The following is a 72,089-nucleotide window of genomic DNA, read 5'->3' as shown; positions in this document are numbered from 1 at the left end:
AAAACAAGACATGAGCTTGAGGCCACCAGACGGTTTCTCACCTTGAACCTGTAGGATCTCGCCTGTTGAAAGTGGCACACGAACAATCTTCTCAGAACAAACTATCTCTGCGCGATGCTTGGATAACCAATCCATACCCACAATGACGTCGAAGCTTCCAAGTTGCATAGGCGTGAGGTCAATAGGAAAAAGATGGTTGTTAAGGTTCAACTGGCAGTTGCAGAGAACAGAATCAAGAACAATGGGTTCACCGCTCGCCATTTCTACTGTCAAAGGTTTACCTAGTTTCGTTCTAGACACGCGAAGCATTGGCTCAAAAGACAATGACACAAAACTCTTGTCGGCACCCAAATCAAAAAGAACAGATGCAGGCTGATTATTAATAAAGAACGTATCGTTCACCACTTCATTGTCTGCTTGTGCCTCTTGAGCATTCATGTTGAAGACTCGCCCGCGAGCCTGAGCCTAATTCTGATTCTGGTTCTGGTTTGCTAGCCTTGGGCACCGGTTTCTGTAGCGGGTCAGATCCCCACAGTTATAACAAGCACCAGGTAGGTAGTTTGGTCGTGCAGCCTGACCCTGTTGCTGAGCAGGAGGCTGAGCAACTTGTTGAGCAGGGTTCTGAACTGCGCGATTTTGAGCAAACCGACAAACATCGGCAAGATGACCTGACTTCCCACAGTTAGTACAGAAACGGCACTGATGTTGTAGCTGATGGTGGCTGTTGCATCTATTGCACAAAGGTACACTTCCTGAATAGGGCTTCTTTGCTGGAGGCTGTGCGGCTTGGTTGGGAGTTGCCTGGTTAGCTTGGGCACTGACAGCAAAATTTTGGGAAGCCTTACGCTTCCTTGACCCCCTTGCGGAACCATAATCCTTTCCCTTCTTGTTTTGACCTTTCTTGCTATCTTCCTTGTCAGACGACTGTTTCTTGCCCTTGTCACCCTTCCTGTGCAATTTATTCTTCCGAATCTGCGACTCAGTCAATGTCGCTGATAACTCGATCGCCTGACGGAGTGTGGTAGGGTTGCTACAAGTGATAATGTCTTGTACCGAGTCAGGAAGGCCGTTGATGTACCTTTCGATAGCCTTGTCGAGTGGGGCGACCATAGTCGGGCAAAGTAGACTCAGCTCCTCAAACCTAGAAGTATATGCCCTGTGCTCGCCACTATCTTGCTTCAAATCATCAAACTCTTTCTCCAACGCTCGTTGTTCATGACGAGGACAAAATTCCCTCATCATAAGAGCTCTAAGTTCAGCCCACGTCTGTGCTAGAGCAACTTCTGCACCACTGTCTCTCATTACCCCATTCCACCATGTAAGAGCCCTCTTCTGAAACACGCACGAAGAAAACTCGACCTTGCGATTATCCAGACACTGCACGTGGCGAAAAGTATTCTCGATGCTCTCGAACCATTGAAGAAGCCCAGTTGCTCCCTCAGAACCACTAAACTTGAGTGGTTTAGCCGAGTTAAAGTTCTTGAAATTGCATGTACCATTGTTGTTGTTGTTGTTGGCCTGGTTCCATTGAGCAAAGAGATTTGGGAATTGAGCAGCCATCTGCTGCGCAATAATTTCTGCCAGCTCGGCAGTCGCTATCTGGTGTTCGCGTCGAGGAGGCATTCTAAAAGAGGAAAACATGAAAGGAAACGAGTGAGATGGTTGGATGAAGAGAATGAGATGAAACAGAATCAACAAAAGGAAAGATGGTGGTTACGCATCACAAAGCAAACAAGCGACACGAAATGTATAGTCAAAGTAGATGGGTCAAAATAATGTATCGCGAAGACATGTTCGCCTATAAGTGAACACTCACCCCAAGAGTTCCCAGGTAAGAGTGACTGGTCCGATTATGTGGATTTGTACGAACACTCTAGCCTTAGACAGAAAACTCAGGGTACAGGCATTCACTCTTCCAGTTCGCACGTGTTCACACTATTAAAACCCGAAAACCTTAACGAGACTTTTGAAAATTCAAAGGGGTTCAAAACCTTATAACAGAGGGTTCAAAACCTTCTAACAGAGAGTTCAAAACCTAGTAATCAATCATCCTAGAACAGATGATTAATTTTCAAAGCGGATTCGGAATCGAAATTCTCGTTGCGGTTATCACCTAAGGATAGGTGAAGTTCATGTTTTAAAATCTAAACATAAGATAACTTGTGTTAGGGTCCTAGAAAGTTATAGTCTAGGTCAAAGCATTACTAATAACCTAATTCCCTATAACCATTGGCTCTGATACCAACTCTTCTGTCACACCCCGGCCGCGTGTAACGTGCAACCGCGGCGGAAACGCCGGGGAGTGTTGTGGACATAATTAATTTGTTTCATAACCATGGAAATCAAAATTTCATTTTATTTATTAAACAAGCGTAATACATTGTCTTAAACAGGATAACAAAGAGTTCAAAATATAATTAAACTAGTCTATCTTCAGTTTTAGTCTCTAAGGCACAGGTCCGCCCTAGTGTCACCATTGTCATCCTACACGATAGCTCCTGAAAACACATGTGAAAGTAGGTACGTCAGCATAAAAATGCCTGTGAGATACATAGGTTTTGTGAAAATGGGATTCATGACTTGAGTTTAAAGAAAACGTTCAATAACAGTCAATCATGAACCTTGTAAATTGTTTTGTTTTGTAAATCATGTGAAGACGATAAGATCAAATGATATATATAAATAAAATGTAAGGTTAAATGAATAACCTAGGGAAACGAGTTTGTATAAGATAAGTTGTTTGTAAAATAATGGCTGGTGTAAGATATGTTATTTGTGTAAAACGTGATATGTTTAAACTGAAATGATTTACCCAATCATTTACCCAAACCAACCACCATGTAAATTGTTCATGTATAAATCAATTGTCAAGTGTTATTGTGTAAACCATGTCGAAATGTCTATGTTCAATGTAAACCACCAAGTATGTATATCAATGTCAAAATGTTTATGTTTAATGAAGATCATGTAATGTGTACCCAAAATATATCTTGTATGGTAAGTGAGATGTATCAACTAAACCATATGTAAAATGCACAAAACAAGGTGTTGAAGTAAAACATGGCTTAAATCAACGCTATGTTTTGTGGAACAATGCATGCTCTACTGATATAAACATTTATGCGGTATTGTCAAATATGCATACATCCAAGCCTTGAGACTGTGGCGATAAACCCTTAAACAAATTAAAGGTTTATCTAAGTTATGTATATCGAATTCGGTCATTCCTTCCAATCCAAACAAACCCAGGATTTCAGGAACGGGAGTTGTCAATTCCTATGGTACCACTACCTACTAACGAACGGCGTAGCTAATGTTAATGAATGTATTGTTCCATGTTAAACAAACCAAATGTCATACCAAAACGAAGGCACGTGATGTAAACGATTGTACTAAGTATGCACACAATGGCATAAATAGCATGAAATGTAATGTGAAACAATGTACTAAGTACGCACACAATGGGCATACATAGCATGAAATGTAATGTAAAGCAATGTACTAAGTACGCACACAGTGGGCATACATAGCATGAAATGTATTGTAAAGCAATGTACTAAGTACGCACACAATGGGCATACATAGCATGAAATGTAATATAAAGCAATGTACTAAGTACGCACACAATGGGCATACATAGCATGAAATGTATTGTAAAACAATGTACTAAGTACGCTGATGTGTGTAAAATGCAACATATAAATTACATCAAATGAGGCATAAAACTAACCCTTTTTAAGTACTAATGTTGGAAAAAGTGTGCTTTTGTCTTCCTTTTGTATTTTCAGGGTTAAAAGAGCTTAAATGAACAAAAGAAGCAAAAATGCAGCCAAATCCAACATAAATACAAAGAAAAGGAAGAAACGTAGCATGCCCGACTCCTCGAAAGCATCTCCCAAAGCAAAAACAAGAAGAAAGCTGAGCATGGGGCTGTGCCCAGCTGAACACGGGGCTGTGTCCAGCGGACACGGGGCGTGTCCAGCTCAACACGGGGTCGTGCTCAGCGAGCACGGGGCAGTGTCCAGAATGGTCAGCCCTGGCACAAAAGACAAAGTGGTAGAAGCTTCCATTGCCCACCATGGGGCCGTGCCCAGCGGACACGGGGGCGTGGTCAGAGTGCTGCAGGTGCATTTATTGTAATTCTGAATTACAATTAATGAAGAAAAAGAGTGTCAGACGGGCACGGGGGCGTGTCCAGCGGACACGGGGCCGTGCCCAGGCTTCTGTTCAGCCTATAAATAGGAGTGCTTGGCTTCATTTCAAGTCATCCCTTGGCACACCACCTCTCTCACACTTCATCCACCACCCACCACCACCATAATACCATCATCCACCACCATCATCCATTGTCCATCGTAGAGTGTGTGAGTCGTCTCGGGATCCAAGATTGATCGTAAGAGTTCTTGACAATCAAGGCCATGTTTGCCTAAGTCTCTTACATCACTTGGTGAAGACAAGTGTTTAGTATAATACTTTTTATTTTTAATCTTTTGCACTTTTTATTTGGTTTTGTATTAATGACTTTAATAACTAGTTACTTATGTTGAAGGTGATCTTTCCTTATCGTTTGTCCGTGGTGTCTTGGCGTTATTTTACTGTCTATATAAAATAAAAGATTTTCACCATTCATATCTCCACGGTCTATATGGAGGTATGTTGGCTACCTGGTCGGGGGTTAAGGGAACGGTTTGGTAAGGGTCTTGCCCTTGTTCAGCGTTTAGAGGTCCTGCTTGGGACCTGGGTCAAATTTAGTAGGATCTCCTTCAATGCCCATAGGTATTGGATGGCGGGGATCCAAACTCTTTGACCCCCTCATAAGTTAACTACTATTAATACTATAACCCGGCTATTTAGGACTGTATCCCTGCTGACTCAGACTACTTAGCCGAGGGTAACGTCACCGCCGAAAGCGGGGCCTACCACAATTTGCATTAATAACTTAATTCATTATCTTTCAATAATCCGACCCTTTAGGATTGTATCCTTGCTGACTCAAACTACTGGGTTGAGGGTAACGTCGCCTTCAAAAGAGGGGCCTACTACAATAACTAAGATAATCTCTTAAACAAGTGCAAAAGTGCGAAAATAATCAAAGGTTATACTAATACACGTGTCGGATCCAAGTGATTCATCTTGTCTATCTGTTTTTTATTTTATTTTATTTTTCAGCATTTAGTTAGTTTTTATTTTTCTTAGTTTAAAACATTTTTCTCACTTTTTGATTTGATTAGACGTTGAGGATAAACCGGTATTAAAAGCTCTTGTGTCCTTGGACGACCTCGGTATCTTACCAACACTATACTACGTCCACGATGGGTGCACTTGCCCATATGTGTGTTTAGTGTTAGTAAATATCGTGTTTTATAAATTTAAAACTTGGCTAAAAGTGTAAAAAGGGGCTTAAATACTCATCAAAAATATATTACACCTAACGCACATCATACGCACACAATGGGCATACATAGCATGAAATGTAATGTAATCATGTACTATAATGTACTAACGAACATAGCAGGTATATGATGTGAAAACATGGAAAGCATGAAAGTAACAAGTAGGCACATATGTTTCACCCCAAAATGTTTGGAAAACAGTAAAAGATGGGGTTCTATGTACTCACCTGAGATTGCTTTGAAGTTCTTGTATAATAACCAAACAATGCTAGAGATCACGGAATACCAAACGGCACCTAATTGGTAGCTATGTTAATATACCGGACCTAAATCGGAAGGATCGGATAGTATGCGGGTTCGTAAACCAAATGAGTATGGAGACTCGTGTAATATGGTTTAACAAAGCCTACATACTAAAATGAAACCTAACCTAAGTGCTTACGGCCCATTACGACCCGTTTAGGTAGCTTATGCTACCTAACGCGTCGTTCGCGTAGAACGCGTTTGGAACGCCTAACATCGTGACCACCAGGTATAACCTCAGAAGGTTACAGCTATGGTCACCTAATGTGTTTGGTCGGATCCTAATGATCGACCAAATGGGTCGGGTTCGAAAGTATAAGCGATGGTTTAGATCGCTTACTTTACGACCCTATATAAGCACTATACTAAAAGTGACGAGCTAAGCATGTTAGAACATGCTTAACTAAGTTTAGAAAACATGTTTGGCATCAAAACAAACGGCTTTGATGCTCAAGAGTAGTTTGGTTACAAAATACGCAAGAATGCGCATTTTGGCCGAAACTACGACTCGTCACTAAGCCTTGATAACGTGGTAATCAGTAGGTATAGTCGCCATGGACTATAACCATCGTGATCAGGCTCATGTTATGAACTTTGTGTTGACCATAGGCTGGTCACACGGAAAGTCAAACAAAACTTTGACTTTCGGACTCGAAATGCGAATAAAAGAACGAAAGAACACTTACGAAGGGTCCCCGCAAGCTAATCTTGATCAAAGAGCTCAGGTATGAAGCAATGGCATCAACTTAGAGCATTTTGATCAGATTGTGTGAGTTTTACACCAAATGGGGGGGTATTTATAGGAAAAGTAAAGCCGTTAGGATCGTTTCTTGAATATCGTGCCACGATCCAAGCCTTACATTTGTCAAAATGTTGTGGTGCCTTAAAATGACCCTAATCCTTCAGTTTGTGAAAGGGCATTGCCCCTTTGGGGTGTTTGAAAGGCCAAGGCAAGTGGATCAAACATTGAATCTAGTCTGTATGTCTGACGCACCCCGCGTAAAGATTTGGACAACTCTTACGCGCCCCGCCTGAGGGTCACAGATCAGAATTTTCAGTTTTAGTCCCTTCACTTCAGATACATGCAATTTGGCCCATTTTTGGCACGTTTAAGCCCCGTTAACCTCATTTCAAGGCTCTAAGATGAAGTTAAAGTGTAGGAGACTTGAAATATGCTCAAAAATATTCCGGATGTCGGTTCGTTTGGCCGAACGATCGCGATGTTCGGTTAATTACGACGGAATGCGTATAAGCGCGAAAAACGATCTAAATGACGCGACGAATGCATTTTTCTAATGCCAAACACTAAGGCATAATATTATAATGCTTACATAAATTTTTGGATGTCCGGATGTATTCAGAACGTAAGTTATGCGCGAAAGTGCAAACTTATGCACTTTTTGACACTTTTAGCCCCTGAATGATCCAAAAGTTTGTTTTAGCATACCAAACCCCTCAAAGCCTATTTCTAAGCTATGTAAAGGATATTTATGGTATGTTTAACTTATGGCCATGTTCAGAAATGTTTGTTACTGTTCAAATTGGCATACTTTCGCAGTTTATCAAGTTTAGTCCCTGTAAGCGAATTAACATGTTTTTGCCATACCAAAGCCTTCAAAACTTATTTCTAAGTTATGTAAAGGTTATTTAAGGTATGTTGAGTATATGTGGGGTGTTCCGGACTATTTGTCGCATTAAACGGAGTACGTTCACGCACCAGTATGCGTATAATTCTCCAGAAAGCGATGTAGAGTTTGAAATTGATCAAGAGTCAAAACATGAAGAATGTAAAACACAACCAAAAAAACGTTGGGATGAAATAACATTGTTTTATTGATAATTGAACTGTTCACAATGATTACAAGCACAAATGTTACAGATCGACACCTGGCTTTCTGTATACAAGCTCCCCGTTGCGTCGAGCTCGTCTTCACACTCCCCCTTAGACTCGGCTATCGGGATCGTAATCTGGTACACCATCTGCAATCCTCAAACATTTACAAGTAAAAGCATTATGAACATCCAGGATTGATGACCTGGCTCTCACAACATATGCTAAAATATTTTTACAGTGAAAGCATTTTCAGTTATCCAGGAATCGTAACCTGGCTCTTTTAAACTTTTAAATCAAGATCCTGGCTCTATTGTATAAAAATATGAATATTTCCAGGATTAACTTGATTTCACTCCCCCTATCAACAAACTTCATAGATTTGATGATTTAAGAATCCAACATCGAAACCTATCTCTTTACAGCAGATTTTAACATTTTAAGCAACCAACTCCCTCACAGTTAATCATCCAAGTCCAAATTAATGACCTTGGAGATTGTAGGTCCCCTTGTTGTATGGATCTTCACAGAATTGTCAATCCAATCAAGATTTCGGAATCCTCTTGATCAGAATATCACAGAATGAGTAGAAACAGAAAATCAGCAATTCATAATCAAACCGGGTTTTTTATTGATTATCAATCTCACGAATTACAATCAATCAAAAGCCTTCAATTTCGTCCAAGCTGTATAAGCTCTAACGAATTCTCTTTAGCAACTGTTTTTGGCTGATTAACCTAAACCCTAAAGCATAGCCTTGTTTATATAACACAAGGTTTGCTACTTGGGCTAGGTTAAAACCTCATGGACTGCGAATTGGTGTAAGCCCAATTCGCCCCATACACTCAATATGTGTGGGTTTGGTTAGCCCAAACATTACAACTAACTATTACAAAGCCAAACCCGCTAACCGTTTATCGTTTAACTAATTACAAGATATCTAAAGACCAAATCTAAGTTGTTGTCACAAATATGCACCAACAGAGATATCACAAACTGTTTTTGAATTTTGATTTTTAAAATTTCAAGTTTCAAATTAATGAACTTGTTTATTTTCATAAACACGATCAGCATACTTAGATTAACTCAGCATTCAGACATCGGTTGTCGAAAATAAAACAGAAATCAAAATCTTTTTGTAGTTTTCTGAAATATAAAGTAGTAAAGAAATATTTACAGACAATATTTTTGTTTGAATTCGCATCAGAGGATCATATCAGTTTATGACAAATCACTAGCACCGTTGAGCTTCAAACACTTTAAGTTCTAAACAATTCACTTAGATTGTCAGTATACTGATCCACTTAAATTTTCACACAAAGTTCAACTGATTCGAGATACGATTTAGTGTTTTAAGGACTTAAACTTATTCACGTATCCCACCTCAGAATATACTCCCGTATCAAAATTCCCTAGATTCAATCTTACAGATGAGTATACCAATTTGATATCTGTAATCTGGGTTAGTGCGAGACCTTGAGAGCTCAGGTATGAACTTCTATTCAGTCAAAGAGATGAAGGCTCGACTTTAGGTGTGTTCCCTTTAGGGAATCTTTTCTTCAACTGCAATTGATTCATATCTTTCGATATTTTTCAATTTTTGTGCAGAGGGTAAGCTTTTTAAAGCGCGTAAAGTATTATACGAGGTCTAGGCTATTGCTTCCGCAATATCAGAAGACCAGGTATAATACCCCAGATATCAAACAGTATAAAGACCTAGTATCTCAGAATCAGGCAATCTCTCAAACAAGATTTCGGGGGTTACCCATATATCCGAGAGATGTTCCCCATGAGATAAGTAGGTATTTGATATTTAGGTTTATATCTAAAAAACAATCTACTAAGCATGTAAAAACCTACTAGCATATCATCAGTGAGACCGTCTATCATATTAAAACATTTCATTTCTTTAGCGTACTGTGATTGTCTACTGATGTACTATCATTTCCTCTTTTTACACAAAAACTCAATTTTGAAATTTATCATGTTTTTTGCTTTTTCAAATTTTCTAATGTTTTTGGATTTTATGAAATTTTCTTACTCCCCCTAAAATTCAAAACATTTAAAGAAAATTTGACAACCCGATGCTGATAGCTTTGTCTCGCCATCCATTTTCTGCTTCTCACGCACCGATTTGCAGAAAATATAACGTACCCCCATGATTTACAACACATTGATATTTTACAGTTTGAAAACCGTTTTTGAATCTTGTGAAACTAATCATGTTTGTTCCGCCGTGAGGGTTTCGGCATATTCAAGCAACATATATTTGATTTTTTTTTCAAAATATAAAAACAAACATATTTTTTATTTTTCAAATTTTTGACAAAATAAAAACATATTTTTGGTTTTTAAATTTTTAGGGTTTTTGAAATATGGTTTATTTTATGTACAAAACAAACTAACTCCCTGTTTCTTAGTGGTAGGGACCAGCAGTCTTCTCCTCCAATGCCAGGCTGCTCCGATACTCCTTTAGATGACATTCAGATTTCTTCGAGAGCACCTGCACATATACACAACTTAATTACTTGAACAATTCAGCCCAGGTCTGTTTGACCTTAGGCATTTCAACACAAAATTCATTCAATGATGGAAAATCTTTGTCATTTTGTACAAAAACTTTTTCATCTTTGACTTTAACTTTTTCATCATTCACAGAAGTCACTTGTTTCTTAACCACCCAATTTTGTCCTTTTGAAGCAATTCTTTTGTAAAATCGTGACTCGTTTTGATTATTTTGATTTTGTTCAAAAACTTTTGATTTCCAAAACTGGTTTGGTTTTGTCATATCAACCGTTGTTTGCCAACTTTATGTGGTTCTGAATCTGGGTGTGTGACAATTCCAGGTTTGTCTTGAATCAAACCTAGTCTGGTTTGATTTCCAAGTTGGATTCGAAGCAAACTTGTTTGTGTTGTATCTCCAAGTTTGTTTGGAATCAAATCTGGTAGATTTTGTTTCACATCCTCACATTTATGTTTTTCAACATCAACAGGCTTTGGGTTTGCACACTTACGTGCAAGATGTCCAGTTTGATCATATTTAAAACAAGTTTTCCTCAAAACATCTTTAGCCTGTTGTTGTTGCTTTTTCTGAGCATAGAACTCTTTATTAGACTGTCCTCTAAATTGAAGTTCTTTCTCTTCTTCCGAACTTTCCGTGAACGAAATTCATTTTCTTTTGAAAACTTTGCTTTTCAAACCTTTTATCTTGATTTTTTTTCCTTTTATAGCCCAACCCTGCCTTCATATTCTGAATCAGGTTTGTTATAAAAAATTTTCAAACCAGGTTTGTTATAAAAAAATTTCTTGCTCTTTCCAGCAAATTTTGAAATTTCTGACTTTTCGATCTCAACCAGTTTAAACACTTTGTCAACTTTATCTGCAATCACATTCTGAATCGGGTCCTCGTTATCTGAGAAGAGTTTGTCCAATCCAATCATGGTATAAGCCAATCCTTTTGGATCAACATTCATAAATTTCTCAGACTTTGAATGTTTAAGATAGCCATCATGAAAATTTCCCTCATTTTCTTCCTGTGATTCAGACTTACCTTTGGTAGACTCATCTTTCAAAATGCTTTCAACAACCTTGCTTACCACCTCTGAATCATCAGATTTGGCGTAAGTCACATCGATACTTTTAGGTAATTGATCGACTATATTCAGACCTTTTGCCACCTTTTCCTCATCATAAAAAGTATAGTTATCTATCAATGGTGGTGGTACCTGGTGATATTCTGAACCAATACCTTTTTTATTCTTGTCAGTATCTTTGTCATCTGGTGTGATGTTGAAAATGCGTTCGAGAATGTACGAAGAATTATGATAACTTTGAAGTTTTTTTAACAATCTTTTCTTTCTCAACCAGAACTTGTTTGAGATTAGCAACTTCATCAACACATTTGTTTAATTCAAGTTGCTTTTTTTTAAACTTTTTCTCATAAAGTTCCTTTGTTGTTAAAGTTTCAGACAATCTTTCATCAAAATATTTGACTTGTTTCTTCAAAGTATCATAAGCTTCGTGTGCTCTCTGACTTGACCATTTCAATTTATCATACTCTTTTTGAAAATCTTGAAACTTATTATCTTTTTCAACACAACCTTTACATTTTGCTGTACACATTTGTCTTAAATTTCATTTTCCTTCTCAAAATCTTGACATTTCAGTGTCAGCTTTTCAATCTTTTGTTTCAAAATTTCTTCATTTTCAAGCATTTCTTTACATTTTATTTTAAAAGCCATTTCAATTTTATTTATTTCGATTTCTTTTAATTTTATCTTTTCATGTTTTTCAGTACAGACTTTGCACATTTCTATGCAATTCCTGCATTTGTTTTCATTTTTATCAGCAGTTTCAACATTCAACAATTCAGAAGATTCATTTATCTTAGCTTCTTTCAGCACCTGTGATTCTTCTGTTTTCTCCTTCTGATCTTCTTCTTTCTTCTGTTCTTCCTTATCAGCATCCTCTGTCGTTCTCTTCACCTCCTCTATCAGCTTTTTCAGCTCATCTTCTTTTCTCTTTTTCATTTCTACCACCTTTGGTAGGCTTGCTTCAAAAATTTCTTTCACTTTGTTCATCAGATCAGCTTCATAACCTTTTTCAGATAACCTTCTTGTATGATAAGTATCCTAATCTGGAAAAAGATCTGTTACTGCATCAAAATCCACGTTAGAAGCATCAACCTCTAGATTACCCTGTGGATCCATATAACATTCCAATTCAGCATTCCATCTTTTGGCTTTCTTAGCTTCTTTGAATGGTTCATTCAATTTTCTAATCTCATATCTCGCGCTATCTCTTTTCCACAATTTATCTAGAACACTAACTCTTGACATTTTCAATCTACTTCTTGATATTCGCACCTCGTAAATCACCTTGAATCACCTGCAAACGATCAAACAAACGATCAGTTTAAACGAACTGAATATGTGAACGTGTGTGACGGTGGAATTGATCTAGGACTCGTGTAGAAGATTCATGGACACGTTTCAATGTTATTCGAGTGAAATTACTGAATGAATTGGGCTTTTCACACAAAACAACTTCTTAACCAGAACAATCTTGGGCCGTAAACTTTATCACAAATATTTATCTAAAAATTTGGACCTCAAAACAAATGCAATGTTTCAAGATATGTGTGTCCCCCAAAAATTGATGATATTTATCAATCAACAATTCACGTGATCAAGTCTGACAACATATATTTCTCATTGGGCCGATGAAGTGTATTGGGCTTCACAAACATGCAGATCTCATATTTATTGAACACACATGGGCCGTCAATATGAAGTCAAACCAATTCTCGTGATATATAAAGTGTCCAACAATTCTGATTGCAATTAAGAGTTCACGTACTGCTGATAAAGTTGACTGACTAAAGCTTTTAAACAGGTTTGACCAAGTGACCCGATCGAGTGGGTCAACAAAGTCAATATCTTTAATGAATTGCAGTGAATCAGGTGAGATGTAACTCGATCGGGTGAGATGTAACTCAATCGGGTGGGAGGTAGCTCGATCGGGTGGGACCTGAAAAACAACGAATCAATTTGATTAGAATCGGGTGGCCGTTTGACTATTTGACCTCAACAATAAGATGCAAACTGACAACATCTTTGATTCACGTAAAAATATAATATCTTCAATTAAAGTGGCCGACAATCAACTCTGAATTCTACATGCTTATTTGACCATTTCAATTGTTGTGATTATATCAAAACTATGGTAGACAACCACTTCATTTAGTCAACATTCATATGCATACAAAATTAATGACTGACAATCCTTTTAATTCATCACATATATCAACAATTCTGACTTTATACAAGATCACATATAACCATTTAATGACTTGGCCGACTTGATCACGTGGGCTGACACAGGTTAATTAATGAATTGATAACCTTGTTGTTTTGATAAAAAAATGTTTAAACGAGTTTGACCACGTGGCTCGATCGGGTGAGATTGTTGAATCGGATTACCGCCCGATCGGGTGTTACTCCGATCGGGTAGCAGTCAACAAAGTCAACTATTAAATGAAATGCAATAGAACATGTGAGACAATGGATCAGATTACCGCCCGATCGGGTGGTGATCCGATCAGGTGACATCTCCTTGAGAACTTTCAGCCACAGTTAACATACTCAACAACTTTTTCGAACAGAAAATTTGAAATTTCTCTTAAACGACCAAGAATTAAGGTCTGAAAATTTGAAGGCTTGTAGATCAAGTATTTTCGCATAACATATCCAAAAATCAGCAATTTTTAACCGTAAAAACTCGTTTAATTTTGAGTTTTCCAGTTAGAAACGTGAAGAGATGAAAAGATGAAGAAATTGAGCAAATTTGATGCGTTTTTTTATTTGAATCAGATGAATTCTTGTGCGAAACTGTGTGTTTGATCCGTACAATCGAGCTCCTGCTCTGATACCACTTGTAGGACCGGTTTCCGACTCCGAAACGATTACGAACCGAACGAGTGACGTGCGGAATCTGGACACGAACGCGACCGAACACAAGAACGTACAATTAACGTGATTCTATTGAACAATATGACGAGTACAAGCACCACGAATCACCTTTCTCTCTCTAGTTTCTCTCTCTAGACTTCAAATTCTAAAATCACCAAATGAGCTCCAAACTAGCAAAAGTTTTCAAATGAAACCTTAAAGCTCCTATTTATAGGCACAAGACATAAGGATTTCTCCTTATTTACAAGATTGCCACCTTGCCCATTTTCCCTACTTAAAACACAATAAAGCTCTAGATTTCTTCAGTGTTTTGCTACGATTCTGATTGACGGAGACGATAGACATACTGCACTAACACCGTGGACCCTTCCAAGACCCTACACAAATAACAGATCTAAGAGAAATCCCTAAACCTACCCTTTGCTCGTTCCAAACTTTGTATAGTTTTGCCCAATACCCCAGTACACGACATTTCCCTTATAACAGACCTATAACATGGGTTTGTGAATCGGCTCAATACTTGGATCTAGGAGGCGTCCGTGGACCCTTCCAAGACCCTATGCAATTACCAGATCTAAGAGGAATCCCAAGACCTACCATTTGAGTTGTTCTAAACTTTCTATAGTTTTACCCAATTGCCGGGTAAACGACACTTCCCTTATAACAGACCTATAACACGGGTTTGTGAATCAGCTCATTACCGAGGTCTAGGAGGTGTCCGTGGACCCTTCCAAGACCCTACGCAAGAACCGGATTGAGGAGAATTCTCAAAACCTGCCCTTTGACTCGTTCCAAACTTTTTATAGTTTTACCCAATACCCGGGTACACAACACTTCCCTTATAACAGACCTATTACACGGGTTCGTGGATCGGCTCATTACATGGGTCTAGGAGGCGTCCGTGGACCCTTACAAGACCCTACGCAAGAACCGAATAGAGGAGAATTCCCAAGACCTACCCTTTGATTTGTTCCAAAATTTTTATAGTTTTGTCCAATACTCGGGTAAACGTCACTTCCCTTATAACAGACGTATAACACGGGTTTGTGAATCGGCTCATTACTTGGGTCTAGGAGGCGTCCGTAGGCCTTTCCAAGACCCTACACAAATGTCGGATCTAAGAGAAATCCCTAGACCTACGCTTTGATTTGTTCCAAACTTTTCAAAGTTTTGCCCAATACACGGGTACACGACACTTCCCTAATAACAGACCTATAACACGGGTTTATGAATCGGCTCATTACTTGGGTCTAGGAGGCGTCCGTAGACACTTCCAACCCCCTATGAAAATACCGGATCAAAGAGAAATCCATAGACCTACCCTTTGATTCGTTCTAAACTTTTTATAGTTTTGCCCAACACCCGGGTACACGAATCTTCCCTTATAACATACCTATAACGCGGGTTTGTGAATCGGCTCATTACTTGGGTCTAGGAGGCGTCCGTAGGCAATTCCAAGACCCTACGCAAATACCGGGTCAAAGAGAAATTCATACACCTACCCTTTGACTCGTTCCAAACTTTTTATAGTTCTGCCCAATACCCGGGTACACGACACTTCCTTTATAACAGACCTATAAAATGGGTTTGTGAATCAGCACATTACATGGGTCTAGGAGACTTCCGTGGACCCTTCCAAGACCCTACGCAAATACCTGCACGAAGGGTTACAAGAACTTAATCAGAAGACGAAAGACCAGATCTATTGGTTTGCCCTAAAAGGGACCAACAAAAACTTCTTCAACCGATCCGATGAGACAACCCTAAAAAAAATTAGGGTTTCGTATTCCCAACAGCGGCGCAGCAACAACGATCAAAGAAAACCCCGAACTAGGCACGGCGGACCACAGAACCACCAAAGAATCACCACCAACAAAACACCCTTTAATTCAGAGTCCTTGGACTGAATCGACCCAAGAAACAGGCAACGAAGAGTGCAGCGGAAGAACACCAGAGCACCAAATTAACCTTGGAGCTCTGATACCATGTCAGAACTTCAAAGTTCAAATCAAAAATCAAAATAAAATGCAGCTTTATTAACGGATTTCTTCGAACAACAGTACAGGAACACTAGCCAGTCATCACAGATTAACTGGCTTTACAAATGAATCATAAACCAGAACCAAGAACCAAGGGATTCCTCATGAATGTACGTGTGAGGAATCAGTAGTGTACTAGGGTTGAGAAGGAGAAATAGTAATAGGCGGTGTGTCTGATCCCGAGACAGCACCCCTCTTTTATAAGAGTGAAAACATAAAACCCTTAGCCCAATATAAAGGGCAACCCAGCATCAAACACGAACATAAGCCCAGCCGGTACAAGAGTCCAATGGAAAGGGAGCCCAGCATCAAAGAATCACACCTCAAAAGGAAACAAGATAAAAAGGAAAATTATTAGAAACGTTATTGAAGAACGAAATATATATGATATTTTTGACATAGTGAAAAAGTGCTAAGGCTTAGTCAAAAAGTGCTAAGCCTTAGTGAAAAAACGCTAAGGCTTAGTGAAAATTCTAGAACCTTCGGCTCAGGGCTTAGTGCAAAAGCACTAAGGCTTAGTGAAAAGCACTAAGGCCTGTGCCGACACACTAACGCTTAGTGTACTGTCGCTTAAGGCTTGGGCCGACACACTAACGCTTAGTGCAAAAGCACTAAGGCTTAGTGAACATTCTAGAACCTTCGGCTCAGGGCTTAATAAAAACTTTTATGGCTTAGTGATACAATTAAGGCTTAATGCAACAGTAAATGGACACGTGGCACATTCTCAGCCACACAAAAGCCGCCCTGCGGGCCCCGGGTTGTCATTAATATTATAAGAGTGTGGCAGCCCGAAAACACTACCCCTCGTCTATATAAGAGCATCTATATAACCCAATACTAGGAAATAAAATTTCTGAGAATTGGGTTCACTTCCAAAAATCCTCTCGAGGCAAAGCCATGGCGAATCGCCATTAGAGTTCAGATCGAAGCTCTGCTCATAACTACACACTAATTACAGCTGATTACCATCACATTAACAACAAATCTTCGATAGAAAAGGTATTTTACATTTCATTATCCATTCTACATTAAAATATACATGTGGTTACAAGAGAATCATTTCTCTGCAATACATCAAATCTTCTTTTTTGCAAGTGGACGAATACCCGCTAACATTCATCAAATTTCAAATGCAGATACAGTGGTTCCCTCCAAAAGCTGAGAATCTGGTCTATTTAAGGATGCAAGCATAGGAATAAGCATTCACAACAATCAACATGCCTTTTTCTTCAGTTCAAAACTCATCACCTGAAGCACCTGCTCAGAAAGCCATCCACAAGTTGGCTAAGAAGCGGAACTCCAACAGAACTCGCCGAACGCACATCAAACTATAGTGTGGCTGTTCGGTTTACACAACCAAACCATGCGGTTTCGAAGGCCATGGATTTACGCACAGGCAAGTTAATTACTGCACATCAAGCCCAAAATGGAGTTTACTTATCCGAGATATCCAATCCTCTCTACTTCAAGGTAAAGAAGCACCTGCAACGTCCGTGTATGATGGAAACGGACTACATCGAGCTGCAGATACGGTTCAACAACAACCTAAGAAAGCACCTGGATCTTCACAAGGCATACCTGAACTTCAAAATACGGACAAAGCTGACTCCATCAACAACTGGCAACATCTAGAACCTTCGGCTTAAGGCTTAGTCCAAAACTCTTATGGCTTAGTGATACAATTAAGGCTTAATGCAACAGTGAATGCTGACGTGGCACGTTCTCAACCACACAAAAGCCTAAGGCGACTACTATAATTATTAATAAACAATAGTCTGGTGTTTGGTGTCTTGTTTCTTTAGATTAATTAACATATGTTAATTAATTACATATGTTTATGTAAACCGAACTACCAATACTAATTAGTTAATAAATGAATATAATGTCTTCAAACGTTATAATAATATTTAGCGTTAATTTAGTGTAAATACTAACTGTATGAATGTAATAACAATATTTTTTAGATATATGTATAACTATAAATTAATTACTAAGCCTAATAAATCTAATAAATTATTGGTATTGGCAGCTAAAAATCGTTAAACGTATGTTACTTTATGCTCTTGTAGTTAACAGTTAATTACATTATGTAACATAAACCACTAAAGTCAAAGATAATATTAAATTATATTTAAAGTCAACTATGTATCAAGTAACAGTTTGTTTCATTTGTCATTTTTCCTAGACACACACATAAGCAAGGTTTTCAAAACCGGACCGGTCCGGCCGGGACCCGGAGCACATACCGGGCCGGTTCAGCACATTAATCCGTTTCAACATTAGCTCGGTGGTCGGACCGGGAGCCGGGCGGTCGAGCCGGCGGGTCTTTGCGTAGGGTCGGGCCGGCCAGTGGCGGAACCATAGAGGGGTCACGATGATCTGTTGACCCTCTGGCCACCCTCCGACAGATCCAATTCCATACTGAACCAAGATCGACAGTGATGTTTATTGATACTTTGACCCTTCAGTTATTATCTTAGTTGAAAGAAAAATAGAAGAGAAGAAGGTAAGATGGCTGAAATATTTCTCTCCGATCGGGTGCAACTGCAGGTGCGGCGAAAGTTCACTGGTAGGGAAGGTGACCTACTTCTGTTATTAGGTTTAAAAGATGAAGATGGATAGACAAAAGTCCATGTTCTATCTTATTTACTACTGGGCCTATTAAAACTTATTATATCATGGCCCAACTAAAAATATGTAAAAAACTATTGTTTAGTGATATATCGTTTATTATTTTTGCCTGGAAGACAGACTGCTTAACATTATCAACGAATAAGTTCAACTTTTAATTATTTATTTATTAATTTTGTTGATTTATTATTAAAAATATATAAATTCTTAAATCCGGGTCTTAAAAATATATAAATTCTTATGCCTTTTTATATATAATTTTTTATATAATTTATAAAGTAATTCGGGTCTTAAATCCGGTCGAAAAGGTCGAACCGGTCCGACCTTTGACCCCGTAAGACGACCGGGTCGACCTCCGGTCCGGTTCTGAAAACATTGCACATAAGGTGTGAGAGAAAATGCTATCTCTTCTCTCTCATACTTTCCAGCCGCCAACCACTTTATCTCTCAGTTCCTCTCTTATCTGTCCACAAATCTTCATTTCATCTCCTACTTTCTAATCGGTTGTGGTTTAGGGAAGGATAATTCGGTTTTTATGTGAATATGGGGAAGAAAAAGAAAACGTCGCCACCTAAGGTTCATAATACAAGATCTATTTCTAAAGAGGAGGCTGCGGTTATTAAGGAACAAATGGCTACGTGGTGGGATAAGTTGATAAACGGAACTGTTGATGATTCTGTTAGAGTTGCTGCTTTGGATGGGAAAAAAGATAAATCTACTAAGGAATCGGAGGTATGTGTTCTAAGTGAGTCTGTATCAACTATCCCTATTGTTTCGAGCTTGTACACATTGGAAAAAATGGTGAGTTCTGGATTTGAATCGTCTGGGTCATTGTATAAGGTATCGGGTGATGAATCGGTGAACTCTTCACAGGCTACTATGAAGAAACCAGATGAAATTGGAGTGAGATGGTCTCCGTTGATAACCAAAATATCTGGTTCGAAACAGAGTGTGCAAAAGATGGGGTTAGAGTTGAATGCTAGTTCACCGGAAATTGAATCTCTGGTTGAAATTATGCCGGGAATAGTATTGGGTGTGAATTTGGAGCATGTTCCCGGAAACCAAGGTGATGACGTCAGCCAATCATCAGAGGTCAGGGAATGTTCTTCGGCGGCTGCTGAGGATGTCACGTCAATTAGGGTTTCAGTTGGGCTTGATCCAAATCCTAGTAAAGTGAGTATTGGGCATGTTAGTGAGGATCATAAGAATGGGCTTAATGCTGATGTAATATTGAGGACTGATGAAGATTTGGGCCTTAATCCAATTGCAAATAGACGAATATTCAATCGGATCAGCAATATAATGAGGTTAGTGTTAATTTTGGATTAACTTCTGCTGGAAATGTTGAGAACTAGTAGGAATACTCGCGCTACGCTGCGGGGTTTTGGTCGATATCTATTTTGGTTCAATATACCAACCGAAAGAAATATGCTCAAAAGAATATCGACACATGTGTTACATCGACCGAAAACCATAAAAATAAATTTAAATTGGACAGCGGGACAAATTGATTTTAAATTAATTGTAAATGAAAACGTAAATGTTATCTTAAATATAGCTTTAATGAAAAGAAACATAAAACTAAAACATTAAACATAAAGAAAGGTAAAAAAATAAAAATAATAAGGTCCAGAAAAAAAATCAAAAAAGAAACAAAAAAGTTAATAGGATAAAGCAGTATCCACATATCTTGCTAATTGTAATTTGCGTTAAAGCGTAGACCAACTGAAAACATACATATAAATAAGCATGAAAACGAATTATATTTTACAATAATTAGGACTATTGTAAGTGTCCTAAATCCTTTGTAAATTTTTTTAGCTTAGTTAATTAGCTAAAAGTCAAACCATCGTAATTAAGGTTTGACTTCGAGATTAGTCAATAATTACTCAGTAAAATTTCGAATTAAAAATACCTATAAGTAGGTATTTATGTGGGTAACAAACCCTTGAAAGGGTATTTCCAGTTTCCCACTCTAACCATGATAATTGTCGAGTCAAAGCTTACTTTAAAAAGTCAACAGAATACTTAAATCCAAATTAACACATAATTAGCAATGTAGGATACATGCAACCTGTTTGATCATTAATATAACTTGGTAACTAATGTAAGAACATGTCCCAACATGTTCAACTCGACAATTTTCTGTTTAGACCCGGTTTGGAACCGAAAGTCGCATAGTTTGACTTTCGCTTTGACTTTCAGTTCTGACCCGTTTTAGTCAAGTTTAGGATTGCCTTAGAGCTTCTTTTGGACCTATTTACATGTTAGTATAACTCCCTGTGATTATACAACTTGGTTCATTAGATATCCTATTCACATGCTTGTTTCCGTTAAATGCTTACATGTTGACCATTATGCCCAAATAACCTTAAAATATGATTTTTTAAAAATATAAAAGGGTAGACACCTTAGCTACTGAATTATAAACTTGTACCTAAAATTTGACATCAGTTTGAGGTGTAGATTAAGAGTTATGCTCATTAGCGTAATTAGAAGCTTTCTTAGTAATTAATTAGCATAATTAGCATGTAGCCTATCTAAACCCAAATTTTTATATCAAACTTTATACCCACTGATATATAATAATATTTTGGGATTTTTAGAGATTTTTATTTATTTTTAGGCTGAGCATAACTTAGAGTTCTAAGCTTAATTCGGTTATTGCCGGTTATGCCCTTTTAGGCTATAAAATGAGTATTATAAATCCTTTTGACCTCAAACATTTTTCTACTGAATTATTATGTTAAATATATTATTTTGAGCCTTCTGGAACTATAAAAATGTCAGCTTTTCTTTCAGAACCCGGAAATGGCTCCAAATCGCCTTTTTAGGCATTTTTACGACATAGTATGTATTAAAACTAGTTTATATATAAGAGTTGATACCTATTGATATATTCAGTAAATTTCTATATTATAACAGTAAACTAAAGTTCCAAACTCAGGTTTCCAGTTTTGACCTTTTAGACTTATGTGAAATTACCAAAACGCCCTTTCGGTGCATAAGATGGTTATAATTAATAAAATTCACATATATATGGTACTATACTGTTATAACATAGTAAATTAAGTATATTTACTGATTTATTCAGATATGTAACTCAGGTTACTAGTTTAACTCTTTTATACCCTTTAAAATGACCAAAATGCCCTTATGAGGCATAATGTGAGTTTAAAATTACTTTGGGCATAATAGGAGATACCTTGCTGATATCCCAACATGTTTAGTGCATATAATCTCAGGAAACTTGTATATGATTTATATGGTTACCCGTTACGCACTTTCGCGTTCGGATCGGCTTATGTAACTAGTTTACGCATATTAGCTGAAACGGGTCAAACCATATCATCTTAGTCTCAAATCCAGAATGTGATTATGTTGCCCATATTAAACAAGCATGCAAGCTTGTCGGGCCAAAAACCACATTCTAATCCGGTCATCGCCTTCCATGCGATTGAACCGTATTCTTTTACTAAAACTAACCGGTCTAAGCTTAGGTTAAATTAAAGACCCGTTAGGATTCTAATAGGTTATTATAAACCTTCGTTCCAGAATAGGAGATCCAGTAAAAGAAACTTGCACTTGCTTGTTGTGGTTTTTACTTGCTCAGGTAAATACTTTTAACTTATTTTCCCTTATACGGGCTTGGGGTACGGTATATAAAATACCGCTTGGTCGGGCAATTGACCTTAACTCATTAGTAGTTGAGTATTATCAATGAGACCCGTTTAAAAATTGGTTTTGTTTATTTTACGCCTTTGGGAGTTTAATGACCATGTCCCGGATATCCTTGGCATCATTCATGAAATGGCCACAACCCTGACACGCGGGTGTAGGCGTACACCCGACAATGTGTCCATATTTATTAAGGTATAATCCGTCGGTTTCCCGCTGCGGATTTATACTATGTGGTGTGTCTATTAATCTTAAACCCGGCACGAACCGGGCGACTAAACGCATAACAAACATGTAATTCTTTTACAAGTTTAAATTTGATTAATTATCCCAAGTTATAAAAAGTTTTGTGCCACGTGCATTCAAATAAATTTAAAAAAAAACTTTTTAAAATGAGTCAGTTAAATTGTATTTACCAGTGTAAACTGACGTATTTTCCCCAAAAAGATTAAGTGCAGGTTCTACACGTAATAGGCTGGTAACTCCTTAGCATCGTTAGAGTCTCGCAAACTTGGATGCCATTTATCTGTTGAACAGTTCTTCTTTTTATTTTGATCCGCCTGTGGATCTATTTCAGCTATATTGTGATACTTGGATATTACAGTTTGTTTGGTTGAAATAAATTTATCTGTTTGCTTCCGCTGTGCATTATAATTTGTGTTGTTTGACTACGATGATATCAACTACGTCACGATACTCCCCCACCGGGCCCACCGGTGACACGTGGAAATTCGGGGTGTGACAGTTGCCCAATGGTTTTCTTTTGTTTCCCAAAAAACCCTAACCCAAACCCATAAACCCTAAACCCTTAGGAAGCTTCAAGGATTATGAACTGTATTCGGCTCATATCGTATAAATACTTTGTATTTGTTGATTGATAAGTGTTACCCTAAACTACATACTCAATAACCCTAAACTTTTACTGTCACTATGGACAACACACAGACGATGATGTTACAACTAATAAAACAATTAATTAGTGTTCTTGCTTAGGGTTTAGGGTTAGCGCCATTATCATGTTTTGTTCGTGGAAAATCTTAAAGTAATCGACGATTAAACCCTAGATACGTGCAGTATGTAAGATTAAACCCTAAACTTACATTATGTAAGATTAAACTTATGTAAGTTTAGGGTTTAGGGTTTAATCTTACATTATGTAAGATTAAACATAATGCACTAAGCGTTACAATATGTAAGTTTATTTAATTAAGCCTTAACGATTTTGAACAATGCACTAAGATTTTTCTCTCTCTTCATCTCCCGTGGATAAGGCTTAGTGGTAATTTTAAACTTACATAATGTTACGCTTAGTGCATTATGTTTAATCTTACATAATGGAAGTTTAGGGTTTAGCCTTCGTTATTTTTGTGATTACGTAATGAAACACTTCGCTTTGTGATTAACCCTAAACAACGTAATTAACTACATACTTAATAAAAAAAACAAGGTATTTTTGTTCTAGGTGCCACACCCCGATATTTCCATGTATTACCGGTGGGGAATATCGTGACGTAGTGGATATCATCATAGTCAATATTCGCAATTTAATGCACAGCGGAAGTCTTGGATGAAAATAATATTACAAACTGAAATTCAAAGTATAAATAAATATTATACAAATGGTTGTAAGTGGATCCACAGGCAGATCTTAAAACAGAAATATAAATATTGTTCAACATACTTTAGATGTTCAAAACTTGCAAGATTCTTTATTAACGCCCCGAGCTCCCAGCCAATTACGTACGGTACCTGTCACTTAGTCTTTTTGAAAAAATACGTCAGTTTACACTGGTAAATACAATTAACCGACTCTTTTGAAAACATTTATGAAAATTGGTTTAAATGCACAAGGCACAAACATTTTATAACTTGGGACAATTATATTAATAACAATCTTCTATCAGATTTACATGTTTGTCCAACATTTAGGGCCGGTATAAAAGCCAATCAAGATTAATCGACACACCACAAATATAAACTCACAAGAAGTTTCCTCACGAGTATATCTTTTACATACGCAACAGACAGGTGTATGCCTACACCCCGTGCTTAAGTCGTGGTCATTCACGCTTTTTGAATGAGCCAAGGATATCCAGGACACGATCGTTAACCCACAATGTTATTTGTTATCAAGCAACACTGATTAAAACAGGATTATACAGTTTAACCATATTCGATTAAAAGGTTTCTACACCCGACCAATTGGTAATAATTTACCGTATCCCAAGCCTGTATAAGGGAAAATAAGTTAAAAGTATTTACCTGAGCTTAAATGAAAATTTAGTATTCTTAGCCGTAAATCCTACTTAAACAAGTGCAATTACTTCTACCGGGGCTCTCAATCTGGAAAGAAGGTTTTATTAACCTATTAGATTCCTAACGGGTCTTATTTAAGTTGTAACTTAGACCGGTTAGTTTTAAAGAAAGGTTTACGGTACGAAACGCTAGATTAAGCGGTGACCGGATTGGAATGTGATTTAGACCCAAAAAGTATGAAGACTTGTATATAATGGGTAAACTAAATACATTCTGGATTTTGAAGTAAAAATGATAAGGTTTGACCTGTTTCGGCTAATTTATGCAATCTAGTTACATAAACCGTACCGAACGCGTATAGGCCCAACGGGTAACCGGATCAGTCAAATACAAGTTACAATAGTTATTATGCTTAAAATATGTTGTGATATCAGTAGGATATCAACAATTATGCCCCAAATGAATTTAAGACCAATTTAAGTCCCGAAAGGGTATTTTGGTCATTTTAAAGTTTATAAAAGAGGTTTAAACATAAACTGAGGTTCTGGTCTAAAACATTATGCAAAAATATTTATTTTATTCTGTTATATCAGTAAGATATCATACATATGTGTGTTTAATCATTTATGGCCAAACTATGCACCGTATGGGCATTTTGATTATTTCACATATGCTTTTGAGGTCAAATTTGGAAGTATGAGTTCAAGACTTATACCTACTTTTTAAGTATTAAAATTTATTTATAAAATCAATAGGTATCATGCCTTAGGTGCTAAATATGGTTTTAAACCATACTATGCACCTAATTTGCGTAAAAGTCGATAATTGACGATATTTGAGATGTTTAAGGAAATCTGAGATTTTAACCAGCCTTAACTGTTTAAAATATTTTATTTAATATATAAAATCAGTAGAAAAAGGTTTGGCATGTTAATCATGTGTTAATCTCATTTTATGAATGAAAAGGGTAATATCGTCATTTACCGAATTCATGCAAGAACTCTATGTTATGGCCAGTATAAAATTTGACCAAAAATTCCAAAAATCCATAAGAATTATATTAAAACAGTAGGCAATGGGTTTGGTGCCAAAATTTGGGTTTAAACATGATTTATGCTAAAAATGCAATTTAATTAACAAAAAGTTTCATTTTACGATATATTGCATAACTTTAGTTTGAGACCAGAAACTAATGTAAAATTTTTGTGACATACTTATATATCAGTAATAAAGGTTTTTGTCCTCTCACATTTTCAAAAATCTCGTTTTAATAACATAAGGGCATATCAGTCAATTTTAAGCAAATAACGGAACATGCAATTAATCTCTGATTTCTAAGGGACCATGTAGTATAACTTCAGAGGGTTATACTAACACATAATATGGTCACAAAGGAACCCTAAAGCATAACTAAACTAAGCTAATTTGGGTCAGAACTGAAAGTCAAAGCAAAAGTCTACTTTTGCGACTTTCAGTTGCGAACCGAGCCTAGACTCAGAATTGTCGGGTTGAACATGCCTAAACATGTTCTTATATTATTTACCAAGTTATTTATGTGATAAAACGTATTTTATAACCTTTACATTATCAGTTATGTAACTTTAAATAAAAACTGACTTGTTTGACTTTTCTGGTAAGTACTTTGACCCGACAATTGACCAAGTAAATGTGATAATTAGGAGATGCCCTTTTGAGGGTTTAACATCTACATCATTACCAACACATAGCTATTTTCAATTCGAATAATGGTTGGACCGTTTATGATTAATCACAAAGTCAAAGCAGAATTACACTAACTTTGACTTTCGGTCCTTAAACTAATAAAAGCTTAACTACAGAAGCTAAGAACGCTTAAAAGGGTCCATAGCATGAAGATTAAACTTGAGAGAGCTTCCTTATTGACAAGGATGCTCTAGAATCAATGCTAGAGAGAGATGTTTGAGATTTTTGAATGTGCAAGTCTGAATTGTGAATTGAAGCACCTATTTATAGCAAGAGGGGGTTGATTGAGATGAATCCAAGTGTCCCCAGGTGTTATTTGATGCATACAAGTGTCCTAGTGGTTTCCCAAAACCGTATGCATGCTGCTAGTTTCATTCACAGTTGCAAAAGATCTCATAAGATTGCAGGTTTGCATGCTGGCAGCTGCCAATTTTGGCTGCTGTCGCACCACGTGCCAGACCAGGCAGATCCTGGCGCGCCACGCGAGGAGACAAGTTTCAAAGTTGTTTTGTTTTGTTGCAAGATCAGTCCCTATACTTTCTGAACTCGAATAACTGACATTTTCAGCATGAGGGGTCCACATAATCAGGTCTGAGATGTTCTTGGGAGTGGAAACATGCATTCATATGTTTTGGATATATTGAAAAAGTCTCTCGATTGAAGAATTGTCACGTTTACACTTTTGACCCTTTTTATTGGAAATTGCAAATTACATCACAAGATTGAACCGGAACTTTAATAAATCATTATCTGATATACATGAGGGTATAATAATATATTACAAAGCCTCGGTATTGTTAAAAGGTCACTCAGAGGTAAGAATTAACATGTTGACACTTTTAACCCCTGTGTTTTGTAAACTTTTGATTTTAAGCACAAACGGCTTCTTGTGTCCGACAATTTATTCAATAAGGAATACGAACATCATATGAGGCCAATCAGAGGCACAAGTTTGGCATGTTGACACTTTTGGGGATGTTTAATAAGGAATACGAACATCAGAAAGACGGTGATGTAATCGACAGGGGGATGTTTCAGAAACATGGAACATCTAACAGAAATCAGAATTTCGATCCCAACACAACATACGAAAGAGCATTGGCGTGCAACACTAAAGATGAAGCATTGCAGGTTATTAGAGATGAACAACCCAGAGACTTTCTGTTACAGCATCACAACATCAACTACAACCTGGATAGAGTCTATGAAATCCCTACAGCTCCATGGGTAAGTCCATTCCCGTTATCAAGCTTCACTAATGTACCAGAAGACCTGCAAGAATGGGCAGATTCATACTTTGGTCTACAAGCCGCTGCGCGGCCGATGAGACCAAAGTCAACAATCATAAAAGGTAATTCCAGGACAAGCAAAACAATGTGGGCAAGATCTTTGGGAAGACATAACTACATATGTGGTCATATGGACCACAACAAAAAAGTCTTCTCAAACAACGCTGACTACAACATCATCGATGACATACCACCACAATACTTCATGCACTGGAAAGAGTTTATTGGAGCTCAACGAAATTGGCAGTCTTACTGCAAATACGGCAAGCCAAGTCTTTTCAAAGGAGGCATACCAACAATCATGCTATGCAACCCAGGAGTGGGTTTTCATATTGGGATCACTTGAACAAACCAGACATGTTGGGTTTGAAGGAATGGACTCTCAAGAACGTTGTGTTCATCTTCCTCAACGAACCGTTATACAACACCAACAATGACTCTGTGACGCCATTAGCTTAATTAAATATTGTTGTAGTTAATTATCTGTATTAATTCCATGATTTTGTACCAAAAAGAAGCTATGACTTTAATGTTGTAATGTTATTTTTATCAATAAATTACGTGTGTTTGATTTTTAACTTCATTATATCAACAATTTGTAACAGATTAACATAGAAATGCCAAACATAAACAATATATTACAAAACACAATACAAGATTAACCAAAGCATAGACTTTATTAATCATAAAGAGTACATTTCGTTACAAATTCCTAGTCTAATGCACCAGAACCATCTACAACCGCCTGAATCACTTCAGGCATTGGCTCAGCTTCGTTAATCACTTCTTCGCCAACAGGTTGTCCAATAGCATTAAGTGACTCGAACAAAGCATCGGCATCGGCCTGAGAGCCTCAACCCACTCCATAAAAATTGGAGTTCCACCATTAAAGTACAAGATGCTAAAATTACGAAGCAAAACGGCAGGGGAAAGCAACGGCTGCTCGCTAAGTGGCATCGGCTCTCCTAGATTGTGGTCCATAATGTTGTATGCAATTAGAAAGATGCATATCTATATATAGACTTCCAAATATAGAAAAATAAACCACATGGCCAACAAAACAACTAACAAAATTTAATCGTGGACTCATGCATCTAGATTGACTTGACTAGCACATGGCTAGTAAACTAGTAATGATTTTCATTAATTAATTAATGATAATAGAAAACTAACTAAAAACAATTATTAACTTTTAAAAATTATAGTTTCACTAATTAACAAAATACCGGCTAAACCGGTAAACATTTTCGTCTGTCGGTAACAGATAACACCGTTGCACTAAGGCTTAGTGTAAAATCGTTAAGGCTTGGAGGAGCGTCTGCAAGGAATTCAAATTAGTGTTCTTTGAAGTTACATCAACAAAACAACGATTGTGTTGACTGGTCAACGGATCCAAAGTAACAGTGTAAGCGTTAGTAGATTCTCGCTAAGCCTTAGTGCTTTTGTACTAAGCCTTAAGGCTTTTTCACTAAGCCTTAGTGTGTCGGCCTAAGCCTTAGTGCTTTTTCCCTAAGCCTTAAGCGACAATGATGGGCGAGATAATTTGAAATTTGAATTCTCGATTTGTGTGCACTAAGCCTTAATGCTTGTGCACTAAGCCTTAATGCTTGTGCACTAAGCCTTAAGGCTTTTCACTAAGCCTTAGTGTGTCGGCTTAAGCCTTAGACAGCTGTCACATCACTGTTCCATTAAGCCTTAACGCTTTTTCACTAAGCCTTAGTGCTTTTGCACTAACGCTTTTTCACTAAGCCTTAGTGCTTTTGCACTAAGCTTTAAGCATAACGGCTAGTTTTTTTGAACGTGTGGCTGAGATTGTGCCACGTCATCAGTTACTGTTCCATTAAGCGTTAATGTTCCAGTAAGCCTTAGTGCTTTTGCACTAAGCTTTAGTGTGTCGGCACAAGCCTTAGTGCTTCCTTCGTGTGTCGGCCCAAGCTTTAAGCGACAGTACTTTGGCGTGTTCTCCACGCTGGACTACTGTTCCACTAAGCGATAGTGCTTTTTCACTAAGCCTTAACGATTTTGCACTAAGCGTTACGGGCTTTGCACTAAGACTTAAGAGGAAGCTTCTTCGAGCAGTGAATTTACATTGTTAGTCCTTTAAGTTTGAAGAATTGTCATTTTTAGTCCTTGTACTTTTGTTCCGTTAAGACTTAACGGATTCCGTCAACTGTTTCGACGAGATTTGAATTCTCCGGCGAGACTTTTAGTGGGTGTGATAGTAGGAGTGAAGTCATGAATCTGAAACCTGCACCGCAACTTGATTCTGAATTTGGCAATGAACCAGCACGAGTAGACGAGCAAACCACAGTAGGTAGTGGAGCAGCAGGAATCGATGAGCAAACTGTAGCAGACGTGTTGTATTAAGCCTTCTGCTTGTCAGTCATATCATATGATTTGATTAGTGAGATCAGCTCATTCGGTTTCATTCTGTAACAGTTGGTTGTCAATACTATCTAATTAACATTTCTAAACCAACTACACTTTTCCTGATCTAAATGCCTTTTAGAGCATCTAGAAGCTTTTTGTTGCTCACATGAGTTGACACCACAATCTCTACAATCTCCATTTCAGAGAGCAGTTCAACAAACCAGACTCTTAAAAACGTATGAAAACCAAACTGTTTTTATCAAATTGTACCGTTAGACTCGTCTCGGAAATTCGAGTCCAATGATATCTTTTGGGCACTCAAGGGCTCGGGGAGCAAACATATCGACCCACACGCACAGACCTCTCCAAGTCACGGCCACCCCCTCCGCCGGCCGCCCCCCTTCCAACAGGTAAACCTATTTTTTTTTTCTTTTTGAGTTTTATAACTTCAGTTTTGTAACTAACTAGATTTTTACCCATGCCGCGCGTTGCGGCGGCAACGTCACGGTTGTGACGTCGTTACATGCGATACGATGATGACATTAACGTGTGGTGCCCACGCGTGACGTGACAGGTATTTTACTTTGTTACAAACATTATGATAGTGACATTAATGTTGTTAGGCATAAATTAAAAAAAAAAAAAGTAAAACGTCTCGCAAGTAATTTAAACAAAAGAATTGACGTGTTGGAAAAGATGAGGTGTGAAATTATTAAGTAGAAATAAATCAGGGGTCAAAGTTGTTAAATAACAAAAGTTAGGGATTAATGTGTTACTTACCAAAAGATTGGAGTTAGATGTGTAAAGTGTGTAAATTTGAGGGTCTAAAAAGACAATTTCAAACCATGGTCCACCGACCATGGTTTTTAAGATATATATAATTGTTTAAAGGTTTGTGCATAGCTTCAAATCAGCATTGTTAGTCGTGATCCTAAAGGTGTGATTTACTCATCCTTCATCGATTCTAAGTGAAGCCCTAATCGATTATTGAATTCCTAATCAGAAGCTGTTGGAGTGTTTGTAAATCAGAAGCCCTAATTGACCGATTTGTGATGACACAATTTTTCTAGGGTTTTGGTTCTACTTCAGTAGTAATTTAATTGTTCAGATTATTGTTATATTCCGTCTGAAATCGACTCCATAGATCCTAATATTGAAATCAAAAAGTTGGGTGCCATCTGGTCAGTCAGTCAGTAGTATGACCAGAGACATCCTATGGAGCTCGATCTAGACGCCTTTCTGCAATCTCACGACACCTCCACGAGTGATGATGAAGATGATCACCACCACCGCAGCACTGTCGATGAACTTCTCCTCATCGACTCTGATGATGATGATGGCTCTTCTTCCTCAGACAACACTGATGCCAATTCTTCTGATTACATGCAATTAACAACTTCTCAGTTGGGAACTGATGGAGATAGACCGTCAAAGTTTCGCTCCACTAGTCAAAGTGAAACTTTCAGCCAGTTACCTCGGTTATTCAGGTCAAATGCTAAACCTGGGGCAGCCTTGGCAGCCGCTGCTGCAGCTTCACGCTTGATTCCAACTCCACATGCTGCTGCTATTAAACTCACCAGGGAGAAATCTGGTACAGAAACCTTGGATCCTAAACCCGAAATTGGTCATTTAGATGTAAAATTAGTTGATGATGATCTTAAACCGGTAGAATTGACTGGAAATTCTCAACTTTGCGGGGAACTGATAACTGAACATAAAAATAACAGTGCGTGGAGTCTCAAAGGTGAAGTTTTTTCTAATGAGGAGTTGGCAACAGATGTAGCTGATGCCTCCGAGGTGGATGGATTTGATCTTGATTTCAGAGATGATACACTTAGTTCTGCTGCGAAACCAGAGATAGGCTCAGATAAGGATGGTGCAAGGTCAGTTTTAGATGACACTAGTAACGACTACATTGAGGGTAACTCAGCACCTACTATTACTGTAGACTATATTGAGGGACAGGACATGGATGCTAAAGAGGACTCTGTAAGTGTATCATCAGGAAAAATTGATGCTGAAAATTTGCAACTCTATGAAAAAGGTGTTGAGCACGGCTTCCAAGCAGAAGTTGATGACAGGCCAGCACAAACTGTCGATATGGGTGGTATTGTTATTCATCAAGGAAGTGATAAGAGTGACGGAGGGACACAAGAAACCTTATCGAAGCCCCTTGAATTTGCTGAGGAGCTTGAAAAGAAGCATGCATTTACGGGTCTGCACTGGGAAGAGGGTGCCGCTGCTCAACCAATGAAGCTTGAAGGTGTTCACACGGGATCAACTGCGTTGGCTTATTTCAGTACTAGTACTGATAACACCATTACCAGGACAATATCCTCTCCATCATTTAGGCGAGACCACGGAACTCCACAAGCCCTAGCAGTTCATCTTAACTACATTGCAGTGGGAATGTCAAGAGGGTTAATCGTTGTTGTTCCCAGCAAATACTCTCCACATTATGCTGATAACATGGATGCTAAGGTTCTATTCACATGACTCCTTTTTCATATTATCAGTACTAATAAATGCTATTGTAGGTTTTCTATCTTCTTACTAGTTTTAAGTAAAAAATTATAGAGTAAATTACAAGTTTTGTACTTTATCTTTATACCAAATTTCAAACGGTGTCCTTTGCCTTTAAAATTGATGGGTTTTGTACTTAATGTTTCAAAATCTTACATGTTACGTCCTTTGGTCCTAACTCTGTTAATTTGAACCGTTAAATGAAGGGTAAATTGGTCTTTTTTACTCAATGATTTAAAAAAACATTTTAATAATAATTATTCATCACCATAACAACTACACCCTATTATCGTCATCATCCCCCCACAAGGCCACAACCCTATTTCTCTCTCAAATGGTCGGGGCTAAACCGATGAGCAGATCTCAGAATTCAATGAAGCCTTTAGCCTCTTCGATAAGGACGACGATGGGCGATGGGAACTTCCACGCCCCTTATTCTATCTCTCATTCGATTTGTTTGGCTATTGAGTTCCGTTTGAATGTTTTGTTGTCTGATTTGTGTTTTAGATGATGTGCGTTCATGTAATTATGTTAGAAATGCTTATTACCATAGTTATCAATTGCGACCATTGCGGGCGCAATAGCGAATAGCGATGCGAATAGGTAGATGAGCGCTAAGTTGTTGTAGCGCCTGAAAAGCGGGAAAATAGCGTCATTGTAGCAGGATTCCGACCACGAATTCCGGCTCCGGTGCTGTAATTTCTGCCGGAAACCTACCGGAAGTCAGGAAGAAGAAGAAGAGAAGAAGAATGAGCGGCTGCAGTCTCAAGTCAGGAAGAAGAAGAGAAGAAGAATAAGAGCGGCGCTTTTTAGGGTTAAATAATCTTTTGGATTTTAACCTTTAACCCCTCTATCTTTTCACTAGTTAACATATAGTCCCTAAAACTTGTAAAAAATTACATAAAAGTGTAAAAATAGCTTGTGTATTTTAACATTTAACCCCCTATATCATCACTAATTTACATTTGATCCTTAAACTTCAAAATCTATACATAAAAAGTATAAAATTAACATTATATATATATAAAACAAATTACAATTAGCTATTTTTTATTTCTTAAATTTTTAACTACCTTATCGCTAAACACAAAATAGCGGGTGCTATTTCGTCGCTATCGCTACGTAGCATATAGGTATCTCGTCGCTATTTGTCGCTATTCGCTATCGATAACTATGCTTATTACACGGTTTGCTAGTATGTGTTTTTCTCTTGTATGAAGTACGTGATTCTAGGTCATCGATTTGGGGGTTTTTTATACATGTTTATCATTTTGGGAGATGGGATATGTTGGGATCTAGAATGGAAAATGGATAAGATTGTTGTCATCCTCAACGGACAGTATTGTAATCCAGCAGCTTATGAACATTGGGTCAGCAGCATATGCGAGAAGAAAGTGACTGGTGGCTTTGGAGATTGATAGACGGGGAAGAATAATTTTTCGGTTAAACAGGTGCAGGTGGACATCGGAGAGAAGCAGGGTTCAAACGGGTTAATGGTGGTGGTGCATAATTATTATTATCTTATGTGTTAACACCTTTTGTTTTAATTATTATCAAAATGGTTTTTTAAATAATTAGGTAAAAAGACCAATTTACCCTTCACTTAACTGTTAAAGTTAACAGAGTTTGGGGCAAAGGACATAACATGTAAGATTTTGAAACATTAAGTACAAAACTCATCAATTTTAAAGACAAAGGACAATGCCTGAAATTTCGTATAAAGATAAAGGACATCATCATCATCATCATCATACTCAGTAAATCCCACCAATAGCAAAGCAAAGGTAGGGTCGGAGGAGGGTAAGATGTAGACAACCTTATCTCTACCCCGTAGGAATAGAGAGGCTGCTTCCAGTGAGACCCCTGGCTCGATAGTAGTTTTGCATCAAGCCTTGGACATAAGGCACATAACACTCAGCAATCGGGACAAAGACCGATTAGTGCATGTACCCTTTTGTCTTTCAGCTATCAACGCCAGCACATGATGCATGATGATAAGCAGCCTCTTTATTCCTACCGGGTAGAGGTAAGGCTGTCTACATCTTACCCTCCTCAGACCTTACCTTTGCTTTGCTATTGGTGGGATTTACTGAGTATGATGATGATGATGATGATAAAGATAAAGGACAAAACTTGTAATTTACTCAAAATTATATCTCTCCTTCTGACCCAAAATTGCAGCTTCTGAAAGGACCATGCCTTGGTAAAGGATCTCAATCATCTTTTTGTTGCATTTTGCCTGCTGAAGTGACTTAACTGCTTCTATTTCAGATGTTAATGCTTGGATTACAAGGTGATAGGTCTTATGCCCCAGTCACATCCATGTCCTTTAATCATCAAGGAGACCTCCTTTTTGCTGGATATGCTGATGGGCATTATACTGTTTGGGATGTTCAAAGGGTCACTGCTGCAAAAGTTGTTGCTGAACACAAAGCTCCAGTAGTTCACATGCTATATCTGGGGATGGATTCTCAAGTGGCTCGTCAGTTCAACATGGTTAGCGGTGATAGTAAAGGTGTTGTTAAGTCGATTCGCTTTTCTCCATCTTCATGGCTCAGTAGGTTCTCTACATCTAAAACCTCGGTAAAGCTCTACCTCCTTTTGAGCTAATGAAAATTTGTTTGTACATGTTGCCTAACCTTAACCTTATCAAAGTAGACTCTTCTTGATGAGTCAACAAGCACAGTTGTATGCGCGTCGCCCTTAGTACCGGAGGAAAAATTTGGAGGTTCTTCCGCAAGCACTAGCATTGAAAGTATGATGGGAGGAGATTTACTTTCCGCTGAAGAAGGGGTGGTCATATTTGTCACTCATCAGTCTGCTCTAGTGGTATGGAATTGGTTAAAGACTAGATCACATGCATACCATTTCTGATTAGTTTTTTTTTTTTTTTACAATGAAAATAATGTGTTCTCGTGCAATACTTCACCTCATTTATAGGCCAAAGTAATAACTACCCCACCAGAAGTCTACGGTCAGCTTCCCAAGCCTGATGGGGTTCGAGAGGGTTCGATGCCTTACGCTGCTTGGAAATACATAGTTCCCTCACATGGTTCTGCTGCTGGTATGTTACAGATGGAGTTGATGACTCACATGCCGAAACTTTTTTTGGTAATATGATAATTTTTCTTTCAGAGAATGTCCAGGTAATGGAGCCCGCAACTGTGCCACTGCTCGCAATTGCTTGGGATAACCAAGTACAGGTTGCAAAATTGGTGAAGTCAGAACTGAAATTATATGCAAAATGGACCCTTGACAGTTCAGCAATAGGAATTGCTTGGCTGGATGATCAGGTGTTTTTCCATTCATTGAATAGTTATAATGTGGGTTTTGATACCCGATTAGAGGAAATCATAATAAGTAACAGGGATGTTATGTTATGCTTGTTCAGATGTTGGTGGTGCTAACATCAGCTGGACAGCTCTGTCTGTACGCAAATGACGGGACTTTAATTCACGACACAAGTTTTGCTGTGGATGGAGGCAGAGGAGATGATGTCATTGGACATCACACCCATTTCTCCAATGTCCTTGGTAAAGCTCATCACAACTGTATAGCTGTTAGGGGTGCTTCTTTGTATCTACTTGGACCTACACATCTTGTTGTTTCCCGCCTTCTTCCATGGAAGGAACGCATTGAAGTTTTGCGCAGAGGCGGTGACTGGATGGGTGCTTTCAACATGGCAATGGTGCTTTATGATGGTCAAGCCCATGGTGTGTTTGATCTTCCTAGAGCATTGGATGATGTTCGAAAAGTAATAATGGGCTACCTAGTGGAGTTGCTATTAGCATACGTGGATGAGGTCTTTTCTTATATATCAGTGGCATCAGGCAACCAACTGGAGCACTTGAATGATAGTTACTCTGTGACTTCAGAGCAGTACACAAGTGTTGGTGGTGTTGCAGTTGAGTTCTGCGTTCACATCAAGAGAACCGACATCCTGTTTGATGAAATTTTATCCCGTTTTGAGTCTGTTAAACAAAAAGGTACACCGTATTCCTCTTTGCACATGTTTTTTATAATCAATTTTTTTTGGCTCTGCCTAAATTGAATTATGCAGGTTTTATATTTCTATTAATCTTGTGTTTTCAGAGACATTTTTGGAGCTTTTGGAGCCATATATTTTGAAGGACATGCTTGGATCACTTCCACCTGAGGTATTTCTTGTTTATATCTCTTGCATGCTTGTAATTTCAGGCAATAGTGTATGTTGTAACTATAACAACAATTTTTTTTTTTTTGTCGAAGATTATGCAAGCACTGGTGGAGCACTATAGCGCAAAAGGTTGGCTGCAGCGGGTTGAACAATGTGTTCTTCACATGGACATTTCTTCCCTGGACTTTAATCAGGTACATTTCATAAGAAACATTGCAAAGCTGAACTTCTTACACAGCTAACAGGTATCTAGCCACAGTTGTATTTTTTTCTCACGACTTGTATATGTTAGGTCGTCAGGTTATGTCGAGAACACAATTTGTACAGGGCCCTTATATATTTGTTCAATAAGGGTCTGGATGATTTCAGAACACCTTTAGAGGAGCTGCTTCTAGTATTCAAAAACAGCGATAGTGAGAATGCTCCATCACTCGGGTATGTCACATTGATGGAATATCATACTTTTGTCTGATTATTAATTTTGTAAGTTAGCTACTTGTTTCATCCTCTTAAATGGCTATTATGTTCACATTCAACTTCTTTTTACATACATACTCAAGATACAAAATCCTTTTCTATTTCTGCTGTATCATCGGATTGAGTATAGTTGGTCATCCATTGTAGACATAGTGTATCCTATTATTTGTGTTCGAGTAAATTACGTTTTTGGCCCCTGTGGTTATATCACTTTTACTATATTAGCCCAAAATAAGAATTTTTAACATATCTGCCCCCATGGTCTCTATAACTAACCATTTTGGCCCCTAACTCTAGAGATCATGGGGGCCAAAATGGTTAGTTATAGAGACCATGGGGGCAGATATGTTAAAAATTCTTATTTTGGGCTAATATAGTAAAAGTGATATAACCACAGGGGCTAAAAACGTAAATTAGTCTTTGTATTTTCTTTCGTGTTAGGATATATTATCCCCGTGTCTATTTTAAAAACTTTCTATAGCTATCACTAAATCCAAGTTTCTGGGTTTTGTAAACAGGTACAGGATGCTAGTTTACTTGAAGTACTGCTTTTCAGGCTTTGCTTTTCCTCCAGGCATGTTATCCTGTCTGCTGATATATTATTATATTGTATATAATCCTTCAGATATGTGGGAACTTTTTCTCGTTTGGAGCTGGTTATTACTGAATGTATGTATGTATATTCAGGACATGGAACTCTTCCTCCTGCACGTTTACCATCTCTTAGAAGGGAGCTTATACACTTCTTACTGGAGGATTCTGATGCTCCAAGTTTGACTAGCTTATCAGCCATAAAATCATATAAGAATCTCTATCATCTCTTAGAGTTGGACACTGAAGCAACATTAGATGTTTTGAGATGTGCATTTATAAATGAGTCCGTAGTTGAAAAGGATTCTACCTCTCAAAATCAAGATCTGACCCAAAAGACCGTAGACGTTCTTGTTCTCGTATTAGAAACTAACAAATCTATTCAACCTGACACAAATTGGCCTTCAAAGGATGATATAGGTCATATGCTAGAGTTTATTTCTCATTTTGTTTCCTGTGGAGAGGCCAAAGTCTCGAATGAATATCTAGGTCAAATATTTGAGTATTTGATCTTAGATGCTAGCATTCCAGCAAATGCTAAAATAAGAGAAAAGGAGGTCCTTGCGCTTTTGAAAGTTGTTCCTCAAACAGATTGGGATGACAGACACCTGTTAGACATGTGTGAGAAGGCTCACTTTTACCAGGTTCCAACGACTCTCTCGCTCTCTCTCTCTCTCTTATCTCTCTCTGGAATACAAAATGTAACCGACGATTGTGTTGGTGTATTCATCTAGGTTTGTGGCTTCATTTATAACAGCAGACACCAATATATAGCTGCTCTTGATAGCTTCATGAAAGATGTGGATGAACCAATTCACGCTTTCTCCTATATCCATAATTTGCTGAGCGACAAGAGGCTAGATTATTTGGAAGCAGCAGTCATTTCACGAATTCCAGATTTAGTTCAAATAAGCAGGTTAGAACACATGCTGAATTTCCCTATCTTTACTTTAATGATAGAATCGCTTCTTAATTGTTTTTTTTTATGCATGCAGAGAGGGCACATTTTTTCTAGTTGTTGAACATTTTTTCCAAGAATTTCAACATATCTTGTCGGAGCTGAGGACTCACCCGAAAAGTCTCTTTCTCTACCTTAAGACAGTTATTGAAGTTTATTCAAAGGGAACCTTGAGCTTCAGTTCTCTAAGGGAAGGAGAACCTCGTGGTACAAGGGTAAAGAATGAGACTGATGATTTTTTAGAAAGATTATCTGAGTTTCCAAAGTCTTTGCGCGAGAATCCAATTCATGTAACTGATGAAATGACTGAGCTGTATCTTGAGGTAATTGCTCGCACTGTTGTACTTAACTGATGCAACTTTATCCACACTTTTCATCTGAACTATGCTGTTTATTCTTGTGCAGTTACTATGTCAGTATGAACCAAATTCTGTCCTCCATTTTCTTGAGACATGTGAAAGCTACAGGGTAGACCATTGTTTACGCTTGTGCCAAGAATATAAAATCATAGATGGTGCAGCTTTTTTATTAGAAAGGGTTGGAGATGTTGGAAGCGCTCTTTCTTTCACACTTTCTGATCTTGTGGGTAAATTTTGTATGCTTGATGCTGCTGCTGCTCAAAGTGTAGATGATTATGCCGGGGTGGATCATTTCAGTGAGGTCATGAACAAGGAGGTCTATCACTCTCTCCTTACTCATTTATGCAAGAGATTTTCATATTCCCCTCGAGACTTGAACAATATCATATTTACCAACCAAAAAACATAACATCATATATATTTAAAATACTTAGTACTCTTAATATGCATTTCATCTATTTCACTAGAAACAACTCATAAAATTATCATTATACATGGGCCTTCTAATTCCTCCATTATGACTTCTCCATGATAAAAATAGCACTTGAAACATCTCATAGTCGAATATACCACTGTTGAATTTACCACATTACTGTCCTTTACTCTGAAATTGATTGCTACGCTACTTTATGGCTTACGTCCAACTCTAGCCAATCAAGTCAGAAAATTGGCGAAAATGTGTATATTTGATATTACAATCTGTTGTTAGGTTAATATTAATATTATATTATGCAAGTCTTGATGGGGGATATATGAAATTCTCCCTTTTTCACATGGTCAAAGATAAAAGTAAAAACCAGTTTTTAGTCATTATTATTTGTAGGTGAATGACATCTTACATATTGTGCGTACTTGTGTTGGATTGTGTCAAAGGAACAGCTCTCGATTAGATCCCAATGAGTCTGAGGCCCTCTGGTTTCAGCTGCTTGACAAGTAAGCACCACTCCTCCCTCCACACAAAAAATAATAAATAAAAAAAATTGTTTTTCTTCATGTGCTACATATGCTGGTCCTTTGTTTTATGATAAACTCAATTGGTGTGCATTTTTTTTATCCAAGTGTTTAAGCAATTAAGCCAGATCTTATCTTTCGTTATTATAAGTTTGCTTGAGATTTCAAACTTCTGTTGTAATATTGCATAGTCACCTTGGTGGTAGTCATCCTATTGCTTCTCTTTAGACATAATCATTACTTTTTTGTTTTATTTTTTTCTGTCATTATCATTGTTTTGTTGTGCATCCATTGCATAAAGTTGGGAAGAAAATCAGATTTCAGAACTTTAGATTCCCACAGATTTGCCGTTCAAAAAAAAAAAATGATATCATCTTTGTTCATATAAGATCTAAAACCAGGGACCGGTGATGAACATGCATGTGATACAATTAGGATATCTTCCCACATGGTCATGCATCTTTCTAATATTTTTTCATGGGTCTCGATGTAGATTTTGTGAACCCTTGACAGATCCATGCGCCAGTAAGATGGATTCTGAGCAAAACTCATCTGGATCACTCAAAACTACGTGGAAGATAAGAGGGTCAGATAAAGGTGCACTCATGTTGAGAAAGTTATTTTCTATTTTCATTAAAGAGATTGTTGAGGGAATGATAGGTTATGTTCGGTTACCTACTGTCATGATGAAACTTCTTTCTGACAATGGTAGCCAAGAGTTCGGTGATTTTAAGCCTACAATACTGGGAATGCTTGGAACATATGATTTTGAAAGAAGAATATTGGTAAGCTTCTTTTATGGAGTTTGCATTAGGTTTATCCCTGAACTGTTGCTGCATTATTTTATTGCCAAGAATTAATGCCTAGCTGAAGTTTACTTTTATTATTCTTTATATATGTAAGTATATATGTGTGTGATGCACTTGTATTGCTATATCAGGACACTGCGAGATCTTTGATTGAGGATGATACATATTATACCATGACATTACTCAAGAGAGGAGCTTCTCATGGGCATGGCCCTCAGAGCCTTGTTTGTTTTATATGTAATTGTCTTGTTACTAAGGACTCTCCCTCGACCACTGGGATCCGAGTTTATAGTTGTGGGCATGCAAGCCATTTGCATTGCGATCCGGCCTCTCATACAGGCTGCCCCATTTGTATGCCAAAGAAAAAGGGGGTGAGGTCTAGAGGTAACTTGCTTTCTGCTGAGAGTGGGTTGGTAAGTAAGGCGTTACCAAAGCACAAATCACAAGCAACCGGGGCTGTTCACCTACTCCCACAGGAGAAAGATGGACTTGATCGTCAGATATCAAGGGTCAGTTAGTTGTCTGTTCTTTTTTTATATGTAATGTAATGTGGAGTTACCTGCTGTTGTTAAAAGCGTAATACTAAGGTGTTTGTTATATGAACAGTATGAAATATTAAGTAACCTTGATAAAGACAAGAAGAGGATCGTCCAAGTAGATAACATGCCACAGTTGAGACTTGCACCGCCAGCTGTCTATCAAGAAAAGGTGAAGAAGGGAGTTGCTATGTTGAGGGGGGAAAGTAGCGGTGTTGGTGGTGGTCTTGCTAACAAAATGAAGACGGGCAAACAAATTAAAGATCTGAAAACAAAGGGACCAGCTGTTCGATTTCCCTTGAAATCAAACATATTTGGTAAGATTTCTGCTTGAAAAACTCAGATTGATCTCCATGCCTTTTTGACATCTATTTTGCAGGCAAGGAAAAGACCAGCAGAAGATGACATAAACCATGGGCGGTGGGGGGTATGCACAACTAACTTGTACTATAATTATACGATGAAAGCCAACACTCAGGCAAGGGATCTTACATGTATGTATCTCTTAATTTGTAAAAGTGTGTATTGCGGTGGTGTCTAAAATCATATATTTTGGGAGATGGCTGGTGTCTAAAAGTATTTTTGGAGATGAGAGGATTATTTTATCTGCAGAAAAAAAATATATTATGCACCAACTTTTGTATGTTTTTTTTTTTACACAAAGGTGGGTGTGATTTGGGTTAATTGAGTTTCATCATACAAGGGGAGGATCAAAATTAAGGTTAACACCAACCTATTTTCTATCAAGTATAATTGAGTTTTATCCGCAAAAAATATTTTTCCTCTGGATAATTTTCCCCAACTAACTTTGCATCTTTAGCCTTAAACCGTCAACACATACCAGACCATGCAATACCATACAAACAGAGTAATAAGATGTTAACATGATGTTTGTTGGTCACCGGTAATGTACCATGGGTTAGAAGCAGGGGTTGCAAAAGTGGTGGGTTAGGCAGGCTTGGGTCATTGGTTCTATGGGTTAGAACGAGTTTGCGTTAGGAGGAATTTATTAAGAAAAAGGTTAGATGAGTATGGGTTTAGGTTAAGATATGTTTATTAAGAAAAAGGTCAGGATGGGTTTGTAACTTAATTAATAAAAAAATATAAAAATTAAAAAAAAATAAAAAATAAAAAAAAACAAAATAAATTAAAAAAAAATGAAAAAATAAAAATAAATAAATAAATACACAAAAAAATGGAAATCTGACCATAGAAATATTGTTGTTGACTTTTGATATAATATTTAGTTAACTATATGTTTATTTTATAACATAAACAAAGTAATCACAAACATAGATTATTGCCAACCATTTATCAATGACAATAATTAAAAGTACACTTGAAGGATTCATACGTTATATGATAAAACTATTTATTTAAAGAATGAAAGATAAATGAGGTTCAAGAGTGACAAGTGTTAAATATATGTGTTCAAATGTAGTTTTTGTTTAACTTTTTAGTTTTTTTTTTATTTTTTATTTATGTTTTATCTTTTGATTTTTTATTTTTTAAGTTTTATTTTGATTTTTAATTTCTAATATTTTGATTTTTAAAATGTTTTACATTTTTATTTTTTACTTTTTAACTTTTGTTTTATTTTTTAAATTTTATGATTTTTTAAGTTTTTAATTCTTTAATTTTTTCAATTTTTCAAAATGTTTTAAATCTTTTAATTTTTTAATTTTTTTTTATTTTTTTAAGTTATTTTAATTTTTTGCCTTTTTTTTTATTTTTTGCACACGAAGTATGAAGTGTGTGACTCCGTGTGATGTTCTTTTATGCATACCTAGATATGTTTGGTTAAAAGTTAAAAAGTCATCCTAACCCATGACTAATTTTAGATTGTATTTATAAGACCTATCTTGACTCATCCTTACTTATTTTCTAGGCCCATTGTGACTTGTTTTTCTAATATAACCCAAAATAACCAGATGGGTTTTTGTTGACAGACCCAATTAGAAGGCATGGATGCTTGTTGATCGATGCACATTAGGTTGACCCTAATTTTGGTGATTTTAGTATCACCGTGATTGTTTTAGTATAAATGGATTTCGTCTTGATTAAATGTCCAAATGTGTATGCATATGTGTTAATACAAATTCTGAAATAAAAAGAACATTGAAAACCTAAAGACTCCGTATTATAGAATGTGTGTGTGTATATATATAATGCGAGAACTACGAGAACCAATGTGAACACAACAAAATAAACCCACTACACCACCACCCAAAACCTAAAAAAAACCTAACCCACCCCCAACCCCCACCCAAGCTAAATGCTAAAAACTAAACCCTAAAGCTAAACACCCCCACCCCCAAACCCATGCTAAAAAACTAAACCCCACAAAAACCTAAAAAAAAAACTAAAAAACACACAATTTTTTTTACGACGAAAAGTGGCGATTTTTTATAAGAAAATATTAAAACAAAATTTTTTTGTGTGTGTTTAAGTATTTTTGGCTGTGTTCAAATTGGTTTTCGCGGTTCTCGCAATAAAGGGTGGTTCCTAACGGATCATTCTCCTATATATATATATATATATATATATATATAGAGAGAGAGAGAGAGAGAGTGTGTGTGTGTAAAATACAATTGGCCTTAACGTACGAGCGTACCCTGTGAGTATTCTGCATGTTATAGGGGGTCCGGGTTTAGTGAATCCGCATAATTCCGCATGTTTATAGATGTCCGAGTTTGTAAGTTTAGGAATTCCGCATGTTTATAGTTGTCAAGGTTTGTGAGTTTTAGAAAATCCGCATGTTTTAATAGATGTCCGAGTTTGTGAGTTTAGGAATTCCGCATGTTTATAGTTGTCATGGTTTAGTGAATCCGCATGTTATAGGTTGTCCGGGTTTATGAAGCCGCATGATATAGATTGTCCGGGTTTGTGAAGTCGCATGTTATATTTTCATAGCGTACGCATCGTACGTTAAGGCCAATTGTATAATAACCAGCCGCTCTCTCTATCTCTCTCTTTCTCTCTCTCTCTCTCTCTCTCTCTATATATATATATATATATATATATATATATATATATATATATATATAGAGTAGGAGTTGGGTGGAAAGTGTGTTTCTCCTAGAAAGTCTAGGAAGCAATAAGAACGCGACATGTGGCATTGAAGGATTTTATCTAAAAGGGCATTTATGTACTTTCACAATCTATTTTTATTTTAGGAAATTATCTTCAATAACTAACTATACATAAATTTCGGAATTTTTTGTATAGCATGTTCTTGGTTCTGTGTTTTAACAGTTTGTTCTTGGTGATGTGTTTTAACAGCAAGCAGATTCATACAGCTGTGTTTTATTATTCAGATTCATACAGTTGTGTTTTAACAGCAAGCAGATTCATACAGTTGTGTTTTAGCATTCAGATTCATGCAGCTGTGTTTTAACAGCAAACAGATTCATACAGTTGTGTTTTAGCATTCAGATGCATTCAGATTCAAACAGTTGTGTTTTAACAGCAAGCAGATGCATACAATTGTGTTTTAGCATTCAGATTCATACAGTTGTGTTTTAGCAGCAAGCAGATTCATACAGTTGTGTTTTAGCATTCAGATTCATACAGGTGTGTTTTAACAGCAAGCAGATTCATACAAATGTGTTTTAACAGCAAGCAGATTCATACAGTTGTGTTTTAGCATTCAGATTCATACAACTGTGTTTTAACAGCAAGCAGATTCATACAAATGTGTTTTATCATTCAGATTGATACAACTGTGTTTTAACAGCAAGCAGATTCATACAAACGTGTTTTATCATTCAGATTCATACAGCTGTGTTTTAACAGCAATTCAGATTCATACAGCTGTGTTTTAACAGCAATTCAGATTTATACAAATGTGTTTTACATCAGCAGATTTCGCCCCAGCTTTCGATCGGCTTCCGGTAACTGTTCCGCTGCTATCTATCCTTTCCAAAGTTTCCTGCTTTTTGAATCTCTTCCCTGCAACCAGCAAAATACCGTCAATTACAAACAAGAATCACCCGTAATCGCTTTGTAAAACACGCAGTACAATGAAAGCTTGATCTTACGTATATGGAACAAGGAAAATCTCTTATCTTCATCCATGATTTTAAGTATTTTTGGTATGATTTTGGGGGTTTCCGAATTTGGTTTTAGAGAGAGAAAGAGAGAGAGAGAGGGAAATTGGCGTGTATTAAGGAGATGTGATATCTCTGACGGTTATTTTTGATTGGTTTAAAACACACATAAGGACGAAATTGCCCCTACTCATTTAAAACAATCTATATAGTTAATTATTACAAGATTGCCATTGATTTAATCTCAACCCTTAAACACACCAATCGGATGGACAAGATCGCTTCCTAGACTTTCTAGGAAAAACACACTTTCCGTAGGAACCCTACTATATATATATATATATATATATATATATATATATATATATATATATATATATATATATATATATATATATATATATATATATATATATATATCCACTAAAAAGTGGATTTTGCCTAAGTAGCCTAAGAAGGATTGTAATAATGACATGTGACACTCCTTATATGTAGGAATGAGTGACATTTTGATCCTTATAAGTAGGAATATGCAAATGACATGTGGCACCCCTTTTTTTTCTAAAAAATACAACAAAAAATCTGGTACAAAAAATATAGCACAAAAAATCTAGTACAAAAAAATACAGCAAAGAAAAATTCAGCACAAAAAAATCTAGTACAAAAAATCCAGCACAAAAAATTTAGAAAAAAAAAATTGAATCAACAAAAAAAATTTAGCACAAAAATGTAGTACAAAAATCTAGCACAAAAAAATATTATACAACACAGAAAATCAACACATTTTTGTGGGTCTTTTTAGTCGTCATATTTTATATAGCAATATGGTACTCAAATTAAAGATAAAAAGACACTCGATTTTATAGTGAAATTTTTATGAAAAAAATAATGTCGATAAAAAAGTTATGAACGTAAAAAAAATGGGGGTGGAATATGCATGTATCTTTGCATGTAGAGAGAGAAAGTTAAAAAATAGGATTTTTCTCAAGATACCCTTGAACTTCTCTTTTTTTCCTACATTTTCATTTTAACCACTGATTTGAAAACAAACTTTTTATTTAATATTATCCCTATATATATATATACATAGAGGGGAAGGATCCACTAAAAAGTGGATTTTGCATAAGTAGCCTAAAAAGGATTGTGATGATGACATGTGACACTCCTAATAAGTAGGAATGAAGGACATTTTGGTCCTTATAAATAGGAGTGAAAATGACATGTAATACCCCTTTTGTTTTTTTAAAAATACAACAAAAAAATCTGGTACAAAAAATATAGCACAAAAAATCTAGTACAAAAAAATACAGCAAAGAAAAATTCAGCACAAAAAAATCTAGTACAAAAAATCCAGCACAAAAAATTTAGAAAAAAAAAATTGAATCAATAAAAAAAATTTAGCACAAAAATGTAGTACAAAAATCTAGCACAAAAAAATATTATACAACATAGAAAATCAACACATTTTTGTGGGTCTTTTTAGTCGTCATATTTTATATAGCAAAATGGTACTCAAATTAAAGATAAAAAGACACTCGATTTTATGGTGAAATTTTTATGAAAAAAATAATGTCGATAAAAAAGTTATGAACGTAAAAAAAATGGGGGTGGAATATGCATGTATCTTTGCATGTAGAGAGAGAAAGTTAAAAAATAGGATTTTTCTCAAGATACCCTTGAACTTCTCTTTTTTTCCTACATTTTCATTTTAACCACTGATTTGAAAACAAACTTTTTATTTGATCTTATCCCTATATATATATATATATATATATATATATATATATATATATATATATATATATATATATATATATATATATATATATATATATATATATATATATATACATAGAGGGGAAGGATCCACTAAAAAGTGGCTTTTGCCTAAGTAGCCTAAAAAGGATTGTGATGATGACATGTGACACTCCTAATAAGTAGGAATGAAGGACATTTTGGTCCTTATAAATAGGAGTGAAAATGATATGTAACACCCCTTTTGTTTTTTTTTAAAATACAACAAAAAAATATACTACAAAAAAATCTAGCACAAAAAATCTAGTACAAAAAAATATAGCACAAAAAATGTAGTACAAGAAAATATAGCACAAAAAATCCAGTACAAAAAATTATAGCACAAAAAATGTAGTACAAAAAAATATAGCACAAAAAAATCTAGTACAAAAAAATAAAGCACAAAAAAATCTAGTAAAAAAATATAGCACGAAAAAATTTCAGCAAAAAAATATAGTACAAAAAATCCAGCACAAAAAATTAAGAAAAAAAAATTTAAGACAAAAAAATCAGCACAAAAAATTTAGCATAAAAATATAGGGAAAAGATCAAATAAGAAGTTTATTTTGGCTAGGAAGTGTAGGAAGCAATAGGATTAGAACATGTGACAACATTTAAAATAAAGAAAAATGGTATTTTAGTCAATCCAACCCTTTCTTCTTCCTTTTCAAAACCAGAAACTTCAAAACCCACCATCTTCAACCATTTCTTCACTTTCTATCTCAATAATCACTATATTATAGTGCGATTTTCATCACCAATCAATGATTTAAACACCCGATCAACGTGTTCTTCAGCTTTTTTGAAGAAAACCCAGTTTAATTTCATAAAAAATCTCGTTTTTTCCGGTGATTTTGGAGATAATCACTCGATTCGTTCGATTCGAGCGCTGATAGGTGTTTCAATCATTCAAAATTCGTCAATTGTTGAAGAAATCACTTCGATCCATGTAAGAAATTCTTTAATTTCATTTTTACGATCTGGGTTTTTGATTTAGTCATTGCGTTTTACGATCATGGCGGGGGTCCGGGGGGAGCGCCCCTGGTAGCGGGTTCCAGGGGCGGCAGCCCCTGGCGGGGTCCAAGGGGCAGAGCCCCTGGCTGGGGTTGAGCTGATCAGAAAAATTAATTTTCCAGAAATTGGCTCATTTCGAAGACAGTAATTCGTAGACAATTCAGTCAGTTCACAGACAGTTCCCAAACAGTTTTATGTGTCCATTGCGTTTTAGAAATAAGAGAGTTTTATGTGTATTCTGGCTATTGTGTTTTAGAAAAAAAACACATTTTTAAGTGTTTTTAGTCATTGCGTTTTAGGTAAAGCACATTTTTGAAGTGTTTTTAGTCATTGCGTTTTAGGTAAAACACATTTTTTAGGTGTTTTCAGTCCATTGCGTTTTAGAATGAGTCATTTTTAAGTGTTTTCTGGCCATTGCGTTTTACAAATAAGACATTTCTTTGTGTTTTTTGTGCATTGCGTTTTAGGTAAAACACTATTTTATGTGTTTTCAGTCCATTCCGTTTTAGAAAACAGACATTTTAAGTGTTTTCTGCCTATTGCGTTTTACAAATAAGACATTTCTTTGTGTTTTTTGTGTATTGCGTTTTAGGTAAAAACACATTTTTATGTGTTTTTAGTCCATTGCGTTTTAGAAAGTACATTTTCTTGAGTTTTTAGGCTATTGCGTTTTAGAAATAAGACATTTCTGTGTTTTCTGGCCATTGCGTTTTACAAATAAGTCATTTCTTTGTGTTTTTTGTGCATTGCGTTTTAGGTAAAACACATTTTTATGTGTTTTTAGTCCATTGCGTTTTAGAAAGTACATTTTCTTTTGAGTTTTTAGGCTATTGCGTTTTAGAAATAAGACATTTCTTTGTGTTTTCTGGCCATTGCGTTTTACAAGTAAGTCATTTCTTTGTGTTTTTGGTGCATTGCGTTTTAGAAAAATGTCATTTTTTTTAGGTTTTTTTTCATTGCGTTTTACGTAACTGGTGGTTTTTCTATTGCGTTTTACGCAACTGGGTTTTTAATTTTTTTTTTTGAAAATATAGCAATAGTATACTCGTTTTAAAGATAAAAAAACGCTCGTTTTTTGGTGCAATTTTTATAAAAAAATAATGTCGTATGAAAGAGTTATTAACGTTTAAAAATTGGGGAGGGGGGGTTGGAGGAGAGAGAAACTATTGGTTTGGATTGACTAGAATGCCCCTAAACTAACTCACGCGCCTCTTTTCTTCCCTTCAATTTCCATCATTTAATCTTAGCTCTTGATTAACTAAATGGATGGTCAAGATAACTCATAGCCTTCTTAGCCAAAGAAACTTCCTATTGTATCTCCACCCTAAAAATATAATACAAAAATCCAGCACAAAAAATGATATACAACATAGAAATACAACACATTTTAGTGGGGGTTTTTAGTCTTCGTATTTTATATAGCAATATGGTACTCAAATTAAAGATAAATAGACGCTTGATTTTATGCTGAAATTTTTATGAAAAAATAATGTCGTATAAAAAAACTATGAATGTTTAAAAAATATGGGTGGAATATGCATGTGTCTTGCATGTGGAGAGAGAAAATCCATAAATAGCATTTTCCCAAGATACCCTTACACTCAGTGGCGGACCCAGGATTTTATTTCAATGGGGTCCATTTTCGGGTCGGTCCTCGTTCGGGTCGAGTTAAAGTGAGGTTTGAACTAGATTTTTTTAAAAAATAAGAAAAATGGGCTTATCAAGGATTGAACCAATGACCTCTTGGTGGAAAAGAGGGAGATTTACCACTACACCAGCTTTCTTTTTATTTCTATGGTGTCCACCTAATTGTATTTATGGGGTCCATATACAATTTAATATACCGAATCTACTATTTTTTTAAAAAGAATGGGGTCCGGGGACCCCGGTGGCACCAATGTGGGTCCGCCCTTGCTTACACTACTTCTTTTTCCTACACTTTCATCTTAACCATTTATTTGAAAAATGAATGAATGATTAAGATTACTTCTCATCCTACTTAGGCAAAATAAACTTTTTATATGATCGTACCCATATAAATGTATTCTATTAGGAGGACTCCATAATGAACACGCGTATGCGACTATAAGTTCTAACTTGCTATCATTAACTGGGTTCTAACAAACTTCATTTAGTGTCATTGCTAGAAAGTATGATATTTTTTATTGAAGTATAAACTAAATATAGGGGTCTTGGTGTCATTGTTAGAAAGTATATTTAGTGTCTTGTATGTAAATATGTAAAGACAAGGGGTCTTCGTGTCAAGTATCAAACTAAGTAATTGTATTGTATTGTATATGAATCGACATATCGATCCACAGGGTTATGTCGTTTCATAATTTAGGGTATATATACTCAATGTCATGAGTCTCTAAACAACCCTACGCAATAAAAGTCAGGTTTATTAGTTTGAATCATTCTTGTTCTACTCGATCATACATGCGAATCAAATATCTCATTACCAACAATTTTGCATCTTGTCTATTTGAGCACAACTAATGAACACTTATGAACAAACAAACAAACAACAAAGACACGGCCACACATAGTACCAAGCACAATATTACGGCATGTAGTATGACATGTTACAATCCATAGGAATAACTACTTTAATCCATAGGAATAACAAATCTTGAAAAGTTAGTGTGAGAAGTAATGTAATGCATCGACAAAAACTTAGGTTTCTACCGGTTGCAATACTTGTTACAGGTTAGATTAGCATGAACTCATTCCTTGCCGTGTTTGCATCAGTGGATTAGATGTGTGAGTATGGTCTCGTCTCTTATTCATAGCATATACACGCAACCATCATGACAAGGGTTCAAGATGGAATATAAGGTAACATGATCAGCATGTAACAAACGTACATTATTTAATTCTAAGTTTGTTCCATTCTTGAGTTAAATGCCATTTTAGTCCCTTGGTTTGTAAACAGAATTACATATAAAATGACCGAATTGTCTTTCTCATTAACAGAAAAAATGGATGAAAACCCAGTGAACTAAAATGGCAACGTTGAAACATTTTTGGACCCATAGGCGAAAAATGAAACCTTTGGGCTACACTACTAAAATGGCCCAAACCATAGGGACTAAAATGGCATTTAACTCTTCATTCTTTCTAGGATACTTAGCGTCCTTCTTAAGAGTGTATCAACGAACCAAGTGCATTGAGTTGTGACGCGAGTGAGGTGGTGTTCACATTATAATATTAGTTTTGGTGCAATCAACACCAGTGGCGAAGATTGAGATTTCCGATCAGGTGGTCGAAAACGTATATACCCAAAAATTTCTGTAAGACCGGGGGGATCGAAAACGTATATACTAAAAAATTTCTATATGAAAACTACATACTCTTCACTACTGAGCAAAAAGTTCAGGAGGACAGTCATACGTAGAAAGACTTTAAAGTTGAACTTGTAAGTGGTTTAGCCAATTACAAGGGCGGGTTGACATTAATGAAATTTAGTTTAAAATCTTGTGACAATAAAAAAGGGCGGGTTGACATTTATTAAACTTTTATAAATATTTACAATGAAATTTAGTTTAAAACCTTGTGACAATAAAATTAATTAAAATATGATCCAATAACATTTACTAAAAGACTTGACTTTGAAGCGTAAAAAGGTGAAAAAGATTATTAATGTCATGATAAAAGAAGGCAAAAGGATGTTATGGTATAATTAAGGCATGTTGGGAAAACATGTAATTTGATTGACATGTGGAGGGACATTGGACATTATGATTGGTTGGTAAAATTAAGCTAATGCATATTGTTTTCTTGTTTATGGTAGGTACCACCATCTTAGGTACATTTACGTTACTTGTGTATATATGGGTGTTTTATGAAAGAAAATAAAAAGAACGAAGATGTATATTGTATTTGAAAGGGGTCCGTAATTTAGAGGGTACTTAATTTGTTTTAGCCTGTAAAAATGATGTGTGTAGCAAAGCATTGGGCCCACTGACCCAAGGAAAGGAAAGGAAAGGAAAGGAATGGTTGAGTGCTGTTTTCATTCTCCACCGCTTTTTTCAAACGCGTTTACACACACACGGGGGGGGGGGGGGTTCATTTCAATAATAATAAAAATAATAACGATAATAATAATAATAATAATAACTATAATTATATCCTTGGTTTTAAATTAAAAGCATATATGTTGGTGAATGTATATTAGGGTGTACGAGGTGGTCGCGGCAAGTGGATTCGGCAACCCCTTTGCTGATTGGCAACACCGCCGCCAAGGTTGTTTGTCGCACGAGGACTAGTCAAATCGGGGAGACTTTGCCGACGGGTGAAGGATGACGTGACCGTTTGATGAAAATGACCGTTGGGGACTGTTTCTGAAAATTGGGCATTGTTTTGAACGGCTGTATCGAGATGGAAATATAGGGGAAGGATCCACTAAAAAGTGAATTTTGCCTAAGTAGCCTAAGAAGTATTGTGATGATGACATGTGGCACTCCTAAAAAAGTAGGAATCAAGAGCATTTTGGTCCTTATAAATAGGAGTGAAAATGACATGTGACACCCCTTTTGTTTTTTAGAAATACAAAAAAAAATCTAGTACAAAAAAATCTAGCCCAAAAAATCTAGTACAAAAAAATATAACACAAAAAATCTAGTACAAAAAATATAGCACAAAAAATGTAGCACAAAAAAATCTAGTACAAAAAATATAGCACAAAAAAATTCAGCAAAAAAATGTAGTACAAAAAAAATCCAGTACAAAAAAACGAGAAAAAAAAAATTAAGACAAAAAAATTCTGCACAAAAAATTTAGTACAAAAATATAGTACAAAAATATAGTACAAAAGGATTCCGTCAACTGTTTCGTCCTTTAAGTTTGAAGAATTGTCATTTTTAGTCCTTGTACTTTTGTTCCGTTAAGACTTAACGGATTCCGTCAACTGTTTCGACGAGATTTGAATTCTCCGGCGAGACTTTTAGTGGGTGTGATAGTAGGAGTGAAGTCATGAATCTGAAACCTGCACCGCAACTTGATTCTGAATTTGGCAATGAACCAGCACGAGTAGACGAGCAAACCACAGTAGGTAGTGGAGCAGCAGGAATCGATGAGCAAACTGTAGCAGACGTGTTGTATTGAGCCTTCTGCTTGTCAGTCATATCATATGATTTGATTAGTGAGATCAGCTCATTCGGTTTCATTCTGTAACAGTTGGTTGTCAATACTATCTAATTAACATTTCTAAACCAACTACACTTTTCCTGATCTAAATGCCTTTTAGAGCATCTAGAAGCTTTTTGTTGCTCACATGAGTTGACACCACAATCTCTACAATCTCCATTTCAGAGAGCAGTTCAACAAACCAGACTCTTAAAAACGTATGAAAACCAAACTGTTTTTATCAAATTGTACCGTTAGACTCGTCTCGGAAATTCGAGTCCAATGATATCTTTTGGGCACTCAAGGGCTCGGGGAGCAAACATATCGACCCACACGCACAGACCTCTCCAAGTCACGGCCACCCCCTCCGCCGGCCGCCCCCCTTCCAACAGGTAAACCTATTTTTTTTTTTTCTTTTTGAGTTTTATAACTTCAGTTTTGTAACTAACTAGATTTTTACCCATGCCGCGCGTTGCGGCGGCAACGTCACGGTTGTGACGTCGTTACATGCGATACGATGATGACATTAACGTGTGGTGCCCACGCGTGACGTGACAGGTATTTTACTTTGTTACAAACATTATGATAGTGACATTAATGTGGTTAGGCATAAATTAAAAAAAAAAAAAAGTAAAACGTCTCGCAAGTAATTTAAACAAAAGAATTGACGTGTTGGAAAAGATGAGGTGTGAAATTATTAAGTAGAAATAAATCAGGGGTCAAAGTTGTTAAATAACAAAAGTTAGGGATTAATGTGTTACTTACCAAAAGATTGGAGTTAGATGTGTAAAGTGTGTAAATTTGAGGGTCTAAAAAGACAATTTCAAACCATGGTCCACCGACCATGGTTTTTAAGATATATATAATTGTTTAAAGGTTTGTGCATAGCTTCAAATCAGCATTGTTAGTCGTGATCCTAAAGGTGTGATTTACTCATCCTTCATCGATTCTAAGTGAAGCCCTAATCGATTATTGAATTCCTAATCAGAAGCTGTTGGAGTGTTTGTAAATCAGAAGCCCTAATTGACCGATTTGTGATGACACAATTTTTCTAGGGTTTTGGTTCTACTTCAGTAGTAATTTAATTGTTCAGATTATTGTTATATTCCGTCTGAAATCGACTCCATAGATCCTAATATTGAAATCAAAAAGTTGGGTGCCATCTGGTCAGTCAGTCAGTAGTATGACCAGAGACATCCTATGGAGCTCGATCTAGACGCCTTTCTGCAATCTCACGACACCTCCACGAGTGATGATGAAGATGATCACCACCACCGCAGCACTGTCGATGAACTTCTCCTCATCGACTCTGATGATGATGATGGCTCTTCTTCCTCAGACAACACTGATGCCAATTCTTCTGATTACATGCAATTAACAACTTCTCAGTTGGGAACTGATGGAGATAGACCGTCAAAGTTTCGCTCCACTAGTCAAAGTGAAACTTTCAGCCAGTTACCTCGGTTATTCAGGTCAAATGCTAAACCTGGGGCAGCCTTGGCAGCCGCTGCTGCAGCTTCACGCTTGATTCCAACTCCACATGCTGCTGCTATTAAACTCACCAGGGAGAAATCTGGTACAGAAACCTTGGATCCTAAACCCGAAATTGGTCATTTAGATGTAAAATTAGTTGATGATGATCTTAAACCGGTAGAATTGACTGGAAATTCTCAACTTTGCGGGGAACTGATAACTGAACATAAAAATAACAGTGCGTGGAGTCTCAAAGGTGAAGTTTTTTCTAATGAGGAGTTGGCAACAGATGTAGCTGATGCCTCCGAGGTGGATGGATTTGATCTTGATTTCAGAGATGATACACTTAGTTCTGCTGCGAAACCAGAGATAGGCTCAGATAAGGATGGTGCAAGGTCAGTTTTAGATGACACTAGTAACGACTACATTGAGGGTAACTCAGCACCTACTATTACTGTAGACTATATTGAGGGACAGGACATGGATGCTAAAGAGGACTCTGTAAGTGTATCATCAGGAAAAATTGATGCTGAAAATTTGCAACTCTATGAAAAAGGTGTTGAGCACGGCTTCCAAGCAGAAGTTGATGACAGGCCAGCACAAACTGTCGATATGGGTGGTATTGTTATTCATCAAGGAAGTGATAAGAGTGACGGAGGGACACAAGAAACCTTATCGAAGCCCCTTGAATTTGCTGAGGAGCTTGAAAAGAAGCATGCATTTACGGGTCTGCACTGGGAAGAGGGTGCCGCTGCTCAACCAATGAAGCTTGAAGGTGTTCACACGGGATCAACTGCGTTGGCTTATTTCAGTACTAGTACTGATAACACCATTACCAGGACAATATCCTCTCCATCATTTAGGCGAGACCACGGAACTCCACAAGCCCTAGCAGTTCATCTTAACTACATTGCAGTGGGAATGTCAAGAGGGTTAATCGTTGTTGTTCCCAGCAAATACTCTCCACATTATGCTGATAACATGGATGCTAAGGTTCTATTCACATGACTCCTTTTTCATATTATCAGTACTAATAAATGCTATTGTAGGTTTTCTATCTTCTTACTAGTTTTAAGTAAAAAATTATAGAGTAAATTACAAGTTTTGTACTTTATCTTTATACCAAATTTCAAACGGTGTCCTTTGCCTTTAAAATTGATGGGTTTTGTACTTAATGTTTCAAAATCTTACATGTTACGTCCTTTGGTCCTAACTCTGTTAATTTGAACCGTTAAATGAAGGGTAAATTGGTCTTTTTTACTCAATGATTTAAAAAAACATTTTAATAATAATTATTCATCACCATAACAACTACACCCTATTATCGTCATCATCCCCCCACAAGGCCACAACCCTATTTCTCTCTCAAATGGTCGGGGCTAAACCGATGAGCAGATCTCAGAATTCAATGAAGCCTTTAGCCTCTTCGATAAGGACGACGATGGGCGATGGGAACTTCCACGCCCCTTATTCTATCTCTCATTCGATTTGTTTGGCTATTGAGTTCCGTTTGAATGTTTTGTTGTCTGATTTGTGTTTTAGATGATGTGCGTTCATGTAATTATGTTAGAAATGCTTATTACCATAGTTATCAATTGCGACCATTGCGGGCGCAATAGCGAATAGCGATGCGAATAGGTAGATGAGCGCTAAGTTGTTGTAGCGCCTGAAAAGCGGGAAAATAGCGTCATTGTAGCAGGATTCCGACCACGAATTCCGGCTCCGGTGCTGTAATTTCTGCCGGAAACCTACCGGAAGTCAGGAAGAAGAAGAAGAGAAGAAGAATGAGCGGCTGCAGTCTCAAGTCAGGAAGAAGAAGAGAAGAAGAATAAGAGCGGCGCTTTTTAGGGTTAAATAATCTTTTGGATTTTAACCTTTAACCCCTCTATCTTTTCACTAGTTAACATATAGTCCCTAAAACTTGTAAAAAATTACATAAAAGTGTAAAAATAGCTTGTGTATTTTAACATTTAACCCCCTATATCATCACTAATTTACATTTGATCCTTAAACTTCAAAATCTATACATAAAAAGTATAAAATTAACATTATATATATATAAAACAAATTACAATTAGCTATTTTTTATTTCTTAAATTTTTAACTACCTTATCGCTAAACACAAAATAGCGGGTGCTATTTCGTCGCTATCGCTACGTAGCATATAGGTATCTCGTCGCTATTTGTCGCTATTCGCTATCGATAACTATGCTTATTACACGGTTTGCTAGTATGTGTTTTTCTCTTGTATGAAGTACGTGATTCTAGGTCATCGATTTGGGGGTTTTTTATACATGTTTATCATTTTGGGAGATGGGATATGTTGGGATCTAGAATGGAAAATGGATAAGATTGTTGTCATCCTCAACGGACAGTATTGTAATCCAGCAGCTTATGAACATTGGGTCAGCAGCATATGCGAGAAGAAAGTGACTGGTGGCTTTGGAGATTGATAGACGGGGAAGAATAATTTTTCGGTTAAACAGGTGCAGGTGGACATCGGAGAGAAGCAGGGTTCAAACGGGTTAATGGTGGTGGTGCATAATTATTATTATCTTATGTGTTAACACCTTTTGTTTTAATTATTATCAAAATGGTTTTTTAAATAATTAGGTAAAAAGACCAATTTACCCTTCACTTAACTGTTAAAGTTAACAGAGTTTGGGGCAAAGGACATAACATGTAAGATTTTGAAACATTAAGTACAAAACTCATCAATTTTAAAGACAAAGGACAATGCCTGAAATTTCGTATAAAGATAAAGGACATCATCATCATCATCATCATACTCAGTAAATCCCACCAATAGCAAAGCAAAGGTAGGGTCGGAGGAGGGTAAGATGTAGACAACCTTATCTCTACCCCGTAGGAATAGAGAGGCTGCTTCCAGTGAGACCCCTGGCTCGATAGTAGTTTTGCATCAAGCCTTGGACATAAGGCACATAACACTCAGCAATCGGGACAAAGACCGATTAGTGCATGTACCCTTTTGTCTTTCAGCTATCAACGCCAGCACATGATGCATGATGATAAGCAGCCTCTTTATTCCTACCGGGTAGAGGTAAGGCTGTCTACATCTTACCCTCCTCAGACCTTACCTTTGCTTTGCTATTGGTGGGATTTACTGAGTATGATGATGATGATGATGATAAAGATAAAGGACAAAACTTGTAATTTACTCAAAATTATATCTCTCCTTCTGACCCAAAATTGCAGCTTCTGAAAGGACCATGCCTTGGTAAAGGATCTCAATCATCTTTTTGTTGCATTTTGCCTGCTGAAGTGACTTAACTGCTTCTATTTCAGATGTTAATGCTTGGATTACAAGGTGATAGGTCTTATGCCCCAGTCACATCCATGTCCTTTAATCATCAAGGAGACCTCCTTTTTGCTGGATATGCTGATGGGCATTATACTGTTTGGGATGTTCAAAGGGTCACTGCTGCAAAAGTTGTTGCTGAACACAAAGCTCCAGTAGTTCACATGCTATATCTGGGGATGGATTCTCAAGTGGCTCGTCAGTTCAACATGGTTAGCGGTGATAGTAAAGGTGTTGTTAAGTCGATTCGCTTTTCTCCATCTTCATGGCTCAGTAGGTTCTCTACATCTAAAACCTCGGTAAAGCTCTACCTCCTTTTGAGCTAATGAAAATTTGTTTGTACATGTTGCCTAACCTTAACCTTATCAAAGTAGACTCTTCTTGATGAGTCAACAAGCACAGTTGTATGCGCGTCGCCCTTAGTACCGGAGGAAAAATTTGGAGGTTCTTCCGCAAGCACTAGCATTGAAAGTATGATGGGAGGAGATTTACTTTCCGCTGAAGAAGGGGTGGTCATATTTGTCACTCATCAGTCTGCTCTAGTGGTATGGAATTGGTTAAAGACTAGATCACATGCATACCATTTCTGATTAGTTTTTTTTTTTTTTTACAATGAAAATAATGTGTTCTCGTGCAATACTTCACCTCATTTATAGGCCAAAGTAATAACTACCCCACCAGAAGTCTACGGTCAGCTTCCCAAGCCTGATGGGGTTCGAGAGGGTTCGATGCCTTACGCTGCTTGGAAATACATAGTTCCCTCACATGGTTCTGCTGCTGGTATGTTACAGATGGAGTTGATGACTCACATGCCGAAACTTTTTTTGGTAATATGATAATTTTTCTTTCAGAGAATGTCCAGGTAATGGAGCCCGCAACTGTGCCACTGCTCGCAATTGCTTGGGATAACCAAGTACAGGTTGCAAAATTGGTGAAGTCAGAACTGAAATTATATGCAAAATGGACCCTTGACAGTTCAGCAATAGGAATTGCTTGGCTGGATGATCAGGTGTTTTTCCATTCATTGAATAGTTATAATGTGGGTTTTGATACCCGATTAGAGGAAATCATAATAAGTAACAGGGATGTTATGTTATGCTTGTTCAGATGTTGGTGGTGCTAACATCAGCTGGACAGCTCTGTCTGTACGCAAATGACGGGACTTTAATTCACGACACAAGTTTTGCTGTGGATGGAGGCAGAGGAGATGATGTCATTGGACATCACACCCATTTCTCCAATGTCCTTGGTAAAGCTCATCACAACTGTATAGCTGTTAGGGGTGCTTCTTTGTATCTACTTGGACCTACACATCTTGTTGTTTCCCGCCTTCTTCCATGGAAGGAACGCATTGAAGTTTTGCGCAGAGGCGGTGACTGGATGGGTGCTTTCAACATGGCAATGGTGCTTTATGATGGTCAAGCCCATGGTGTGTTTGATCTTCCTAGAGCATTGGATGATGTTCGAAAAGTAATAATGGGCTACCTAGTGGAGTTGCTATTAGCATACGTGGATGAGGTCTTTTCTTATATATCAGTGGCATCAGGCAACCAACTGGAGCACTTGAATGATAGTTACTCTGTGACTTCAGAGCAGTACACAAGTGTTGGTGGTGTTGCAGTTGAGTTCTGCGTTCACATCAAGAGAACCGACATCCTGTTTGATGAAATTTTATCCCGTTTTGAGTCTGTTAAACAAAAAGGTACACCGTATTCCTCTTTGCACATGTTTTTTATAATCAATTTTTTTTGGCTCTGCCTAAATTGAATTATGCAGGTTTTATATTTCTATTAATCTTGTGTTTTCAGAGACATTTTTGGAGCTTTTGGAGCCATATATTTTGAAGGACATGCTTGGATCACTTCCACCTGAGGTATTTCTTGTTTATATCTCTTGCATGCTTGTAATTTCAGGCAATAGTGTATGTTGTAACTATAACAACAATTTTTTTTTTTTTTGTCGAAGATTATGCAAGCACTGGTGGAGCACTATAGCGCAAAAGGTTGGCTGCAGCGGGTTGAACAATGTGTTCTTCACATGGACATTTCTTCCCTGGACTTTAATCAGGTACATTTCATAAGAAACATTGCAAAGCTGAACTTCTTACACAGCTAACAGGTATCTAGCCACAGTTGTATTTTTTTCTCACGACTTGTATATGTTAGGTCGTCAGGTTATGTCGAGAACACAATTTGTACAGGGCCCTTATATATTTGTTCAATAAGGGTCTGGATGATTTCAGAACACCTTTAGAGGAGCTGCTTCTAGTATTCAAAAACAGCGATAGTGAGAATGCTCCATCACTCGGGTATGTCACATTGATGGAATATCATACTTTTGTCTGATTATTAATTTTGTAAGTTAGCTACTTGTTTCATCCTCTTAAATGGCTATTATGTTCACATTCAACTTCTTTTTACATACATACTCAAGATACAAAATCCTTTTCTATTTCTGCTGTATCATCGGATTGAGTATAGTTGGTCATCCATTGTAGACATAGTGTATCCTATTATTTGTGTTCGAGTAAATTACGTTTTTGGCCCCTGTGGTTATATCACTTTTACTATATTAGCCCAAAATAAGAATTTTTAACATATCTGCCCCCATGGTCTCTATAACTAACCATTTTGGCCCCTAACTCTAGAGATCATGGGGGCCAAAATGGTTAGTTATAGAGACCATGGGGGCAGATATGTTAAAAATTCTTATTTTGGGCTAATATAGTAAAAGTGATATAACCACAGGGGCTAAAAACGTAAATTAGTCTTTGTATTTTCTTTCGTGTTAGGATATATTATCCCCGTGTCTATTTTAAAAACTTTCTATAGCTATCACTAAATCCAAGTTTCTGGGTTTTGTAAACAGGTACAGGATGCTAGTTTACTTGAAGTACTGCTTTTCAGGCTTTGCTTTTCCTCCAGGCATGTTATCCTGTCTGCTGATATATTATTATATTGTATATAATCCTTCAGATATGTGGGAACTTTTTCTCGTTTGGAGCTGGTTATTACTGAATGTATGTATGTATATTCAGGACATGGAACTCTTCCTCCTGCACGTTTACCATCTCTTAGAAGGGAGCTTATACACTTCTTACTGGAGGATTCTGATGCTCCAAGTTTGACTAGCTTATCAGCCATAAAATCATATAAGAATCTCTATCATCTCTTAGAGTTGGACACTGAAGCAACATTAGATGTTTTGAGATGTGCATTTATAAATGAGTCCGTAGTTGAAAAGGATTCTACCTCTCAAAATCAAGATCTGACCCAAAAGACCGTAGACGTTCTTGTTCTCGTATTAGAAACTAACAAATCTATTCAACCTGACACAAATTGGCCTTCAAAGGATGATATAGGTCATATGCTAGAGTTTATTTCTCATTTTGTTTCCTGTGGAGAGGCCAAAGTCTCGAATGAATATCTAGGTCAAATATTTGAGTATTTGATCTTAGATGCTAGCATTCCAGCAAATGCTAAAATAAGAGAAAAGGAGGTCCTTGCGCTTTTGAAAGTTGTTCCTCAAACAGATTGGGATGACAGACACCTGTTAGACATGTGTGAGAAGGCTCACTTTTACCAGGTTCCAACGACTCTCTCGCTCTCTCTCTCTCTCTTATCTCTCTCTGGAATACAAAATGTAACCGACGATTGTGTTGGTGTATTCATCTAGGTTTGTGGCTTCATTTATAACAGCAGACACCAATATATAGCTGCTCTTGATAGCTTCATGAAAGATGTGGATGAACCAATTCACGCTTTCTCCTATATCCATAATTTGCTGAGCGACAAGAGGCTAGATTATTTGGAAGCAGCAGTCATTTCACGAATTCCAGATTTAGTTCAAATAAGCAGGTTAGAACACATGCTGAATTTCCCTATCTTTACTTTAATGATAGAATCGCTTCTTAATTGTTTTTTTTTATGCATGCAGAGAGGGCACATTTTTTCTAGTTGTTGAACATTTTTTCCAAGAATTTCAACATATCTTGTCGGAGCTGAGGACTCACCCGAAAAGTCTCTTTCTCTACCTTAAGACAGTTATTGAAGTTTATTCAAAGGGAACCTTGAGCTTCAGTTCTCTAAGGGAAGGAGAACCTCGTGGTACAAGGGTAAAGAATGAGACTGATGATTTTTTAGAAAGATTATCTGAGTTTCCAAAGTCTTTGCGCGAGAATCCAATTCATGTAACTGATGAAATGACTGAGCTGTATCTTGAGGTAATTGCTCGCACTGTTGTACTTAACTGATGCAACTTTATCCACACTTTTCATCTGAACTATGCTGTTTATTCTTGTGCAGTTACTATGTCAGTATGAACCAAATTCTGTCCTCCATTTTCTTGAGACATGTGAAAGCTACAGGGTAGACCATTGTTTACGCTTGTGCCAAGAATATAAAATCATAGATGGTGCAGCTTTTTTATTAGAAAGGGTTGGAGATGTTGGAAGCGCTCTTTCTTTCACACTTTCTGATCTTGTGGGTAAATTTTGTATGCTTGATGCTGCTGCTGCTCAAAGTGTAGATGATTATGCCGGGGTGGATCATTTCAGTGAGGTCATGAACAAGGAGGTCTATCACTCTCTCCTTACTCATTTATGCAAGAGATTTTCATATTCCCCTCGAGACTTGAACAATATCATATTTACCAACCAAAAAACATAACATCATATATATTTAAAATACTTAGTACTCTTAATATGCATTTCATCTATTTCACTAGAAACAACTCATAAAATTATCATTATACATGGGCCTTCTAATTCCTCCATTATGACTTCTCCATGATAAAAATAGCACTTGAAACATCTCATAGTCGAATATACCACTGTTGAATTTACCACATTACTGTCCTTTACTCTGAAATTGATTGCTACGCTACTTTATGGCTTACGTCCAACTCTAGCCAATCAAGTCAGAAAATTGGCGAAAATGTGTATATTTGATATTACAATCTGTTGTTAGGTTAATATTAATATTATATTATGCAAGTCTTGATGGGGGATATATGAAATTCTCCCTTTTTCACATGGTCAAAGATAAAAGTAAAAACCAGTTTTTAGTCATTATTATTTGTAGGTGAATGACATCTTACATATTGTGCGTACTTGTGTTGGATTGTGTCAAAGGAACAGCTCTCGATTAGATCCCAATGAGTCTGAGGCCCTCTGGTTTCAGCTGCTTGACAAGTAAGCACCACTCCTCCCTCCACACAAAAAATAATAAATAAAAAAAATTGTTTTTCTTCATGTGCTACATATGCTGGTCCTTTGTTTTATGATAAACTCAATTGGTGTGCATTTTTTTTATCCAAGTGTTTAAGCAATTAAGCCAGATCTTATCTTTCGTTATTATAAGTTTGCTTGAGATTTCAAACTTCTGTTGTAATATTGCATAGTCACCTTGGTGGTAGTCATCCTATTGCTTCTCTTTAGACATAATCATTACTTTTTTGTTTTATTTTTTTCTGTCATTATCATTGTTTTGTTGTGCATCCATTGCATAAAGTTGGGAAGAAAATCAGATTTCAGAACTTTAGATTCCCACAGATTTGCCGTTCAAAAAAAAAAAATGATATCATCTTTGTTCATATAAGATCTAAAACCAGGGACCGGTGATGAACATGCATGTGATACAATTAGGATATCTTCCCACATGGTCATGCATCTTTCTAATATTTTTTCATGGGTCTCGATGTAGATTTTGTGAACCCTTGACAGATCCATGCGCCAGTAAGATGGATTCTGAGCAAAACTCATCTGGATCACTCAAAACTACGTGGAAGATAAGAGGGTCAGATAAAGGTGCACTCATGTTGAGAAAGTTATTTTCTATTTTCATTAAAGAGATTGTTGAGGGAATGATAGGTTATGTTCGGTTACCTACTGTCATGATGAAACTTCTTTCTGACAATGGTAGCCAAGAGTTCGGTGATTTTAAGCCTACAATACTGGGAATGCTTGGAACATATGATTTTGAAAGAAGAATATTGGTAAGCTTCTTTTATGGAGTTTGCATTAGGTTTATCCCTGAACTGTTGCTGCATTATTTTATTGCCAAGAATTAATGCCTAGCTGAAGTTTACTTTTATTATTCTTTATATATGTAAGTATATATGTGTGTGATGCACTTGTATTGCTATATCAGGACACTGCGAGATCTTTGATTGAGGATGATACATATTATACCATGACATTACTCAAGAGAGGAGCTTCTCATGGGCATGGCCCTCAGAGCCTTGTTTGTTTTATATGTAATTGTCTTGTTACTAAGGACTCTCCCTCGACCACTGGGATCCGAGTTTATAGTTGTGGGCATGCAAGCCATTTGCATTGCGATCCGGCCTCTCATACAGGCTGCCCCATTTGTATGCCAAAGAAAAAGGGGGTGAGGTCTAGAGGTAACTTGCTTTCTGCTGAGAGTGGGTTGGTAAGTAAGGCGTTACCAAAGCACAAATCACAAGCAACCGGGGCTGTTCACCTACTCCCACAGGAGAAAGATGGACTTGATCGTCAGATATCAAGGGTCAGTTAGTTGTCTGTTCTTTTTTTATATGTAATGTAATGTGGAGTTACCTGCTGTTGTTAAAAGCGTAATACTAAGGTGTTTGTTATATGAACAGTATGAAATATTAAGTAACCTTGATAAAGACAAGAAGAGGATCGTCCAAGTAGATAACATGCCACAGTTGAGACTTGCACCGCCAGCTGTCTATCAAGAAAAGGTGAAGAAGGGAGTTGCTATGTTGAGGGGGGAAAGTAGCGGTGTTGGTGGTGGTCTTGCTAACAAAATGAAGACGGGCAAACAAATTAAAGATCTGAAAACAAAGGGACCAGCTGTTCGATTTCCCTTGAAATCAAACATATTTGGTAAGATTTCTGCTTGAAAAACTCAGATTGATCTCCATGCCTTTTTGACATCTATTTTGCAGGCAAGGAAAAGACCAGCAGAAGATGACATAAACCATGGGCGGTGGGGGGTATGCACAACTAACTTGTACTATAATTATACGATGAAAGCCAACACTCAGGCAAGGGATCTTACATGTATGTATCTCTTAATTTGTAAAAGTGTGTATTGCGGTGGTGTCTAAAATCATATATTTTGGGAGATGGCTGGTGTCTAAAAGTATTTTTGGAGATGAGAGGATTATTTTATCTGCAGAAAAAAAATATATTATGCACCAACTTTTGTATGTTTTTTTTTTACACAAAGGTGGGTGTGATTTGGGTTAATTGAGTTTCATCATACAAGGGGAGGATCAAAATTAAGGTTAACACCAACCTATTTTCTATCAAGTATAATTGAGTTTTATCCGCAAAAAATATTTTTCCTCTGGATAATTTTCCCCAACTAACTTTGCATCTTTAGCCTTAAACCGTCAACACATACCAGACCATGCAATACCATACAAACAGAGTAATAAGATGTTAACATGATGTTTGTTGGTCACCGATAATATACCATGGGTTAGAAGCAGGGGTTGCAAAAGTGGTGGGTTGGGTAGGCTTGGGTTATGAGTTAGAACAAGTTTGTGTTAGGAGGAATTTATTAAGAAAAAGGTTAGATGAGTATGGGTTTAGGTTAAGATATGTTTATTAAGAAAAAGGTCAGGATGGGTTTGTGTTTATATTGGTTTCGATCATGGTAGTCTAAAAATAAAAAAATGGAAAAAATAAAAAATAAAAAAAAACTAAAAAATAAATTAAAAAAATGAAAAAATAAAAATAAATAAACTAATAAACAAAAAAAAATGGAAATCTGACCATAAAAATATTGTTGTTGACTTTTGATATAATATTTAGTTAACTATATGTTTATTTTATAACATAAACAAAGTAATCACAAACATAGATTATTGCCAACCATTTATCAATGACAATAGTTAAAAGTACACTTGAAGGATTCATACGCTAGTTATATGATCAAACTATTTATTTAAAGAATGAAAGATAAATGAGGTTCAAGAGTGACAAGTGTAAAATATATGTGTTCAAATGTAGTTTTTGTTTATTTTTCAGATTTTTAAATTTTTTAGTTTTTTTTTTAAATTTTTATTTATTTTTTATCTTTTGATTTTTGATTTATTAAGTTTTATGTTGATTTTTAATTTCTAATATTTTTATTTTTGAAATGTTTTACATTTTTATATTTTTTACTTTTTAAATTTTGTTTTATTTTTTTTTTAATTTTATGATTTTTAAGTTTTTAATTCTTTAATTTTTTTCAATTTTTCAAAATGTTTTAAATCTTTTAATTTTTTAATTTTTTTAAGTTATTTAATTTTTTTAAGTTATTTTAATTTTTTTCCTTTTTTTATTTTTTATTTTTTATTTTTTGTACACGAAGTATGAAGTGTGACTCCGTGTGATGTTGTTTTATGCTTACCTAGATATGTTTGGTTAAAAGTTAAAAAGTCATCCTAACCCATGACAAATTTTAGATTGTATTTATAAGACCTATCTTGACTCATTACTAATTTTAAATTAAAATTCTAAAACTATCTTGACTCATCCTTACTTATTTTCTAGGCCCATTATGACTTGTTTCAATTATAAGATAACCCAAAATAACCAGATGGGTTTTTGTTGACAGACCCAATTAGAAGGCATGGATACTTGTCGGTCGATGCACATTAGGTTGACCCTAATTTTGGTGATTTTAGTACTACCGTGATTGTTTTAGTATAAATGGATCAAGTCTTGATTAAATGTCCAAATGTGTATGCATATGTGTTAATACAAATTCTGAAATAAAAAGAACATCGAAAACCTAAAGACTCCGTATTATAGAATATATATATATATATAATTACGAGAACCAATGTGAACACAACAAAATAAACCCACTACACTACCACCCAAAACCTAAAAAAAGATTAACCCACCCCCCAACCCCCACCCAAGCTAAATGCTAAAAACTAAACCATAAAGCTAAACCCCCCAAAAACCTAACCCCCCCCCCCCCCCCCCAACCCATGCTAAAAACTAAACCATAAAACTAAACCCCACAAAAACCTAAAAAAAAATCTAAAATACTCACAATTTTTTTTACGACGAAAAGTAGCGATTTTTTATAAGAAAATATTAAAACAAAATTTTTTTGTGTGTTTTTTAAGTATTTTTGGTTGTGTTCACATTGTTTTCGCGGTTCTCGCAATAAAGGGTGGTTCCTAACGGATCCTTCTCCTACATATATATATAGGGTGGGGATCAAATAGGAAGTTTATTTTGGCTAGAAATGATAGAAAGCAATAGGATTATGACATGTGGCAAAATTTAAAATAAAGAGAAAGAGTATTTTAGTCAATCCAATCCTTTCTTCTTCCTTCTTCTCTACCCAGTAACTTCAAAACCCACCATTTTCAAAACCCACCATCTTCAACCTTTTCTTCACTTACTATATCAATAATCACTACATTATAGTGCGATAGAGTGGGGATCAAATAGGAAGTTTATTTTGGCTAGGAATGATAGAAAGCAATAGGATTATGACATGTGGCAAAATTTAAAATAAAGAGAAACGGTATTTTAGTCAATCCAATCCTTTCTTCTTCCTTCTTCTCTACCCAGTAACTTCAAAACCTACCATTTTCAAAACCCACCATCTTCAACCTTTTCTTCACTTACTATATCAATAATCACTACATTATAGCGCGACTCAATGATTCAAACACCCGATCAACGTGTTCTTCAGCTTTTTTTTGAAGAAAACCCAGTTTAATTTCATTCAAAATCTCGTTTTTCACGTGATTTTGAAGATAATCACTCGATCCGTTCGATTCAATTGTTGATAAGTGTTTCAATCATTCAAATTTCGTCAATCGTTGAAGAAATCGGCTTCGATCCATGTAAGAAATTCTTTACTTCCATTTTCATGATCTGGGTTTTTGATTTAGTCATTGCGTTTTACGATCTTGGCGGGGGTCCGGGGGCGTCATTGCGTTTTACGATCTCGACTAGTACATGCATGACCAGAATAGTGCTCTCAACGATCCACAATGACGCTACGCTCCACGTGCAAGACTCAACATCCTAGGTAATATGGTTTATGTTTATATTGCCTACTTGCTAGTCATAGAACTTTGCTCAGGGTATGCTTAGATACACATAACACTATTTCTTGAGAACACTTGTGTGCTTACTCTCTTCTGTCATCGCACTTTTCGCGAATCTCTCTCTTACCTATGTTATCTTTGCTATGAAGATCATGTCTGGACGTATTAACATGACTCAAGCCCAGTTGATGGCTCTCATTAACGAACAAGTTGCTGCGGCACTTGCAGCCGCACATGCAGGAGGTCAACACGCACCGCAACCTGTTTGCACTTTCAAGAACTTTATGGACTGTCGTCCAAGCACGTTTAGTGGCACTGAAGGAGCAGTGGGACTCCTCCATTGGTTTGAGAAGCTCGAGTCGGTGTTTGAAATGTGTGAATGCCCTGAGGCTCGCAGGGTGAAATACGCCACTGGTACTTTGGAAGGAATTGCGCTGACTTGGTGGAACGCGCAAGTTCAGATTCTAGGGCTGGCAGCTGCTAACACCACCCCTTGGAACGATTTTAAGGAACTGATCAAGCGAGAATACTGCACACGTGATGACATCCACAAGTTGGAAGTGGAGCTCTACCATTTGAAAATGACAGGGTCGGAAATCGAGGCTTATACGAAATGGTCAAACGAGCTGGCCATCTTGTGTCCAACCATGGTGGACCCTCCAATCAAGCGCATTGAGTTGTATCTCAAGGGTCTAGCGCCAGAAATCCAGAGCCACGTGACATCGGCTAATCTTGATAATATCCAGGATATTCAGCGACTCGCTCATCGCCTCACGGATCAGGCAGTGGAACAAGACAGGCTGCCTAAACGTATCGGCGCTACTGCTATCACTACCACTTCTGCTACTCCCGCTACTCCCAATGACAAGAAGCGGAAATGGGATGGGGACTCCAGCAAGGGTTCAGCTACCGTTCAGTCTCAAGCACAGTAGCAACGCAAGAATAATGAATACCAGAGCCCGGGTCAGCAAACCCCTGGTGGTCAGGGACAGGGTGGATATCGGGGAGTTCACCCACTGTGTAACAGATGCAACAGACACCACAGTGGTTAGTGCCGCAAGGGCCGCTGTCAGAGATGTCTCAAGATAGGGCACGAAGCTAAAGATTGCAGGAGCTCACGACCTGCGAATCAGAACCAACAACAACCACCAGCGTCTCAAAACCAGCAGCAGCAGCAATAGCGAGGCAACAGGGGATGCTTTCAGTGTGGTGCTGAAGGCCATTTCAAGCAGGATTGCCCTCAGTTAAACCAGAATCGCAACAACAACAACAATCAGGGGAATGGTAACAACAACGATGGAAACAATAATGGCAACGAAGCTAGGGGACGTGCATTTGTGCTGGGGCAGGGACAAGCAAGGAATGATCCCAACGTAGTCATGGGTAAGTTTCTTCTCGACGACTTTTATGTTACTGTATTGTTTGATTCGGGTGCGGATACAAGTTATATGTCTCTTAAAGTTAGCCAAATGTTAAAACGTACACCCACACTTCTGAACACCAAGCATGTCGTAGAGTTAGCTAACGGTAAAAGTCTAGAGGCCACACACATAGTACAGGGTTGTAATCTTATCCTCGCTGGTCAGACTTTCTCGATCGATCTCATTCCCATAGTTTTGGGTAGTTTCGACATCGTCATTGGAATGGACTGGTTATCCCAACAGCGCGCATAGATCTTATGTAAAAAGAAGATCGTTCGTATTCCTCGTTCTGGTAAAGAACCTCTCGTGATTCAAGGCGACAAGAGTGGTGTTGTGGTAGGCATCATCTCCTTTCTAAAGGCTCAGAAGTGTTTGCGTAAGGGCCACACTGCCATTCTGGCACTTGTTACCGATGCATCAGCAAAAGAAAAGAAATTGGAAGATATTCCAGTTGTACGCGACTTTCCTCAGGTGTTTCCTGAATATTTACCTGGCCTACCGCCTCATCGCCATGTCGAGTTTCAAATCGAGCTAGCACCAGGAGCAGCACCGATAGCACGTGCACCGTATCGCTTAGCTCCATCAGAATTGGAAGAGCTATCGACACAACTACAAGAGCTCTTGGATAAGGGCTTTATTCGTCCAAGCTCTTCGCCTTGGGGAGCTCCAGTGCTATTCAGGATGTGCATTGACTGCCGTGAACTGAACAAGGTGACGGTGAAGAACCGTTATCCTCTTCCACGTATTGATGACTTATTCGACCAGTTGCAAGGGTCGAGCTACTACTCCAAGATAGACCTGAGGTCAGGTTACCATCAGCTGAGAGTCCGGGATGAGGACGTCTCCAAAACAACATTCAGAACTCGTTACGGCCACTACGAGTTTCTTGTCATGCCATTCGGGTTGACAAACGCACCGGCAGTCTTACGGCTTATCTTATGAACTGGGTGTGCAAACCCTACCTAGACAAGTTTGTGATTGTATTCATCGACGACATCCTGATCTACTCCAAGAGTCAGGAGGAACACGAGCAGCATTTACGGCTTATCTTGGCACTGAAGGAGCAGTGGGACTCCTCCATTGGTTTGAGAAGCTCGAGTCAGTGTTTGAAATGTGTGAATGCCCTGAGGCTCGCAGGGTGAAATACGCCACTGGTACTTTGGAAGGAATTGCGCTGACTTGGTGGAACGCGCAAGTTCAGATTCTAGGGCTGGCAGCTACTAACGCCACCCCTTGGAACGATTTTAAGGAACTGATCAAGCGAGAATACTGCACACGTGATGACATCCACAAGTTGGAAGTGGAGCTCTACCATTTGAAAATGACAGGGTCGGAAATCGAGGCTTATACGAAACGGTCAAACGAGCTGGCCATCTTGTGTCCAACCATGGTGGACCCTCCAATAAAGCGCATTAAGTTGTATCTCAAGGGTCTAACGCCAGAAATCCAGAGCCACGTGACATCGGCTAATCTCGATAATATCCATTTATGTCTCAAAGGACTCCGCGCTATAGGACGAAGCTGAGGCCACTCCTTCCCACTCGTCTCTTGGGGAGTAGGATATTCAGCGACTTGCTCATCGCCTCACGGATCAGGCAGTGGAACAAGACAGGCTGCCTAAACGTATCGGCGCTACTGCTATCACTACCACTTCTGCTACTCCCGCTACTCCCAATGACAACAAGCGGAAATGGGATGGGGACTCCAGCAAGGGTTCAGCTACTGTTCAGTCTCAAGCACAGCAGCAACGCAAGAATAATGAATACCAGAGCCCGGGTCAGCAAACCCTGGTGGTCAGGGACAGGGTGGATATCGGGGAGTTCACCCACTGTGTAACAGATGCAACAGACACCACAGTGGTCAATGCCGCAAGGGCCGCTGTCAGAGATGTCTCAAGATAGGGCACGAAGCTAAAGATTGCAGGAGCTCACGACCTGCGAATCAGAACCAACAACAACCACCAGCGTCTCAAAACCAGCAGCAGCAACAGCGAGGCAACAGGGGATGCTTTCAGTGTGGTGCTGAAGGCCATTTCAAGCGGGATTGCCCCCAGTTAAACCAGAATCGCAACAACAACAACAACAATCAGGGGAATGGTAACAACAACGATGGAAACAATAATGGCAACGAAGCTAGGGGACGTGCATTTGTGCTGGGGCAGGGACAAGCAAGGAATGATCCCAACGTAGTCATGGGTAAGTTTCTTCTCGACGACTTTTATGTTACTGTATTGTTTGATTCGGGTGCGGATACAAGTTATATGTCTCTTAAAGTTAGCCAAATGTTAAAACGTACACCCACACTTCTGAACACCAAGCATGTCGTAGAGTTAGCTAACGGTAAAAGTCTAGAGGCCACACACATAGTACAGGGTTGTAATCTTATCCTCGCTGGTCAGACTTTCTCGATCGATCTCATTCCCATAGTTTTGGGTAGTTTCGACATCGTCATTGGAATGGACTGGTTATCCCAACAGTGCACAGAGATCTTA

General features: G+C 37.2%; 3 protein-coding genes across 9 annotated transcripts; all 3 read left to right on the top strand.

Annotated features, from left to right (window-relative positions):
- The first annotated feature begins 27,280 nt into the window (after positions 1-27,280).
- LOC110889000 lies at positions 27,281-27,958 on the top strand. The gene has a single exon (XM_022136492.1). The coding sequence runs from the start codon at positions 27,281-27,283 to the stop codon at positions 27,956-27,958; it is 678 nt and encodes a 225-aa protein (XP_021992184.1).
- A 2,303-nt stretch (positions 27,959-30,261) lies between these two features.
- On the top strand, positions 30,262-41,977 carry LOC110891467 (vacuolar protein sorting-associated protein 8 homolog). Of its 4 annotated transcripts, XR_004876672.1 has the most exons (21): positions 30,305-30,392; positions 30,874-32,463; positions 34,777-35,088; positions 35,164-35,334; positions 35,446-35,569; positions 35,641-35,798; positions 35,897-36,491; positions 36,598-36,662; positions 36,754-36,855; positions 36,954-37,096; positions 37,657-37,712; positions 37,826-38,373; positions 38,464-38,645; positions 38,725-39,010; positions 39,093-39,362; positions 39,870-39,979; positions 40,491-40,594; positions 40,710-40,782; positions 40,938-41,315; positions 41,413-41,659; positions 41,722-41,977. XR_004876672.1 is itself a non-coding variant. In XM_022139155.2 (20 exons), the coding sequence occupies exons 2-20, from the start codon at positions 31,198-31,200 to the stop codon at positions 41,745-41,747; spliced, it is 5,331 nt and encodes a 1,776-aa protein (XP_021994847.1). In that variant the 5' UTR covers positions 30,262-30,392; positions 30,886-31,197; the 3' UTR covers positions 41,748-41,977. The 4 variants fall into 4 exon arrangements, 2 of the variants coding, with proteins under 2 accessions (XP_021994847.1, XP_021994846.1); XM_022139155.2 differs by having other exon boundaries at positions 30,262-30,392; positions 30,886-32,463; positions 40,491-40,782; XM_022139154.2 differs by having other exon boundaries at positions 30,309-30,392; positions 40,491-40,782.
- Positions 41,978-53,587: 11,610 nt separating this feature from the next.
- LOC110891468 (vacuolar protein sorting-associated protein 8 homolog) lies at positions 53,588-65,307 on the top strand. Of its 4 annotated transcripts, XR_004876670.1 has the most exons (21): positions 53,631-53,718; positions 54,203-55,792; positions 58,106-58,417; positions 58,493-58,663; positions 58,775-58,898; positions 58,970-59,127; positions 59,226-59,820; positions 59,927-59,991; positions 60,084-60,185; positions 60,284-60,426; positions 60,987-61,042; positions 61,156-61,703; positions 61,794-61,975; positions 62,055-62,340; positions 62,423-62,692; positions 63,200-63,309; positions 63,821-63,924; positions 64,040-64,112; positions 64,268-64,645; positions 64,743-64,989; positions 65,052-65,307. XR_004876670.1 is itself a non-coding variant. In XM_022139159.2 (20 exons), the coding sequence occupies exons 2-20, from the start codon at positions 54,527-54,529 to the stop codon at positions 65,075-65,077; spliced, it is 5,331 nt and encodes a 1,776-aa protein (XP_021994851.1). In that variant the 5' UTR covers positions 53,588-53,718; positions 54,215-54,526; the 3' UTR covers positions 65,078-65,307. The 4 variants fall into 4 exon arrangements, 2 of the variants coding, with proteins under 2 accessions (XP_021994851.1, XP_021994850.1); XM_022139159.2 differs by having other exon boundaries at positions 53,588-53,718; positions 54,215-55,792; positions 63,821-64,112; XM_022139158.2 differs by having other exon boundaries at positions 53,635-53,718; positions 63,821-64,112.
- The last annotated feature ends 6,782 nt before the right edge of the window (positions 65,308-72,089 follow it).

The sequence above is a fragment of the Helianthus annuus genome, chromosome 13 (genome assembly GCF_002127325.2).
Source record: "Helianthus annuus cultivar XRQ/B chromosome 13, HanXRQr2.0-SUNRISE, whole genome shotgun sequence".
NCBI classification, from domain to species: Eukaryota; Viridiplantae; Streptophyta; class Magnoliopsida; order Asterales; family Asteraceae; genus Helianthus; species Helianthus annuus.
The sequence above is the reverse complement of the archived record's forward strand: the minus strand, read 5'-3'. Positions and strand labels throughout refer to the sequence as shown.

Excerpts from the sequence above, each read along its gene's own strand:
- LOC110889000 (XM_022136492.1), top strand. The coding sequence starts at position 27,281 with ATGTTGACACTTTTGGGGATGTTTAATAAGGAATACGAACATCAGAAA.
- LOC110891467 (XM_022139155.2), top strand. The coding sequence starts at position 31,198 with ATGGAGCTCGATCTAGACGCCTTTCTGCAATCTCACGACACCTCCACG. Across the intron at positions 37,097-37,656 it reads GAGAATGCTCCATCACTCGG|GTACAGGATGCTAGTTTACT; the intron begins GTATGTCACATT and ends TTTTGTAAACAG. Across the intron at positions 41,316-41,412 it reads TTGATCGTCAGATATCAAGG|TATGAAATATTAAGTAACCT; the intron begins GTCAGTTAGTTG and ends TTATATGAACAG.
- LOC110891468 (XM_022139159.2), top strand. The coding sequence starts at position 54,527 with ATGGAGCTCGATCTAGACGCCTTTCTGCAATCTCACGACACCTCCACG. Across the intron at positions 58,418-58,492 it reads TCTCTACATCTAAAACCTCG|ACTCTTCTTGATGAGTCAAC; the intron begins GTAAAGCTCTAC and ends TTATCAAAGTAG. Across the intron at positions 60,186-60,283 it reads CTTCCCTGGACTTTAATCAG|GTCGTCAGGTTATGTCGAGA; the intron begins GTACATTTCATA and ends TGTATATGTTAG.